The sequence below is a fragment of the Giraffa tippelskirchi genome, chromosome 11, assembly GCF_054371585.1.
Source record: "Giraffa tippelskirchi isolate mGirTip1 chromosome 11, T2T-mGirTip1v1.2.pri, whole genome shotgun sequence".
NCBI classification, from domain to species: domain Eukaryota; kingdom Metazoa; phylum Chordata; class Mammalia; order Artiodactyla; family Giraffidae; genus Giraffa; species Giraffa tippelskirchi.
This window is the reverse complement of record NC_137285.1, coordinates 73,806,476-73,878,564: the sequence shown is the minus strand read 5'-3', so window position 1 is coordinate 73,878,564 and position 72,089 is coordinate 73,806,476. Positions and strand designations below refer to the sequence as shown.

The 72,089-nt window shown below is 48.4% G+C and overlaps 1 long non-coding RNA gene across 3 annotated transcripts; it reads right to left on the bottom strand.

The window, feature by feature from the left end:
* Positions 1-16,592: 16,592 nt before the first annotated feature.
* Positions 16,593-57,246, bottom strand: LOC145525186 (uncharacterized). 3 transcript variants are annotated; one of them, XR_014068085.1, is made up of 4 exons: positions 57,175-57,246; positions 35,277-35,388; positions 30,883-31,106; positions 16,593-17,277 (listed from the first exon to the last, which is right to left on the bottom strand). It is a non-coding gene; the product is annotated as an uncharacterized LOC145525186 (long non-coding RNA). The 3 variants fall into 3 exon arrangements; XR_014068084.1 differs by having other exon boundaries at positions 16,593-17,307; positions 57,175-57,240; XR_014068086.1 differs by having other exon boundaries at positions 16,830-17,272.
* Positions 57,247-72,089: the final 14,843 nt, after the last annotated feature.

The window sequence follows — 72,089 nt, the reverse complement described above, 5'->3', positions numbered from 1 at the left end:
AACAATGGGGAGAATTACCTTCAGGTCCCCGTTCGGGCACCACTTGCCGGAGTCCAGCTCCAGCTGGTCCAGGGGTTCCCTCAGGATGGATGGCATCGGCAATGTGAATGAGAAGACACAGCGAATCTCGGTGTTTCCAAGTGTCTTCTGACTTTATTGTTTTTAAGACAGCTTTTATATTTGTAGCGGTACATAGAAACAAATGTAAAGTGTAGAGTCATACCAAATCAGCTTAATGGGTCGGCAGTTTTGACCCTCATCGAAACCGTTTGCATATCTTTAGTTACAAACAGCCTCATTTTGTTTACATCATCTTCTGGCCTGGGGGCCTGCTAACATCTTATGATTCTCCATTGATAAGGGTTGATCAGTCAGAACACTTTTGTATCAGGCACAGCAGGAAAGAATTCATCAATAGAAAGCTTTAAGGTAAAACCTGTTTTCAGTAATCTATCCTATGCCTTGAGCTTAACAGAAAAGAATGTGGTTCCATAAAGTCATAGAACAGCAAGCTGAAGGTCAGCTCTAAGTAAGAATCATCAGTTAAATCAACAATTGTCTTATTATTTGTATTAAGGCTAAACTTCTATTTATATAAATCTCTAACTATTATGCTTTCATTATATAGGCTAAATACATTAAGAGCTAAAACATAGTGAGTAAATAAAAACTAAGTGACAGTTTCATAAAGCAATATTTTTTATATTTCCTAATAAGCCTTTTTTCCTACGAAGGGTTCTGTGCCCATTGGGGCTTTCTGTGCGGAGGCTCTCAATACTGTTTTATTGTTAAGGAGCAGTCATGCACACTAGCTCCAAAGGCACAGGTACATTTATTTAAAAAACATATTAATATGCTAGCAAGAGGAATTTGGATTAGTATACTCTATGTCTTAGATAATTTTATTAGGGTGCTACCATTCAGGGGCTTTATCGATTGAGGTTTCAGATAGATCTATTTTAGGAGAGAACCAGGAAAAGCCTTTTGGCCAAGTCACAGAAAATAAGAAGAGGTTTATTATAGCTAACATCAGAAAGATAGATATCATCTTTAAGGTGAGTGCTAAGGCAGCCTTCCAAGAATCCCTGAGGCCTGAGAAGCTGTGCTCAATCAGTCCTTTTCCTCATGGCTTTGCCATAGGTGGGATCTCGTGAGCTGGCTCCCGGCACATAGCCGCTTGGGCCCCACACCCAGGTAGACCTCCCACAAGGCCCGGGAAAGTCAAGGCATCCTCCACATGGCTGTTCTGTCACATTTGCTCTGCAGCAGAGAGTTTCCGAGACTAGGCCGGGCCTGACTTGGGAATTAAGGCCCTGGGAGCAGACCCACTGTTCTGGCGTCTGAACAACCCCACACTTGCTGCGTGAGGGAGGACTGAAAACCCACTCTCTGGGGCTGCCTTTCCTCCCTCCAAGGAAGAGAGCCTGCCAGGCTGCCTTCGGGCTGAAAGTTCCATCAGGCTGGGAAGTGCTACCTGGGAAGTCAGTTTTTAGGGGCCATGGCCGCTGGGCCCATGAGTCCAGGTAGGGCTCCCACACTGCCTGGGAACATCAAGGCCCTCTCCACACAGCTGTTCCATCACATTTGCTCTGCTGGAGAGAGCTCGCGAGACTAGGCCTGGCTTTACTCGGAACTGAAGTAGTGGTTGCAGACTTTTGTTCTGGCGTCTGAAGAGCCCCCCCCACACTTGCTGCGTGAGGGAGGACTGAAAACCCACTCTCTTGGGCTGCCTTTCCTCCCTCCAAGGAAGAGAGCCTACCAGGCCACCTTCGGGCTGAAAGTTCCATCAGGCTGGGAAGTGCTCGCTGGGAAGTCAGTTTTTACGGCCCATGGCCGCTGGGCCCATGCGCCCGGGTAGGGCTCCCACACTGCCTGGGAACATCAAGACCCTCTCCACACAGCTGTTCCATCACGTTTGCTCTAGTGGAGAGAGCTCGCGAGACTAGGCCTGGCTTGACTCCGGAATTGAAGTAGTGGTTGCAGACTTTTGTTCTGGCGTCTGAAGAGCCCCACACTTGCTGCGTGAGGGAGGACTGAAAACCCACTCTCTTGGGCTGCCTTTCCTCCCTCCAAAGAAGAGAGCCTGCCAGGCCGCCTTCAGGCTGAAAGTTCCATCGGGCTGGGAAGTGCTAGCTGGGAAGTCAGTTTTTAGGGGCCATGGCCGCTGGGCCCATGCATCCATGTAGGGCTCCCATACTGCCCGGAAACATCAAGGCACCCTCCACACAGCTGTTCTGTAACATTTGCTCTGTAGGAGAGAAATCGTGAGACTAGGCCTGTCCTGACTCGGGAAGTGAGGCCCTGGAACAGCCCCAGTGTTCTAGCGTCTGAACAGCCCCACACTTGCTGTGCCAGGGAGGACTGAAAACCCACTCTCTTGGACTGCCTTTCCTCCCTCCAAGGAAGAGAACCTGCCAGGCCGCCTTCAGGCTGAAAGTCACATACGGCTGGGAAGTGCTAGCTGGGAAGTCGGTTTTTAGGGGCCATGGCTGCTATGCCCACGCGTCCGGGTAGGCCTCCCACACTGCCCGGGAACATAAAGGCAACCTCCACACAGCTGTTCCGTCACGTTTGCTCTGCAGGAGAGAGCTCGCGAGACTAGGCCTGGCTTGACTCCGGAATTGAGGTAGTGGTTGAAGAGTTTTTTTCTGGCGTCTGAAGAGCCCCACACTTGCTGTACGAAGGAGGACTGAAAACCCACTCTCAAGGGCTGCCTTTCCTCCCTCCAAGGAAGAGAGCCTGCCAGGCCGCCTTCAGGCTGAAAGTCACATGGGGCAGTGAAGTGATAGCTGGGAAGTCAGTTTTTAGGGTCAATGGCCCCTGGGCACACGCTCACAGGAAGGGCTCCCACATGGCCTCGGGAACATCAAGGCACCCTCCATACGGCTCTTCTGACACGTTTGCTCTGCAGGAGAGAGCTCGCGAGACTAGGCCTGGTGTGACTCGGGAATTGAGGCCCTGGAAGCAGCCCCATTGTTCTGGCATCTGAAGAGCCCCACACTTGCTGTGGGAGGTAGGACTGAAAACCCACTCTCTGGGGCTGCCTTTCCTCCCTGCAAGGAAGAGCGCCTGCCAAGCCGCCTTCGGGCAGAAAGTCACATGGGGCTGGGAAGTGCTAGCTGGGAAGTCAGTTTTTAGGGGGCATAGCGAATAGGCCCCAACGCCCGGGTAGGGCTCCCACATTGCCTGGGAACGTCAAGGCACCCTCCATCCAGCTGTTCCGACACATTTGCTCTGCAGCAGAGAGCTCGCGAGACTAGGCCTGGCCTGACTCAAGAATTGAGGCCCTGGGAGCAGTCCCATTATTCTGGCGTCTGAAGAGCCCCACACTTGCTGTGGGAGGGAGGACTGAAAACCCACTCTCTGGGGCTGCCTTTCCTCCCTCCAAGGAAGCGAGCCTGTCGTGCCACCTTCGGGCTGAAAGTCACATGGGGCTGGCAAGTGCTAGCTGGGAAGTCACTTTTTAGGGGCCAGAGCCACTCGGCCCCCGCGTCCGTGTAGGGCCCCCACACTGCCTGGGAACACCCAGGCACCCTCCACACAGTTGTCCCGTCACGTTTGCTCTGTCAGAGAGAGCTCACTACACTAGGCCTCGCCTGACTCGTGAATTGAGGCTGTGGGAGTAGCCCCGGAATTCTGGCATCATGGGACCCAAGGCCTTGATCTTAGCTTTCTGAATGTTGAGCTTTAAGCCAACTTTTTCACACGTCTCTTTCACTTTCATCAAGTGACTCTTTAGTTCTTCTTTACTTTCATGCCATACAGGTAGTGTCATGTGGATATTGGAGGTTATTGAGACTTCTCCCGGCATTCTTGATTCCAGCTGGTGCTTCTTCCAACCCATTGTTTCTCATGATGTACTCTGCATAGAAGTTAAATAAGCAGGGTGACAATATACAGCCTGGAACACTCATTTTCCTATTTGGAAGCAGTCTGTTGTTCCATGTTCAGTTCCAACTAGCTTCCTGACCTGCATACAGGTTTCTCAAGAGGCACATTGGGTCATCTGGTATTCCCATCTCTTGAAGAATTTTTCACAGTTTATTGTGACCCACACAGTCAAAGGCTCTGACATCGTCAGTAAAGCAGAAATAGATATTTTATCTGGAACTCTCTTGCTCTTTTGATGATTCCACAAATGTTAGCAGTTTGATCTCTGGTTCCTCTGCCTTTTCTAAATCAAGCTTGAACATCTGGAAGTTCACGGTTCACGGTCCAGGCTCCAGTGTGATGTGGTGCTGCTCCCTGAGTTCTTCCTGTCTCCACCAGGAAAAGAGCTCTCGGGAGCTGCAGGTCTATTAAACCACAGGTGCCTGATTGTCAGAATGACACAAGGGCTAACAACATTGATCATGAAATATATTTAGCAAAATGACAGAAGTACAGACGAGGCAGGGGATGGGAAGCAGTAGGATTGACTACTTTTCAGGACTTTAGCAGAAATGTATATCCGAAATATCTCCACAGCAGCTCAGGAGAGCCCACATGGAGGATATACAATGGAAAATTACTCTGTGGGTCTAATTTGCTGAGGAGATGAATCTACACTGTGCAGGCCCCAGAGACCAAAGTCCCAATCCACCAACCTTACTGTGTGCATGCAGACTCCAAAGGAAGAAACACAAACCGTGTCTTTGGAAGTCATAGCCAGACTGAATGTTGGGCTTGCTCAGCATGCTCAGTGGTCACTATGGACTCAGTCCCTCCTCCATGCTGAGATCCTCTGTCCTCACTGTAACACACATGTTTCACTATAGAGAACTGTCCGGGGCAACTTGTGTCTATGGCTGCTGCTGCTGCTGCTACATCGCTTCAGTCGTGTACGACTCTGTGCAACCCCATAGACGGCAGCCCACCAGGCTCCTCTGTCCACAGTATTCTCCAGGCAAGAATACCGGAGTGGGTCGCCATTTCCTTCTCCTCTTGTGTATACTAGAATCTCCCCAAAGTCAAATATGATGAGCAGTTGCAGAAAACGACACCTGCCTCTGGGGTGCTTAACAAATTACAAAAGATCTGAAGTCCTTGATTCTTGGGATTTTAGAAAATGCTTCTTAATATGTAAATAGAGAAAGGAGGCCCACTGGAACTCTTTGATATCCATTGGGTGAGTAATTAATTTGGATCCTTACCTCACAAAACACCACCAAAGCAATTAGACACATGAGAAGAATGAACAATTGAAAGAAAAACTTGACAAATTTTACAACAATTTTTGAGTCGTGAATATCTTTTTTTTTTAATTGAAGTATTCTTGCTTTTTAATGATGCGTTAGTTTCATGTGTACAGCGAAGTGATTCAGTGATTCCCTGTTTCAGGTACTTCTCTGGAATAAATGCAGTCCCTTTGGGAGGCTTCTGGGCCATGTCATCTACTCAGAACAGCCAACAATCCTGAAAACAGAGCAGAATGTGGCGGTGCTCGTGGGTGGTTTTTGGCTGAATACGTTATTCTAATATGACACAAACAACAAGCCTAGAGCCTGGGAGAGGATCTCCAAACCTATCTTCAAACAAGAAGACTTGCTCCCCTGAACCTGGGTGCGTAAAACAGGGCTTGGAAGGGAAGAGGTGTGTCCAGAATATTTTGTCTGTAAAAGACAGCGTGGTGTGCAGAGAGGATGCACAGACATGTACCAGGACCCAGAGCATGAGGACACAGTGACTGGACTCTCAGCCCTGCTCTTGGGGCATCACATAGTCACCAGCCCTGGCACAGGGTGAGTAGCTCAGGAGTTTCCTGGAGAGTATGGCCACATGACCTGGCCTTGGCCAATCGGTGTGTTCCACCTCCCTGGTCCCTGTGATTGGCTCCGGACTGGGGTAGTGCCCAATCGTGGCCCAGGGCCGGGCCTCTCGTTGAAACAAAGGGGAAGACGAGCTCTTGTCCTGCTTGGGTAGGGGTAGGGGTGTGGCCGGGAGAGTTCAGGCTCCAGCAGTGGGAGGGGCGTGAGGTCCGCCTGGGGCAGTTGGTGACATTCCTGCTCCCCTCAGAGCAGAGCTGCTGGCCCGAGAATGAGGGCACTGCTGAGCTCAGGGGCTGAGATCGCCAGCTCCTGCTGTGGTCCCAGAGCTCCACCCAAGACCTGAGGGAAGCCGTCTGCCCGTGAGTCCTCCCCTGCTTGTCTGTCAGCTTGTTTGAACCATGCTGGCTTTTCTGCCCAGCTGGCTAAGGGGAGTGCCTGGAAATGCAAAGTGTGGGTTTTGGCTGCCTTCAGGGAAGAAATGCCAGATGACCCTGGGAGATTCCAGCTTAATCTGGATTCAGGTGATATCTCTTCAGGCCAGATATTAACTGTAGGATAACCCTAATGAGTCTTCATAGGATGAAGACAGTAACCTGCTAAGGTAGCAATAGATACCTTCATTCAAGATGATGAACCTGGTGCTCAGAGAAGGGGGTAACTTCGTAAGAGCAAGTAGGTGTGTACCCAGACAGAACCCCCAGATCCGGTCATTTGAGCTCAGGGAAGCCACTGGTGTGGCTTGTCCCTGTGGCAGGGGCCGAGGCACGCAGCCCACCCTGGTTACTGTGGGGGCCTGCCTTGGTAGCTGCCATCTGGTAGCTTTCAGACTCAGAAAACCAAACTGCACTGGAGAGAGAAAGGACACCACGCTTCATCCACCTCACCATCCGCTCTGGATTCCCACATATCCTGACCCCTTTCTCTTGATTTCTGAGCCATTTCCAGAGTCCTGCTCATGTGACCACATTTGATGTACACTCTTCACGAGCTGCCATCTGGAGCTGCTACAACAGCAGCCAAGGACCTATGTCTTGAGAATCTCTCTTCCTTTGGAACGTGGGGGCCCTCTACTTCCCACTTGTACACCACAGACTTTTTCTGAATATTGTGGGGATCCTCACTCAGTTTTCAGCACGTTGTAGCCATCACTTTCCTTTAAATACCTCCTGTGAAACTCAGCTTGTGATCTCTTTGCAGCAGCGTGGTCCACCTGGCTGCACTGGAAGAGAGAGAGCTGACAATGAAACAAGAGCTAAGATCCAACAGCTGTAAAGCTCTGTAAAACGGGACCTCATTCTTCACACCATAGAGGCTGTAGGAGCCACCAGAGTTTCAGACCCAGTGCTTGGGCTAAAATGACTCCACAGGTGTTTTGATTCCTGGGGAGGGCTCTAGCTCCGGTGGGAACAGCTCAAGAATCCTGAGGTGCTGAAAGTTCACTGTGTGCAGATTCACGGTACACAGAGAGGAGAAAGTGGAGTCCTGCCCTGGAGGTGGTCACAGCTCATGGATGAGCCAGGCAGGCAGGCAGGGCATGATAGCACCTGAGCTGCCTTCATGAGTGAATGGTGTGGGGGCAGAGGGAGAGAAGCTGGTCTGCTCCCTCATGTGATACCCAGGGCAGGTTGTCACCAAAGGAAACACTTACGACTGTGAGGAATATCACTGCTGTTTCCAAAGGGTTTCCATTGGTGCATGTCTTCCTCTCAGTGGTAAAGCTGTCTCTAAACTACACTGGCCATGGGCATTGCCTCTCCTTGGAACTTCCCTTGTGTTCTCCTTTTTATGGAACATTGATTTTCTAGAGGGTTTCTGGGCCAGAAGTGTGTTGGGTCATTTTCTAGCCTTCTCTCATGAGGAACGCTTTACTGGGTGTTGAGGTGTTTTGTTTTTCCAGCTCCCTTTCTTGGCTTCTTTTGTGAGCTTGTGCAACACGAAGAGCTCAGTATATGCCTTCTGGCTGAGATGTCACCCTGAAAACAGCAATGCCTCCCTGGATATTATGATGGCATTTGCCAAAAGGGCTTCGTTTGGCACATGATATCTTGAAAGGACGTACACCATCCCTTCAGATATCAAAGGCTGGTTGAAATGACATAAAAATAAGAATTCTCAAATGTAGTATTACAATATGTGGGGAGGCAGAATAAAAAATTCTTCAGTCATCTCACTGATAGTCATTGAGTGAGGACACCCAGAATATAGGAAGGACTGAAGAAGGAACTATTCATGTGTGTTCAGGATTGGGTGTAGGGATGAAGAGGGCCTGCTTGCTGTGAATACAGGATGTGTTGGGAGGTGGGGCATAAACATTGAAAGGGTCTGAAACTACAAAGTGGTGATGGTAACACAGCATCACCACAGTTGCACAACAGTGATCCCATAGTGCAACAATTATTATAGAATTTACTTATCCAAATTTAACCAAAAAAAAAATATATATATAGGAAGCGATAAAAAAATAAAACATCACAAAAAAGTTAGAAGCAAACCAAATGCAAAGAATTTCCGGGGAAAGGAACTCAATCTCCCCAGGGTGGAACCGAGTTGATAGCGTCTACAGTATCAGAGAGGGGTGAAAGCTGCAGAGCCAACCACTCCCCTGGACATGATGTTTCCAGAAAGGGCTCTGGGTCTCTGTCCAGAGCGGGGAACCGTTCTCCCTGCAGGGGTGGGTGAGTCATTGTAGGCGTCTGGGTGTTGCGCAGGAGGCAGGGCAGGCTCTCCCTGCCGAGGCGGTGACTCCTCCTCTGCCTCGGGTTCTCCTGCCAAAGCCCGAGCAGGTGCAGGTGCACGTGGAGGTGGAGGTTCTGGCTGAGGGGGTGGGATATCAGTTCCTGGGGCTGGGGGTCCTGCAGGCACAGAGATCCGATTTGCCCGGTGTGCTGGCCAGTACCCAGCTGGCCTGGTGTCTCTGTGAGGGCAAGTCTCAGGTCTCGATCTCCCCTCAGAGGATCCCTGGGTCCTGAACCTGAAGAAACCACCTCTGTAGGGACAGGTCTGGGAAGTGGAACCTGGTTACAGTTGGAGGCCAGTGCTAGACCTGGGAGAGAAGAAAAGATTCCCCACAGGCCAGCCTTGTCATGTGTGTATCCAGGGACAGAAATCTTCCAAGAGATTCCCAAAGAATACTCAGCGTAGGATGTCTTTTCTGACTGAAGTGTGCGAGATGAGTGCTCTGAGGCTAGACTTTGCTCCAGGCCCAGCACCAACTTTCGGGAACTCGTCCCTGGGTAGCTCAACACCCCTCCCCACACACTCCCATGCAACATCCCCAGTGTCCTTACCCTTGTGCTCTGCAGTGTTGGGCTCCAGGTCCTCCTTCTGCCTCAGAAGCAGGGGTTCTCGGTGCTCTGGTTCAGAGCCAGCTGTGCTGAGGTGTGTGGCAGGCTGAGAATGGGCCGCCGAGTGTATCCTGGCTGGTGTCTCGGCAGCAGGCCTTCCCCGCTTCCTCTTCATCCCCATTTCGGCTCAACCCTCCGTGGGCACGCTCACCTGGAGCCTGCATTGGGCCTCACAGGGAAGGAGGTGGTGCTCCGACCCCTCCCTCGGGGAAGTGGATGGGGTGTACTTGTCATTGGCCTCATCATGTGGGAAGATCTGCAACGACCGTGACCATCAGCCTGCCATGCTTAGTGTTTTGTGAGCTGGGCCTAGCCAGTAGAGCTGCTGCTTCTGCCCGCTCGAACTTCTCTTCCCAGAAGGGGCAGAGACGTGTGTCTGCTCAGATCCCCGCCCGGGAGGAAGGAGACCCACCTGAGTGTGTAAGGTCAGCCTCGGAGGCCGGTGCTACCCACACTCTCCCCATCCCACCCAGCTTGCTCTCCCCTGGGGTGTGGACACATATTGTCTGCAGGCTTCTGACCCCACATCGACCTGGGCTTACTTGAGGGAGACACACACCGAGAAACCCACATCCACACACACAGGCAAAGGACCCAGTGTTTCCGGGTGGCATGGGAGAGGTGGCCTGGCCCGGCCTGGGGCTCCCATGTTACCTTTCTGTTCCTTCAGGCAAAGGGCCAGAGGCCTCTCGGGGGGGCCCTGATCCAGCGTTGACAGGGTTCCCACACACTCTGCCTGTGAGCTCTCCTGAGGCCCTGGCCTCTGGGCAGGGGCAAACAGCAGAACATTTTGGTAGCAAGTGATCTGGCTTGGGGCTCCTCTCCGCTCTAGAGGCCTGGATACCCGGGTTGCGGGTTCTGTTGGGTTCTGTTGCCGGCAAGTGACATCATTTCCTGGGGTTCGTGCTGAGGTCCCTTCCCCAAACCTTCCCAAGGGAATCTTTGGGTTTCTGACTGCTCAACCACCCCCCTTAGGCCGGCAACAGTGACACCCACACAGCCCAGCCCACAGCCTTGGGGAGGCCTGGGTGCAGCCAGGGCCTGAGCTCCGAGGACCCCGCTGCTCTCAGGCCAGGCTCCTTCTTCTCATGAGTGGTGTGGCCCTGGACAAGCATATGCCCCTCAGGGTTGCCCCAGTCTCTCCATCTGCAGAGTGGGGGTCATTCTCCCATCTGCTTCCTAGGTCTGTCAGCCTACGAGCAGCTCCATGCCTTTCCACCTGGGGCCGATATCACGTGGAGCTCGTGCGCTGAGACTTCAGAAAGAAAGATTCCATCCAGGGCTGACATAGCACAGAATGGGGCAGAACGAGCCCTGGATGGGCTGTGGTACCCAGGAAAAGGCACTCCCCCTCCTGACTGTTTTGAGACCCCGCATCCAAGTTGGAGGACCGAAAGGAAGACTCGAAGGTCTCCCTCTGTTACAGAAAAGCGTAGCCAACTTGCTGGTCCTCTGTTTCCATTGAGATTCTGTTCAAGTGTCCCAGCTCGGCTTCTGCGGGTGGCTGAGCTTCTAATGGCTCCCTGCGTTCTTGTCTTTTACTCTCATAACCTTGGGTCATTTTCCCCCTTCTGGGGTTGATGGGCCCTGTCATTGCTTCTAACTTTGATATACATTTTTGAAAAGTCTGTACAATCTACTCATTTCCTCTCTTTTCTTTCATGTCTCTCTCTGGATGTGCCTCTCTTTTTCCTTTCTAAATTCAGTCTATGTCTTCCTCTTTCTCTCTCGTGTATGGATGGATGGATGCCTATGAATGCACAAGTATATTATTAACTGTGGGTTATTTTTTAGGGATAGGTTAGAGTGAGATAAAGGCTTTAGATTGGAGTTGGTATTGGGGAAAGTGTCAAGGGTGGTGGTGGTGTTTCTTGGACACTGAGTGTTGTGCATTCTTGGTCTCTTTCCATATGAACCCCTTCTCAGATACACCACTTTCGAGGAGTCTCTCATGTTCAGTTTACTATCTTTTGGATTTGTGAATGCTTAGCTTTTCTGTTGCAAAGATGTTCAAATGGTTGGAAATCCATTGGTGTACTTCTTTTTCCTGTTGCCTTTACTTGAAGAGACCCATTTCCGCTTCCACCCACCAAACGCGAAGGTGACTCTGATGTTAAGGAGCCTTATACCTACGCTTATTTGTAGCTATCTCATAACATCAGTCTTTAGGTTGACGTTTTTCACCGATATTGAAGTGGTCTGAGATAAAAACCAATAGAATTCTTCAGATGTAGCTGTCTGGTTTTCACATGGACATTTATTGAAGAGGCTTTCTTGTTCCCATTTGAATATTCTCCCCTTCATTGTCAGAGATGAGTTGACCATGGATGCTGTGGTTTGTTTCTGGACTCTCAACTTTATTCCATCGATCTGGATCTGTGTGTGTTGTTGTATATTACCAGTAGCATACTGTTCTGCTGCTGCTGCTGCTAAGTCACTTCAGTCCTGTCTGACTCTTCACAACCCCATGGCCTGCAGCCTACCAGATTTCTCTGTCCAGGGCATTTTCCACGCAAGAGTAGTGGATTGGTTTGCCATTGCCTTCTCCAATACTGTCCTGAGGATCCTAATTTTGTAGTCTAATTTCCTTTCACACAACCTAGTATGGTCATCTTGGGGCTCTTTCGTCAGTTTGCATTGACTATGCAGGCTCTTTTCTCTTTCCATGCACCTTTAGGAGTTCTTTGCTCACTGCAAAACTCCATTTGTATTTTGGGAGGAATAGCATAGAACCTATGGATTGCCTTGTGGGGGTGTGACTTCATTTTATCAATAGGAATTCTTTCAATCCATGAGCACAGCCTATCTTTCCACTGGTTTGTGTGGCTTTCATCTTCTTTCTTCCATCTCTTGCAGTTTTCTTGAACAGGTCCTTCCTTCCCTTCTGGGTTAGATGGACTCGTGGGTATTTCACTTCAGTGAATGGCATTGTCAATGGGGGTGATAATTCCCTTCTCATTGGAAGACTTTGCTGTGAGTATTAGAAATGCAAATGATTTCTCTTCCCCTTCTTCCCTGTCCATCTCTCAGAGCCACCGGGAAACACAGGGCTCATCCAGGGTCACACAGGACTGAGAGAGTGCAACTAGACTTTTGTTTCTTCAGGCCGTCAGTGCTGGACATCATCCGGGATACTCTGTGTGTGTCTTCCTTGGTCTGGTGTCCCTTCAGACCTTTCCCTAGTTTTCACAGGCTTTTTTTGTTGGTGTTCTTTGTCTGTTTGGAGACAAATCCTTGGTAAGCTATGTGTTTGCAATTATTTGGCTCAAGGTGTATGACCTGTCTTTTGCTTTTGTAATAAGGTCTTTACCACAGTAGATATCTTTGATTTTACAGAGTCCACTGTATTCTCTGGGATTTTTTTGTGTTTTGTTTTGTTTTTTTGTCTCCTTAGTTTGCCTATCTTTCTCTTCCTATACATTAATATTAGGTAGATGAACTATGTCACCAAGATGAATTAGTGGACTTATGTACAGTATCTCCTTTGTGGCTCAGAAAAACAGTTGTCCCAGGTCACCAGAGACAGGAAATACACCGTGTCTCCTGTGTAGGCTGAATGTGGTGTACTGTTGGACGTACCATCGTTGCTTTGGGCATGCTTGTGGGTCTGGGTGACCACCAGTGCAGCTGACCTTGAGCCCCACCTGAACAGTTGCAGATGTGTTTCTGGCTGGATCTGACCTGGAGTGGGAACCACCTTGAGGGGATGCAAGTCATGGCTGAGTCCACCCACTGTGTGTGGTAGGGATGGAGTCTATTGTGGGGGAATCCAAGACCTCGGGGGGAAGCCATTTTGGAGGAGCGTTGTGGGCATGGCTGGGTTGGATATGTGTATTTCACCGGGAACAGAGCAACTGGCAGGGCAAGCAGTGCTAGCAAGGTAATTGGGGAATGTCAGAAATGTCTCCTGCTAGCACTGGGCCAGCTGTGTATAGGGAGGATTTTTTAAAACGTCAGTGCTTTTTCATCCCTAGAGAAAGTTCCAACAAATCCCCGCCCCTTTGGCACTTGTCCTAAAATCAGTCCATGATTCTTTTTCCCATATGACCTATGCACTTTTCAAGCTGCTGCCTGTGAGCTGATTTTCAGCATCAGTACTTTGGCACAAGCATATTATGTGCTAGGGCCCACATGGGATCTCATTGATAAGATGGCTCGTTATGATGATCTCACAAAGAATAAATCACAGTGATCTGTGAAACTGACCAAATTGCCCAAATGGCATCCTGTAATCTCACTGGTGCCTATCTTCTCAAAGCTGTGAGACCACAAGATTCCAGACCTCTGGCTACGTGATAATCCCTTCAGAGAATTTTCCACTGGTGGGGTATAAGAAGGACTCCATCAGAAAGGGAGAAGCCTGGTTCTCCTTAAGAGCCACTCACCCTCTTTTTTCCCTCTAATAAATTTCCTTTTCTTGTCTGACTGCCTGGCTTGCTCTCTTTTTCTCTGCACTCACCTTACATTTTGGTGCCAAAACCCTGGAAGAAAGAATCATGGCAACTGGATGGACTCCTCTTATGAGCCCACCTCCGGTGTTCCCCTCCCTTGGACCTTGCCAAGAAACTGAGACGATCTCTGGCCGGGACTCTCCACTTGCCTTGCTGGACTGACATCCAAACACCGGCCCACTTTTCATCCATCGGTTACAAAGGTGAGTGAAATTCCATTCTCTCGGATCCTCTCTCTCTCACTGGGTGGGAGGATTTCCATGGCCCTTGCACCCCTCTGACTTTGAAATAGGGGACACCCATTTCAAAGCAGACTGTTACTACTCTCAGAGAAAGTCTAGAGAATGAGGAAGCCTTTTCTCTTGGAACTTTCTCCTCGCTTTCTCTCACCCTTGTCTAACCTCGCTATTGAGTGGCAATGGGAAAATGTCAATCTCAACCCTCAAAATATACTACTTTAGGATGCCTTCTCCATAACCTAACAGCCTTGGGCTTCCAAGGAGAGATAGGAACAGAAAGACTTATTTACTATTCTAACACTGTCTGGCTGCAATACAGACTTGATTACAGGTCCCAATGGCAAGAAAATGGAACTCTTGATTATGATACTATACTGGACCTCAATAACTTCTGCCACCACAATGGCAAGTGGTTAGAAATCTCCTATGTTCAGGCTTTCTTTGCTTTTTGCTCTCGCCCCTCTCTCTGTGAATCCATTCTGGGCCACATCCTCCAAACACAATGTCTCTTGATCGCTGTTCAGACTTTTATTCTTCTTCCTTCGACCCTTCTGACCACAGCCCACCCTCTATAGCTCCTGATCCTCTTGCAGCAGCTCCAGATCCAGTTTCACAACCTGCTCTACATGGCTCCAAGCCTCCATCAACCAACAAAGAAAGGAAGCCACCTGGGCCCTGCTTCAAATGTGGCAAAGAAGACCACTGGGTTCACTCATGCCTAAAACCAAGGCCCCCTCCAGGTCCATGTCACAGCTGTGGCAAAAAAGGACATTGGACCCCTCTAGCTAAACAGACATCCCCTCCTGGTCCTGAGCAGGAGTTCTCTGACCCAGCTCTACCCAGCCTCCTCAGGCTCAGTGCTGAAATACTGGAGATGCCCAGGACCCCAGGCCCCAACTCTCATCACCTCTATGAAGCCTAGGGTAATTTTACAGTGGCTTGTGTAGACTAAAAAAAGAGGTACAAATTGAGAGTTGTGAGTTAAGTTTTATTTTTGGCAAAATGAGGACTGTAGCCCAGAAGGCAACATCTCAGATAGCTCTGAGAGACTGCTCTCAAGCAGCAGTGGGGGAAAGACAATATATAAGGTTTGTGGGAAGTAGTAGTAGTAGTCCTTTAGTCGGTAAGTCATGTCCAATTCTTGTGACTTCATGGACTGTAGCCCACCAGGCTCCTCTGTCCATGGGATTCTCCAGGCAAGAATACTGGAGTGGATTGCCAATTCCTTCTCCGGGGGATCCTCCCGACCCAGGAATTGAACCCGGGTCTCCTGCACTGCAGGCAGATTCTTTACCAAAGGGGGAGTTCAATACCATGAAGTACTCATTTTATAAAGGCTTTTTGTTAGTCATGAGGATCTGATATCACCATGAAGGAATTTAGTGTTTCCCTAGATATGAGGAGATGCAAGGATTGAGATCATAAAATCTGTTCCTAAAAACATCCAATTATCTAAAGACCTGTCCCACCAGATTCCCTGGAGCACAGAGTGCCTCACTCCACCCTGAACTCCATCAGGGGTTGTTGAAGGTCAACAGCTATAGTAGCGCGGGGTTCAGTCTCTGTAGACGCTTTCGTTGTTCAGTCGTTGACAATGCTCTGGGTATATGCCAATTTGTAGTTGACACGCCCCCATGTGGTCATAAATCCGATCATACTTTGGGGGTCATTTTATGACCGTTTTGTTCCACGTTGCTGGGAAGGCTCGTTCCCACTTCTGAAGGTTTTGGTTGATAAGACACTCAATGTGCTATTACTGGACTAGGTCTTAATAGTCAAAGATCTTTGGACACCTGTCTTCTAGTTATGGTCCAGGAAAGTATTCCCTCTCGTTGCATCTGTTCAAACCTAGACTTACACTATTACAATCATTGATCATATATCGAGCTATATATTTGATCAACTGCTTCAATTCTAGTCATAATTTTCACTGGAGGTTCATACAATTGGTAATACAAGAAATGATAATCTTGTGAAACAAGCAAAATACAAATGGTATAGTTAATAACACTAGTGGAATTAAAAGTAAATATTTTAGCCATGAACCTCCCACACCAGTTTTCTTAAAAGATCGTCAAGATTAGGGAATGGGTCACTTAAAGCAGAAATCTGATTTTTCATATGGTTCAAATGTGTTACATTAAAGGATTTACCAGGTATGAAAATATAGCATTCAGTTTGCATTATAGCACAGATATCTCCCTGAGATGTTTTAAGGTGTCAAGGGCCTTGAAGTTGTTTAGCACTGCCTCTCTCATCATAGAGATCTCAGAATTCAATAGGCTAATAGCTCGGTTACACTCACTTAAAGCTTATGAAAGATGCTAAGGCTTATATATGGCCAATTACATCCTCCAGCCCCATTGAAGGCGCACACACACACACACACACACACACACACACACATACACACAAGCTGCTAAATTGTCATACCAATAGAATACAGATCTTTGACCCACTGGGATCATACCAATGGTAGATTGGTTAGGGTTCTCTCTAATTCATTAACATGCATGACCTAAAATTCATGGGAATCCCAGGCCACACCTTCGTATCCAACTCTGTAGATGTGAAGGCCATAAATTAGTGCCACAAATCCACCGAGTCCCATACCAATCAGTCTCTCTAAGGGTAATAAGAGACATAGATCATAAAGCACCCAGCCTTGTCTCATAATCACCAAGTTGATGATTTTTAGTATGATTTGACCCTTCCCAACATAGAGGAGCTTTTAAATTTAAATGACCATAGCCTGGTGTTAACCATATAGATCCACCCCACAATTGTGGGAATTGTCCTTTTCACAGATGAGAGGTTAATTTTTTTTTATTTGAGACTTAGCTCATCACTCTGATTGAGTTAAAATGACCCTAAGATAAAACTTAAATCTATGGCCAGCATCCCCAGAGCAGGTATTATTAATTGGCCAGGTGAGGGAATCCCATCTGTAATATCATGAAGATAGGGCAAGACTGAACACTCAGCTAAAATAAATTTCCTAGTGCATGTCCCTAGAGAACAGAAATCCACCAAGGAAACCCAGAAGTACTAGACATAGGTAATTGGCCACAATCAGACAATTGGATTGAGTTTTAAACTAGCATAGAATCGTGTCCATGATAGAAAAGATTTGATTGGTAGTCATAAGTCCAACGAATCAAGAAAACATGATAAATGATCATAAAACTCAGATCAGCATCTTGGGCACGCTGTCTATTTCTGCTATCCTCCTCTTCTCATCCTAGTGTAGTGCAGTTTCCTCTGTCTGAGCATTGTTTTATGGTGCGTTTGAGGTCAGCAGGCCTCTCTATAGACCAGTCCAGCTTAGGGGCCTTTGGAAGTGGGAGTTAACCCAAGAGTCAATTTTCCTTCAGTTTCACTGGGCATGAGCTAGTTAAGAGTACCTGATAGAAAGGTCCATCCATCCAGGTTGGAAAGTTCCTTAAATTATGTCTTCTTTCAGTCTTGGTTGCAGGTCATGCCTGAGGCATCTGATCTTCATCCAAAGACAGATTACTAAAATAAACTTCAGAAACAACCCTAGAGTGTCCTTTAATAATGCAATTAAATTTAACATTAATATACCCTACAAAGAACTATCCAGGAAATGAGTCTTAGTAGATACAGACCTCCATTAACAAAGTGGGACTTAACATTCATTGAAACATCTTTTTCTCCCTAAAATCACCATCATTTTTACCAAATATAGCCAAATTAAAACTTGTTTGTAATATAGGTCTGGTCGCAATGAACTTTGCCTGATGATTTGGATAACCATAATTGATCATAGATGTTTTTGCTTTGCTGAGACTATAAAAGTCTCAGGCTGAACTTTTAAAATAAAACCTTTCAGGGCTAGGAAAGTCATGCCAAACGTTTATCACAGATTTTGCCTAACAGATTCTACATGAATTCCTCCTCTCTCAAGGTCTCAGATTCCTTCAAGTTCCTTCAGATTTCTGTATCTGTTAGTGAAATCATCTTCCTAACTTATCTGATAAAATTACTGGAAACTAAGAGTTCCCAATCTCTGGAGGGTTCAGATAGAGAGAAAAGGTAAATGTTTCAATTTGTTTATAAAATATAATTTTACCAAATTACCATCATAATTAGTTTGAGGGGAAGGTTTTTCTTAAACCTGGAAAACTAGAAACCATAAAAGTGATAAGCATATTCACCAGTTCATTCAGTTCTTTTGTTAACCTTTGTGAAGTCAGCAGATTTTTCATTAGAATCTTTCCTCAGTTCAGAAACTGGTATTTATCTAAAAGTTCTTTTTATAAATCTTGAAGAGGAAGCATTTTTGTGAAATTTGGTTAGTGCTATGACAATATTTTGAGATAGTAACAGAATTATGCCTGATAACATTTTACCCAAACATATCAAAACTTTAGGAACTCCATACAGTTTCTAGGAGATCTATATTAGTAACATATTACCATACAACATAACCTGAGACTTATTATTCCCATGTAATTCTGTATACAAAACGAACCTAATTAGTGTAACATCTCTCCTTGGGATGCTTCAGGGGCTCTCTGAAACATCCCAAAGTTAGGCTGGACATCTTCTTCATTAGAATGATTTAAGAAGCTTTGTCAACAAATAGCAAAGAGGTTTAGAACAACTCAGTCAGATAGGACTACAGGTCATTATGAAACAGTTCTGTTCAGCTAGCCAAAGTCACAAAAAAGAGTTTCAGAATGGATCATTTAAGAGATATAGAAACTTAAATCTATTGTCAAAGGCAGTTCTTTATCTGAAGAAAAGGTGTCCTCTTAACAGAGAGAAAAAGATAAATTCAGGTGTTTGCACCAGCTTACTTTACTTAAAAGGTAAACTTAGTTAACTTTATTTTAAACTTAGTCTTAACCATATATATATATATATATATATATATATATAGTTAAGTTATATATATATATAACTCAGTTGTATATATATATATATATATATATATATATATATATATATAACTCTTTCCTCATGATTCACTTTTCACAAACCTTATCACTTTCTGTACCCATTACTGTGTTCTTCCATCCTAAAACGTCACCTGTAAGTCAGACTTACTTCCGTTTCCCTTCACAAATGCAATTCTATTCCTCATACCTTCTTTACTGAAAACACACTTCCAACTTCCCTTAAGCAACCAAGAACTGACTATTATATTAGCATTTTATAGATAAATAAATACCAGTGATAATTTTTAAAACCTTTGTTTTCTTAGAGAACATTTTAGAATGGCACCAAACATCATTTATGTTTATGTTAATCTGAAATCTCTTTAGTTTCTCTGTAAGAGGTAATTAGTGTTTAGTAGTAAATGTTTCAAAATCTTATTTTACTTGGAAATAACTTAGCTATTCAATAGACTTCCAACACTTAGTTTAGCACAACCCTTAGAAGTTCAAGGTACCCCAATCTGGAGAGACTATTTTAGACACATTTTCCTAAAGAGCATAATTATTTTTAATAGTGTCTATATAAAGGCTCATATCTCATCTACATTGTTTAGAAACCTTTTCACTCGAGATCTTTTCCTTGCTGACATACTTGTAACAGATAAAATAATATTTAACTTATATTAAACCTAGGTACAATGGAAATATTCTGCTTAATATTAAGTACTCTTAGACATGTTTACATTATTTAGATCAACAAATAAACATTAATATCAGGTATTTAACATTGCATATTTCCCATTTCACATGAACCTGAAATTCATTTAGGTTAATATGTCTTGTATTTAGAATTATTCATTTGTAAGCGTTTACTTTTTTTTTTAGGGTCAGTTAAATTAGAGCTCATTTACAAACTGATCTCAGCAATCACCAATATTATCAAAAAAAAAAGCAAAGACACGCACTGAGACATACATACATCCAAATAGACACAAGAGATCCTATAGCTTTGTTTTCCAAACTTGGTTATGAATAAAAAAATGGGTGGAGTAAGATTTTAAAAGGCTTTTTCCTCCTTTATGTTCCTTTTGGTTTCAGGAATTAGATATGGTCTAGATGTATAAGAGGAGTTATTTCCTCAGGGCAAGAGCTCTTAAAGAGATAATTTTTTCTTCAAGCTTCCTCTGGAGTCTAAATATTGTGACCACATTGTCAAAAATTGTATTTTTTTGTTACCATAGTTTTATAGCTGAAATTTAGACCAGATAGTGCCCAACTTGGCTCTGATAACAAGGGCAGATTGGTCCCAGAGGGATTGTCCCTCTGGGGAAGTAGGGGTCTCAGTTTGATCAGCCCCTGGCTGTTGATTACAGGAGGAAGTCCTGGAAGTAAGGGAACTTCAGTCCATTTTCCTATCCTATTCCAATAAAGATCTAATATTTTTAGGCCATTTTTCTTGGAATCAGATCACAGCTATAGATTGACCAGTCACTTAAAAACTTTCCCCAAGCGGTTCCCAGGTGGGGTGTAGAACCTTAGAGTGAGCAATTGACATATTAGCTTCAACAGTTTGTACCAGATATCTGTGCACTCAAACCAAACCAACAAACCAGACTGAACCAGAACTTCACCAGCCAGGAGTCACACTCCAAATGAAACAAAAAGCAAAAGAGATGGCCAGAAATCAAAAGCCAAGTGGCAAGAGTGCCCCAAAAAGCAAAAACCAAATGGCATAAATGCCAAACGTGACTTCCCAGTTCCACTATACCTGTGAACTGGCAGAGTCAGTGCTAGCAGCTTTTTTAGTTCTGATAGTTTCAAGCAACTTCTTGTTGATTTTCTGCAAAGAAGTGACTCTACCAGTTTCTGTTTTACAAGCTTCTAGATACCAGTCAAAGCACAGCCAGCGTTTTTTAACTGTGCATCAAAAAATATCAATTTTAGAATATCAAAAGAGCCCCAATTTGGCCATTTTAGGTTGAGATCCCTTTTAGTATAATTTCTCCAATTAACGAGGTACTTGCAAGTATAAGCTCCATATGTATTGTACATGAAGCTAGCTAGAGTGTTAGTCAGAGGCTGACATTCTGACACCCGTTTGTTTCTGTTTTTGAGAGATTCTATTTCCCATTTTAATCTGAATTTTTCAGGGATAAAAATCACTAGTGAACTTATGTAGTGGGCCCATGTGCTGCTTGTGAGCTTAACTCCTCCAAGAGTCACCCCAGAGTCATTTCACCTCATTTTACATGTCTTGGATTCTGCCTCCGGCAATCAAGGAACACTGTGGCTGCTCAGACGGCTGAATGGCCAGTTCTCATGTGCGACCCGAAGACGAGCCGGTATTTTAGTTAATGAGTGAGTTTCCTATGGGAGCATTGAACAGTATGAGGAGTAGGCCTCCACCACTCCCGTAAATTTCTCAGTCATTGGACAAAACCGAAACTGGCCGGGAGGAGTCTTGTCCCTTTTCTTCAGAGCAAAGCTCTCATGTATTTTCCTCACTTTTATCCTGTCATATTCTATAATGGCAGTCACATTGAGGAAAAGTGTCAGATCAGCCTCTTACTTGACCACTCAGCCAAGACCATTCAGTCCCCTACAACGGAGCTACCTCGGCATCTTTCAGCCGAGCCCCGGGTATTCGTTGATTTTTTTTCCCCAGTCAAGCCCCCCTACCCAGTACCTTTCCATTGCGTGGGCAATTCTCCTGGCATCTTTCAGCCAGCCCCCTCACCCAGCATCTTTCGACTGGGTGGGAATTCCTCTGTATCTTTCAATCGAGCCCCACTCAGTGTCTAGACCGTGAGTGGGTATGCCCTGGATGTTTCACCAGGGGCCCCTCTTAGTATTTTCCTCCTAGGAGGGGGCAGGTAATCTGCTCCTATTTGCTATTGATTTCAGCTGTTGTCTTCTTACTCCTGGAATATTTTTCTTTTGTGGAACCACTACTTATTTATGTCTTCCTACTAACTGGACAGGAACATGCACCCTGGTATATCTGGCCCCAGATACGTCTATTGCTCCTAACACTCAAACCCTTCTTATCCCACTAACTCGTAACTGACCCAGATGGGCAATTCAATTCATTCCTCTGTTAATAAGTTTAGGAATAGCCACTGGGATTGGGAGAGGGACTGCTGGACTCACAACCTCTTTTAAATTACTATCAAAGCCTTTCTTAAGACCTCACTGACAGCCTAGAAGAAACAGCTAACAGCCTTATCACTGTCCGAAACCAGCTAGATTCCCTGATAACCATGGTCCTCCAAAACAAAAGGGGATTAGACTTCCTCATAGCAGACAAAGGAGGGCTATGCCTATTTTTGGAGGAAGCCTGTTGATTGTACGCCAATAAATCAGGCAGTGTAAAGGAAGCAGCAAGAAAGAGGGGACGCCAACACACCAGTAATTCATGGGAAAACTGGTTAAGTAATTGGAATTGGATACCTTTTCTAGGCCCTCTCCTTCTACTTACCATTATTCTAACTTTAAGTTCAGTTCAGTCACTTGGTCGTGTTCGACTCTTTGTGACCCCATGAACCACAGCACGCCAGGCCTCCCTGCCCATCACCAACTCCCAGAGTTTACCCAAACTCATGTCCATTGAGTGGGTGATGCCATCCAAACATCTCATCCTCTGCCGTCCCCTTCCTCTCCCGACTTCAATCTTTTCCAACATCAAGGAAATGACTCATCTTTCCAAATGAGCTCTTTGCATCAGGTGGCCAAAGTATTGGAGTTTCAGCTTCAGCAACAGTCCTGCTAAAGTATACCCAGGACCGATTTCCTTTAGGATGGATGGGTTGATTCTCCTTGCAGTCCAAGGGACTCTCAAGAGTCTTCTCCAACACCACAGTTCAAAGGCATCAATTCGTCAGTGCTCAGCTTTCTTTATAGTCCAACTCTCACATCCATACATACCTACTGGAAAAACCATAGCCTTGACGAGATGGACCTTTGTTCACAAAGTAATGTCTCTGTTTTTAATATGCTGTCTATGTTGGTCATAACTTTCCTTCCAAGGAGTAAGTGTCTTTTAGTTTCATAGCTACAGTCACCATCTGCAGTGATTTTGGAGCCCCCCAAAATAAAATCAGCTACTGTTTCCACTATTTCCCCATCTGTTTGCCATGAAGTGTTGGGACCGGATGTCATGATCTTAGTTTTCTGAATGTTGAGCTTTAAGCCAACTTCTTCACTCTCCTCTTTCACTTTCATCAAGAAGCTCTTTAGTTCTTCTTCACTTTCTGCTATAAGGGTGGTGTCAATTGCATATCTGAGGTTGTTGATGTTTCTCCAGGCAAACTTGATTCCAGCTTGTGCTTCATCCAGCCTGGCATTTCTCATGATGTATTTTGCATATAAGTTAAATAAGTAGGGTGACAATATACAGCATTTGCATACTCCTTTTCTTATTTGGAACCAGTCTGTTGTTCCATGTTCTAACTGTTGCTTCCTGACGTGCATACAGGTTTCTCAAGAGGCAGGTCAGGTGGTCTGGTATTCCCATCTCTTGAAGAATTTTCCACAGTTTATTGTGATCTGCACAGTCAAAGGCTTTGGTATAGTCAACAAAGCAGAAATAGATGTTTTTCTGGAACTCTCTTGGTTTTTCAGTGATCCAGGAATGTAAGCAATTTGATCTCTGGTTCCTCTGCCTTTTCTAAAACCAGCTGAAACATCTGGAAGTTCATGGTTCACATATTGCTGAAGACTGGCTTGGAGAATTTTGAGCATTACTTTACTAGCGTGTGAGATGAGTGCAATTGTGTGATAGTTTGAGCATTCTTTGGCATTGCCTTTCTTTGGGATTGGAATGAAAACTGACCTTTTTCAGTCCTGTGGCTACTGCTGCGTTTTCCAGATTTGCTGGCATATTGAGTGCATCACTTTCACAGCATCATATTTAAGGATTTGAAACAGCTCAACTGGAATCCCATCACCTCCAGTGGCTTTGTTCGTAGTGATGCTCTCTAAGACCCACTTGACTTCACATTCCAGAATATCTGGCTCTAGGTGATTGATCACACCATCGTGATTATCTGGGTCATGAAGGTCTTTTTGTATAGTTCTTCTGTGCACTCTTGCCACCTCGTCTTAATATCTTCTGCTTCTGTTAGGTCCATACAATTTCTGTCCTTTATTGAGCCCATCTTTGCATGAAATATTCCCTTGGTATCTCTAATTTTCTTGAAGAGATCTCTAGTCTTTCCCATTCTGTTGTTTTCCTCTATTTCTTTGCATTGATCTCTGAGGAAGGCTTTCTTTTCTCTCCTTGCTATTCCTTGGAACTCTGTATTCAAATGGGTATATCTTTCCTTTTCTCCTTTGCTTTTCACTTCTCTTTTCACAGCTATTGGTAAGGCCTCCTCAGACAGCCATTTTGCTTTTTTGCATTTCTTTTTCTTGGGGATGATCTTGATCCCTGTCTCCTGTACAATGTCACAAACTTCTGTCCTTACTTCATCAGGCACTATGTCTATCAGATCCAGTCCCTTAAATATATTTCTCACTTCCACTGTATAATAATAAGGGATTTGACTTAGGTCATACCTGAATGGTCTAGTGCTTTTCCCCACTTTCTTCAATTTAAGTCTGAATTTGGCAATAAGGAGTTCATGATCTGAACCACAGTCAGCTCCCAGTCTTGTTTTTGCTGAATGCATCTTTTTTTCAAAATTTCTTCAGAACCACTTTTAAGCCTTCACCAATTGAACCATCCATGAGTTACTTCTAACTACTCAGGTTATCAAGAACTTCCACCACACACAGATCCCCATGACCTGCATTGCAGCCTTTTCTTATCTTACCCCCATGACACCCCTGTCCCACAGGAAGCAGTTATAGAAGACTGATCTTCAGCCCTTATCCTAAATCAAATGGCTGGAATGATAGGGCCCACATGGGGGCTCATTAATAAGACGGTTCATTATGCTGACCTCACAGACAAAGAATAAATCACAGTGATCTGTGAGAATGATCAAATTGCCGAAATAGCATCCTGTTATCTCACTGGCGCCTGTCTTCTCAAAGCTGTGAGACCACCAGATTCCAGACCACTGGCTATGTGACCATTCCTTCAGAGATCCGTCAGAAAGGGAGAACGCTGGTTCTCCTTAAGAGGTGGTCAACCTCTCTTTTCCCTCTAATAAATTTCTTTTTTTTTTTTCTTTCTTGCCTGACTGCCTTGCTTGCTCTTTTTTTTTTCTGCACTCGCCTTACAGCTGGCAGCCATTTTAGGGGCAGCCTCCGTATCCACTAGAGGCAGAGAAGGGACAGTTGAAGCAGAATCTCAATGGGACAGGGGGATGAGGAAGGTACGAGAGAATGTAATGTCTTAATCTTACTGTCAATCTTCCCAGTGGAGGGTCTCGAAATAGGCAGGAAGGGGAGTGCCTTTTCCTAGGTCCCAGAGCACAATCGAGGTCTGTTTCTGCCCCATTCTGTGCTATGTCAGCGCTGTGTTAAATCCTTCCTCTGTGAAGTCTCAGGGCATGAGCTCCACGTGATATCAGTCCATGGGTTGAACAGGCACTGCAGCTGTTCGTAGGCCAAGAGACCTAGGCAGTAGATGGGAGAATGACTCCCACTCTGCAGATTGAGAGACTGGGGAAACACTGAGGGGTACATGGCTTGTCCAGGGCCACATGACTTATGAGAAGAAGGAGCCTGGTCTGAAAGCAGCTGTGTCTTCAGAGCTCAGGCAATGGCTACACCCAGGCCTCCCTAATGTTGTGAGGTGGGTTGTGTGGGTGTTCGTGTGCCTGCACATGGCCAAAGGAGTGGTTGAACAGAGGTTCCCTTGGGGAGCTTTATGTAAGTGACCTCGGCAATGTACCCCAGGAAATGATGTCATTTCCCGGCACAGAACTCAACAAAACCCGGAACCCGGGTATTCAGGCCTCCAGAGTGGAGAGGAGCCCCCAGCCAGATCACTTGCTGCCAAGATGTTCTGCTGTTTGCCCCTGCCCAGAGGCCGGGTCCTCAGGAGAGCTCACAGGCAGAGTATGTGTGAACGCAGTCAACGCTGGCTCCCCCAAGAGGCCTCTGACCCTTTGCCCAAAGGAACAGAAAGGTAACACGGGGAGCCCCAGGCTGGGGCAGGACACCTCTCCCATCCCACCTGGAAACAGTGTGTCCTTTCCCTGTGTGTGTGGATGGGGGTTTCTTGGCGTGTGTCTGCCTCAAGCAAGCCGAGGCGGATGTGGGGTCAGAAGCCTGTGGGCCGGTTGTGTCCACATCCCAGGGGAGAGCAGGCTGGGTGGGATGAGGACAGTGCAGGCAACACCAGCCACCCAGGCTGACCTCACACCCTCAGGTGGGTCTCCATTCTCCAGGGTAGATATCTGAGCAGACACACGTCTCTGTTCATTCTGGGAGCAAAAGTTTGAGTTGGCAGAAGCAACAGCCATACTGACCAGGCCCAGCTCGGAAAACTCCAAGCAGGGCTGGCTGATGGTCACTGTCATTGCAGAGCTTCCCACTGGATATGGCCAATGAGAGGGACACCCCATCCACCTCCCCGAGGGGGGGGGTCGGGGCACCACCCCCCGCCCTTGAGGACCAATGCAGCCTCCAGGTGAGCGAGCCCACAGAGGGTTCAGCCCAAATGGGAATGAAGAGGAAGCGGGGAAGGCCTGCTGCCCACTCACCACCCAAGGCACACCCGGCGGCCCAGTCTCAGGCTGCCACGGAGCTCAGCACACCCGATTCTGACCAGAGCACTGAGAACCTCTGCCTCTGAGGCAGTAGGAGGACCAGGAGCCTAGCACAGTGAGCACAGAAGTGAGTAGGTGCTGGTGCATGTGAGTATGTGGGGAAGGGGTCCTGAGCTACAGAGGAGGAGTCCTCAAAAGCTTGTGCTGAGCCTGGAGCAACGGCTGGCCTCAGACCATCCGCTTGGTGGACTGCAGTCAGGATGACATCCTATTATGACTTCCTAAACTGAGAATTGTCTCAAAAGCTCAGGGTAGAATTGTCTCCAGAGAGGCAAAGGGCAAAGGCAGGCCTGTGGGTAACCTTTTATTCTCTCACAGCTCCAGCACCAGCTCCCAGGTTCAACCAGGCTCCACTTCCCAGACCTGTCCCTACAGAGGTGGTTGCTACATGTCCATGACTCAGGGATCCACTGAGGGGAGATCGAGACCTGAGACATGCCTTCTCATAGACACCAAGCCAACTGGGTATTGGCCAGCACACTGGGAAGATCAGATCTCTGTGCAAGCAGGACCCCCAGGCCCAGGCAGCAATGCTCCAATCCCCAGGGGAGAACCTCCACCTCCACCTCCACCTACATGTTCGGTTATGCCTGCCCGTGCTGGGATTTTGGCAGGAGAACCTGAATCAGGGTATAAGACAACACCTCTGAAGCGAGAGCCTGCCCTGGCTTCTGCCCAAGACCCAGATGCCCACAATGACTGAACCACCTCTGCAAGGAGAACAGGCCCCTCCTCTCGACAGAGACCCAGAGCCCTTTGCAAATTTCCATTTCTGGAAACACCGTGTCCAGGGGAGGGTTTGGCTTTGCATCCTCCATCCCTCTCTGCCCCCCGTGGATGCCATCAACTCGCTCTCTACCCAGTGGAGATTGAATTCGCTTGCCCTGAGCTTCTTTTCATTCAGTTTTTCTGTATTTTATTTTCTTGATTTATATTTTGTTTGTCACAGATTTGTGTATTTTTTTCCTTAAATTTTTAATCAATAAAATTGATGTTAGGTGGTACATTTCTGGAGCATTAAGGACTTTCACAATCCTCTGCAACCATCACCACTTTCTAGTTTGGGACCCTTTCATTCTCCACGACCAACCCTCCCTCACCCCCTGCAAATCCTGTATTCACCTCAAGCACCCCCTGTTCCTCCCTTGCCCCTGACAACCTTTAATTCTCTCATATCTCAGTGTCTTCCCATATTCTGGATGTCTCCAGTTAATGCCTATCAATGAAATCATAGAAAAGGCGGTTTCATTAGACAACCCACATATTTTAAGACTAGACTTGGGACTTCTGTTTTTTATTTCCTTTACGGCAGCCTTTGTGTATCAGAAAGGGAAGTGCAGGTGATTTCAAGATGTCATCTGCAAAACGAGGCCCTTTTGGCAACTAATCTCCAGGTAGGCATTACTGTTGTGTGATGTCTCAGCCAGAAGAGAAATGCTGAGCTCTTCCTCAGGCACAAACAAAACCACAAAAAGAAGCCAGGAAAGAGAATGGGCAAAAGAGAGCACACCAACAACCAGAAACAATGAGGTTGTCTCAACTTCATGAGACAAGGCTAGAGAAAGACCCAACATCCTTGTGGTCCAAACACACTCTTGAAAATCAATGTGCAGTAAAGAAGAGAAGAAAGCTGTGAAGTTGTGAGGACAGGCATGCACTTGGCCAGTGTAGCCTAGTCCTACAAGTTAGACCTGAGAGTTCTAGCCTAGGAGCCCTGGCCTAGAAGTTGCAAGGAGAGGCAGTGCACATGGCCTGACTGCTCAGATGAGGATATGCACCAATGAAAACCCTTTGGAGACAGCAGGGCCGGTCATCACCATGGTCCATGTCTGGACTGGTGAGAGCCTGTCCTGGGCAGCCCACGAGGGAACAGATTCTCCAGCATGTCCACTAAAGAGCTCTCTGTGCAGGACCTTCAAGGAGCCTCAGGTGCATCTCTTTAAGAGCAGTGGCGGATGTCATATGGGTTCTTACTTCACTTGCAGTTCAATGGTTCCTGTCACTGTAAACTCCCACCCTGGGTGACCCAAAGGCAACCTCACAGAGGCTCCTGAGAGACTAACTCCTTTCAGCTGCGAACAGAGCTGGCTATTCACTGGGATGCCTGTGGCCTGTGGCTCCCAGAGGGGAGAGCAACACTCACCCCACAGTGTGGTCAGTGCTGGGAGTGCAGGCTGCCCCTCACTCCCCCTTTAACGTGTCCCTGCTGGCAGAACTGGGTGAATCTATTAAAGAGCAGAAATTCAAACTGAAAGGCAAGCAAACTTCCCACAAGGTCTCCAAAAGAGTTCAGGAGCAATGAATTGAAAATCAGAGGGGATGACATGAATGAGGATGGAAACTTGACACCTTACACCAAATTCGTTTCAAACTTTTCTGAGACATATTTTCCATGCCAAACATCTCACAAATCCAGCAGAAAATCGAGCAGAGGCTAGACATGAGCTTTGAATCTTCACCCACAATACAGAAAGGCAATGCACAGAAAGGCAATACTGTGGACTGTGCAAAATCAAAGGTCTCCGCTCTGGTAAAGACCTTATGAAAAAAAGCAAAGGACACGTCACACACTGGTAGACAAATACTTGCAAACACACAGCTGATAAAGGATGTGTCTCCAAAGAGACAAAGAACACAAGCAAGGTTATTAAAACTAGGGAAAGGTCTGAAGGGACACCAGACCAAGGAAGGACAATGGAGAGTATACCAAATGATGCCCAACACTGAGGGCCTGAGAAACACGGTCTAGCTGCACTCCCTGAGCCCCGTGTGACCCTGACTAGGCCTGTTCTAACTCGTGGCTCAGAGAGATGGATAGGGAGGAAGGGAGGAAAATCATTTGCATTTCCAATGTTCACCGCAATCTCTTAGAATGAGAAGGTAAGTATCAACCCCATTGACAATAACATACACTGGGAGGAAATACCCAGGATCCATCTAATCCAGGAGAGAAGGACCTGGTCTCAGAAAACTGCAAGAGATGGATTAAAGAAGATGATATCCACATGATCCGATGGAAAATAAGCTGAGCTCATGGATTGGAAGGATTCCTATTGGTAAAATGATGTCACATCCCCGAAGGCAATCCAGAGGGTCCGTGCTATTCCTCTCAAATCACCAAGGGATGTTCTCAGGGCACTAAACCAAGGAACTCCAAAATGGGTATAGAAACACAAAGGAGCCTATATTATCTGTACAGTCTAAGGAAAGAAGGTCTGATATGGGCCTACCAGGATGCCTGATAGCCAACTAGACTGCAACACCAGGATCATCTGGACAGTATGGTGTTGGGTACACAAACATACACACAGATCCAGATCCATACAATAGAGTTGAGAGTCCAAGAAATAAACCCAAGCTTCTATGGTCAATTCACCTACTACTAAGGAGGGGAGAATATGCAAATGGGAACACAAAAGCCTCTTCAAGAAAGGGCCATGGCAAAACTGGGTGGCTGCATCTGAGGAATCACGTTGGCTTTTGTTCTCATAGCACCTCAAAATCAATGAAACACGTCAACCCAAAGCTAGAAGTTATGAGTGAAAGTGAAAGTCGCTCAGTTGTATCTGACTCTTTGCAACCCCATGGACTATACAGGCCATTGGATTCTCCAGGCCAGAATACTGGAGTGGGTAGCTTTTCCCTTCTCCAGGGGATTTCCCAACCCAGGAATCGAACCCAGGTCTCCCGCCTTGCAGGCGGATTCTTTACCGGATGAGCAACAAGGGAGGTTTGAAACTCCTTGAAATAAGCATGTGCCTTAGGCTCCTTAACATTTGGTGTGGGAAGCAAAAATGGGTCTCTTCAAGTAAGGGAAACAGGAAACCAAAGAAAACCCAGGGCTTCCATGCAATTGAACAGTTTTGCAATGAAAAAGCTAAGCATTCACAAATAAAACAGGTAGCAAACTGAACATGAGGGACTATTTGCAAGTGGTGTCTATGAGGAGGGGTTCATATGAAAAACAGACTAAGAACTCACACCACTCAGTGAACCAGAAACAACAGCATCACCCCATCCCTTCCCCTCACAGCAACTCCAACCCCAATCCTTTATATCACTGAAAACTAAATCCTAAAGCTTAACCATAGGTTAACAATAGACATGCATACATATATTCATAGGCATGCATACACAGAACAGACAGAGAGAGAGGGAAAATTGATAGCGTGAATTTAGAAAGGTTAAGAAACAGACACATCTAGAGAGAGAGACTGAAAAAGGAGAGAGAAAATGAGATTTCACAGAATTTGCATGAATCAATCTCAAGATTTGAAACAATGAGAGGCCCATTCACACTGCAAGGGGGGAAATGACCCAAGGGGATGAGAGTAAAAGAGAGAAGGCTGGGAGGCATCATAGGGGAAGTCTCCATCTCCCCTAGAGACCGAGGTGGGACACTTGAGCCAGAATATCAATGGAACAGGAGAGTGACGAAGGTTGTTGTATATTAGAGGGGAGAGGTCTGAATCTTACCTCAAGATCTCCCACTGTGCGGAGGGTGGTGGAATCTTGAAATAGTCAGGAAGGGGAGACGACTGCCTTTTCCTAGGTCCAAAACACATCCAGGTCACGTTCTGCCCCATTCAGTGGTATGTCGGCCCTATATTGAATTCTTCTTTCGGAAGTCTCAGTGCACAAGCGCAGAGAGGTATCAGCCTCAGGTTGAAAGGCATGGACGTGCTCATAGGCTGACAGACCTAGGAGGCATATGGGAGAATGATCCACACTCTGCAAATGGAGAGACTGGGGAAACCCTGAGGGGAATATGCTTGTCCAGGGCCACATCACTTATGAGAAGAAGGAGCCTGGTCTGAGCGCAGCGGGGTATTCCGAGCTCAGGCCCTGGATGCAACCAGGCCTCCCCACGGCTGTGGGTTGGGCTGTGTGGGTGTCACTGTGCCTGCACATGGCCTAAGGGGGTGGTTCAGCAGTCAGAAACCACGAAATTTCGTGGGGAGCTTTGGGGAAGGGACTTCAGCACAAACCTCAGGAAATGATTGCACTTCCCGGCAACAGAACATAACAGACTTGGAACACAGGTATCCATGCCACCAGAGCGGAGAGGAGCCCCAGCCAGATCACTTGCTGCAAAGATGTTATGCTGTTTGCCCCTGTCCAGAGGCCGGGGCCTCAGGAGAGTTCACAGGCAGAGTGTGTGGGAACCCTGTCGACGCTGGCTCAGGGCCCCCCCGAGAGGCCTCTAGCCCTTTGCCCGGAGAACCAGAAAGGTAACACGGGGAGCCCCAGGCCGGGCCAGGCCACCTCTCCCATGCCACCTGGAAACACCGGGTCCTTTCCTGTGTGTGTGGATGCGGGTTTCTCGGGGTGTCTCTCCCTCAAGCAAGCCCAGGTGGATGTGGGGTCAGAAGCCTGTGGACAAGTTGTGTCCACACCCTAGGGGAGAGCAGGCTGGGCGGGATGGGGAGAGTGCGAGCAGCGCCAGCCGCCCAGGCTGACCTCACGCCCTCAGGTGGGTCTCGTTCCTCCCGGGTGGGGATCTGAGCAGACACACGTCTCTGACCCTTCTGGGAACAGAAGTTCGAGCGGGCAGAAGCAGCAGCTCCACTGGCCAGGCCCAGCTCAGAAAACTCCAAGCATGGCTGGCTGACGGTCACTGTCGTTGCAGAGCTTCCCACGTGATGAGGCCGAGGACGGGGACACCCCATCCACTTCCCGGAGGGAGGGGTCGGAGCACCACCCTCCTGCCAGTGAGGCCGAGGGCAGGCTCCAGGTGAGCGTGCCCACGGAGGCTTCAGCCCAACCGGGGGCAAAGCAGAAGCGGGCAAGGCCTGCTGCCCAGACACCAGCCAGGATACACCCGGCGGCCCAGTCTCAGGCTGCCACGGAGCTCAGCACACCTGGCTCCGACCCAGAGCCCTGAGAACCCCGGCCTCTGAGACAGCAGGAGGACCTGGAGCCCAGCATGGCAGAGCACAGAGGTGAGGACGCTGGGGCTGGTGCACGGGAGTGTGTGGGGAGGGGGTACTGAGCTACACAGGGACGAGTCCCCGAAAGCTGCTGCTGGGCCTGGGGCAAGCGCTGGCCTCACACCACCAATCTTGCACACCTCAGTCCCAAAAGACATCCGACGCTGGGTATTCTTTGGGAATCTCTTGGAAGCTTTCTATGCCGGGATACGCACATGCCAAGGCTGGCCTGTGGGCAAACTTTTCTTCTCTCCCAGCTCTAGCACTGGCCTCCAACAGGTACCAGGCTCCACCTCCCAGACCTGTCCCTACAGAGGTGGTGACTCCAGGTGCAGGACCCAGGGATCCACTGAGGGGAGATGGAGAACTGAGACATGCCCTCGCAGAGACACCAGGCCAGCTGAGTATGGGCCAGCGCACAGGGCAGATCGGATCTCTGTGTCTGCAGGACCCGCAGCCCCAGGCACTGATGTCCCACCCCCTCAGCGAGAACCTCCACCTCCACGTGCACCTGCACCTGCTCGGGCTTCGGCAGGAGAACCCAAGGCAGAGGAGGACTCACCGCCTTGGCAGGGAGAGCCTGCCCTGGCTCCTGCGCAACCCCCAGACGCCCACGATGACTCCCCCACCCCTGCAGGGAGAACAGGCCCCCGCTCTGGACAGAGACCCAGAGCCCTTGCCGGAAACACCACGTCCAGGCCAGCGGTCGGCTCTGCAGCTTCCATCCCTGTCTGCTCACCGTGGACGCCATCAACTCAGTCCGCCCCCAGGGGACATGGAGTTCCTTTCCCCTGAACTTCTTTGCATTTGGTTTGTTTCCACCTTTCTGGTGATGTTTTATTTTTTCTATGGTTTCGTGTATTTTTGTTGGTTAAGTTGGGATTAGTAAACTTTATCATCATTGTTGCAATTTGGGAACACTGTTGTGTAACTCTGGTGATACTGTGTTACCATCACCACTTTGTAGTTTCAGACCTTTTCGATCTTTATGCCCCACCACCCAACAAAGCCTGTATTCAAGGCAAGCACACCCTGTTCATCCCTCCCCCTGATCCTGAACACCATTTCATCTTTTCTTTCTGTATTTCTTCCTATATTCTTGGTGTCCCCAATCAATGACTCTCAGTGAAATGACTGAAGGAGTTTTTTTCTCGGACTCCCCACGTACTGTAAGACTACATTGGAGAATTCTCATTTTTATGTCTTTTGAACTAGCCTTTGATGTCTGAAAGGACGGTCTACGTCCTTTCAAGATACCATGTGCCAAACGAAGCCCTTTTGGCAGATGCCATCATAATCCCCAGGCAGGCATTGCTGTTTGAAGGGTGACATCTCAGCCAGAAGGCAGAGGCTGAGCTCCTCTTGTTGCACCAGCTCCCAAAAGAAGCCAAGAAAGGGAGCTGGAAAAACAAACCACCCCAACACCCAGGAAAGCGTTCTTCATGAGAGAAGGTTAGAAAATGACCCAACATCCTTGTGGCCCAGAACCCCTCTGGAAAATCAATGTTCCATACAAAAGAGAACACATGGGGAGTTCCAAGGAGAGGCAATGCCCATGGCCAGTGTACTTTAGAGACGGCCTGACTGCTCCGGGGAAGACACGCACCAATGGAACCCCTTTGGAAACAGCAGTGATAGTCCTCACCATCGTAAGGGTTTCCTCTGGGGACAACCTGCCCTGGGCACCACATGTGGGAGCAGACTGGCTTCTCTTCCTCTGCCCCTACCCCATTCACTCGTGAAGGCAGCTCAGGTGTTCTCATGCCCTGCCTGCCTGCCTGGCTCATCCATGAGCTGTGACCACCTCCAGGGCAGGACTCCACCTTCTCCTCTCTGTGTACCGTGAATCTGCATCCAGTGGGCTTTCAGAACCTCAGGAGACTTGAGCCATCCCCACTCGAGCCAGAACCCTCCCCAGGAAGGAAAACAGCTGTGGAGTCATTTTGGCCCCAGCACTGGTTCCGAAAGCCTGGCGGCTCCTACAGCCTCTATGGTGTGAAGAGGGAGGTCCCTTTTGACAGAGCTTTCTGGCTGTCAGATCTAAGCTACGGTTTCACTGTCAGCTGTGTCTCTTCCGTTGCAGCCAGGTGGGCCACGCTGCTCCAAAGGAGCTAAGAAGCTGAGTTTCAAGGGAGCTATTGAGAGGACAGGGATGGCTACAACATGCTGCAAACTGAGTGAGGGTCCCCACAATCCTCAGCAAAGGTCTGTGGTGTGCAAGTGGGGAGTAGAGGGCCCCCAAGTTCCAAAGGAAAGGAGGTACTCGGGAGCAAAAGCCCTTGGCTGCTGTGGTAGCAGCTGAAGACAGCAGCTCGTCCACAGTGGACGTCGAATGAGGTCACATGAGCGGGACTCTGGAAATGGCTCCGAAATCAAGAGAAAGGGGTCAGGGTATGTGGGAATCCGGAGCGGGTGGTGGGGTGGATGAAGGGACGTGTCCTTCCTCTCTCCAGTGCAATTTGGTTTTGTGAGTCTCAAAGCTACGAGATGGCACTTCCCAAGTCAGGCCCCCACAGGCATCAGGGTGGGCTGTGTGCCTCAGCCCCCGCCACAGGGACAAGCCACACCAGTGGCTTCCCTGAGCTCAAATGGCTGGATCTGGGCGTTCTGTCTGGGTGCACACCTCCTTGCTCTTGCCAAGTTCCCCCTTCTCTGAACACCAGCTTCATCCTCTCGAATGAGGACATCGATTGCTACCTTAGCACGTTACTCTTTTCATCCTGTGAAGACTCATTAGGATTATCCTACAATTACTATCTGGCCCGAAGAGATATCCCCTGAATCCAGATTAAGCTGGAGTCTCCCAGTGTCATCTGGCATGTCTTCCCTGAAGTCAGCCAAAATCCACACCCTTGCATTTCCAGGGACTCCCCTTAGCCAGCTGGGCAGAAAACCCAGCCTGGTTCAAACAAGCTGACAGACAAGCAGGAGAGGACTCACGGGCAGACGGCTTCCCTCAGGTCTCGGGTGGAGCTCTGGGACCACAGCAGCACCTGGCCATCTCAGGCCCTGGGCTCAGCAGCGCCCTCATTCTCAGGCCCGCGGCTCTGCCCTGAGGGGAGCAGGAAGGTCACCAACTGCCCCAGGCGGACCTCACGCCCCTCCCACTGCTGGAGCCTGACCTCCACTGGCCCCACCCCTTCCCCTACCCGAGTAGGAGGAGAGCTCGTCTTGCCCTTGGTTCCACGTGACGCCCGGCCCTTGGCCCCAATTGGGCACTGCCCCAGTCCGGAGCCAATCACAGTGGCCAGGGAGGTGGAACACACCAATTGACCAGGGCCCTGTCATGTGACCATACTCGCCAGGAAACTCAAATATTACCAAGATTCCCTAAGAAACCAATGAATAAAGTTATCCAATAACGGCAAACTGTACTTTTTAATGAGGCCAATTTCACAGAAAAAGAAAAAAGTTTCATAATGAACTGCTCAAGGAGGCTACTAAATAAACTTTCAGAAAAACTTAATAGTTATTTTCTTTTTAATAGGGTGACAGAGAGCTATACCTTTCCCATCTACGTGAATTTCGGTTTAAACTAGATTTCCCCTAGCCATTATGTGAGACACAAAAACCCACAACACCCTCTTCCAACTCCCCCCCCGAAAAAAAAGTGTTTTAATATTTTGAATTTTTGTGTGCTCAGTTGTGTCTGATTCACGGCAACTCACGAACTCTACACAGCCAGGCTCTTCCGTCCATGGAATTCAGGGCAATTTTTTCTGTCACAGTAAATGTCCACCCTGGGTGACCCAAAGGCAAGGGCTCAGAGGCTCCTGAGAGACTAACTCCTTTCAGCTGAGCACAGAGCTGGCTCCTCACTGGGATGCCTGTGGCCTGGGGCTCCCAGAGGGGAGAGCTGCACTCGCCCCACCGTGTGGTCACTGCTGGAAGTGCAGGCTGCTCCTCACTCCCCCTTGACAGTGTCCCTGAGGGCAGAACAGTGTGAATCGAATCAAGGTGGACATTCAACCTCAAATGCAACCAAACTTCCCACAGGGTCTCCAAAACAACTCAGGAACAGGGAATTGGAAACTGCAGGGGATGACATGAATGGAGATGGAGACTTGACACCTTACACCGAGTTCACTTCCAATTATCCCTAGACAAATTTTCCACGAAAACTTGTCACAAATCTAGAAGAACAATGAGCAGAAATTGGACACGTGCTTTGAGTCTTCACACACAAAACTAAAAGGCAGTCCACAAAAAAACCCAGAGAATACAGTGGACTTTGCAATATCAAAGCTATTTGCTGTGGTAAGGACCTTATTACGAAAGCAAAAGACAGGTCATACTTCGTGAGACAAATAAGTACAAACACAAAGTTTATCAAGGATTTGTCTCCAAACAGACAAAGAACACCAACACAACAAGCCTGTGAAAACTAGGGAAAGGTTGAAGGGACACCAGACCAAGGAAGACACACACAGAGTATCCCAGATGATGTCCAGCACTGAGGGCCTGAAAAACCACAGTCTAGTCGCACTCCCTCAGTCCTGTGTGACCCTGGATGAGGCCTGTGTTTCCCGGTGGCCCTGAGAGATGGACAGGGAGGAAGGGGAAGAGAAATCATTTGCATTTCTAATACTCACAGCAAAGTCTTCCAATGAGAAGGGAATTATCACCCCCACTGACAATGCCATTCACTGAAGTGATACCCACGAGTCCAAGTAACCCAGAAGGGAAGGAAGGACCTGTTCTCACCAAACGGCAAGGGATAGAAGAAAGAAGATCAAGCTGACACAAATCACTGGAAAGATAAGCTGTGCTCATAGCTTGAAAGAATTCCGATTGGGAAAATTATGTCACAACCCACAAGGCAATCCATAGCTTCGATGCTATTCCTCCGAAAATGCCAATGCATTTTTGCACCGAACAAAGAATTCCAAAAGGTGTGCAGAAACAGAAAAGAGCCTAAATTGTCAATACAATCCGATGAAAAAGCCCAGATATGGAAATCCAAGGTTGTGTGAAAGGAAATTAAACTACAAAACTAGGATCCTCAGGAGAGTATCGGAGAAGGCAATGGCGACCCACTCCAGTACTCTTGCCTGGAAAATGCCCTGGACGGAGGAGCCTGGTAGGCTGCAGGTCATGGGGTTGCGCAGAGTCAGACATGGCTGAAGTGACTTAGCAGCAGCAGTAGCAGCAGCAGCAGCAGGACAGTATGCTATTGGGAATACAACAACACACACAGATCCAGATCGATGGAATAAAGTTGAGGGTCCAGAAACAAACCCCAGCATCCATGGTCAACTCATCTCTGACACAGACGGGGAGAATATCCAAATGGGAACAAGAAAGCCTCTTCAATCAATGTCCATGGGAAAACCGGACAGCTACATCTGAAGAATGCTATTGGTTTTTTCTCAGACCACCTCAATATCGGGGAAAAACCTCACCCTAAAGACTGATGTTATGAGATAGCTAGAAAGAAGCGTAGGTCAAAGCCTCCTTAACATCAGAATCCCCTTTCCATTTGGTGGATGGAGATAGAAATGGGTCACTTCAAGTAAGGGAAAGAAGAAAATGAAGTACACCAATGGGTTTCCATCCAAAGGAACCTCTTCCCAACAGAAAAGCTAAGCATTCACAAATCCAGATGATAGGAAATGGAACACGAGAGACTCCTTGCAAGTGGTGTATCTGAGAAGGGGTTCATATGGAAAGAGACTAAGAATGCACAGCCCTCAGATTCCAAGAAACACCACCACCACCCTTGACCCTTCTCCCATGACCAACTCCAACCTAAAGCCTACTTGTTCTCTCCCTCTAACCTATCCCTAAAACATAACCCTCATCTGATCATATACATGTGCATTCATAGCCTCCATCCATCCACACACGAGAGAGAAAGAGGAAGACACAGACTGAATTTAGAAAGGAAAAGAGAGGGACACAGCCAGATAGAGACACGGAACCAAAGGGAGGAAAGAAGTAGATTTTCCAGACTTTTCCTCAATCTATCGCGAAGTTGCAAGCAATGACAGCGCCCATCCACCCCAAAAGGGGGAACAGGATGGAAGTTTTTGAGAGTAAAAGACAAGAACGCAGGGAGCCATTAGAAGCTCAGCCACCCGCAGAAGCTGAGCTGGGATACTTGAACAGAATCTCAATGGAAACAGAGGACCAGAAAGTTGGCTACTCTTTTCTATAAGAGAGGGAGACCTTCGAGTCTTCCTTTTGGTCCTCCAACTTGGATGCGGGGTCTCAAAACAGTCAGGAGGGGGAGTGCCTTTTCCTGGGTACCACAGCGCATCCAGGCCTCGTTCTGCCCCATTCTGTGCTATGTCAGCCCTGGATGGAATCTTTCTTTCTGAAGTCTCAGTGCACAAGCTCCACGTGATATCGGCCCCAGGTGGAAAGGCATGGAGCTGCTCGTAGGCCGACAGACCTAGGAAGCAGATGGGAGAATGACCCTCACTCTGCAGATGGAGAGACTGGGGAAACCCTGAGGGGCATATGCTTGCCCAGGGCCACATCACTTATGAGAAGGAGGAGTCTGGTCTGAGAGCAGCGGGGTCCTCGGAGCTCAGGCCCTGGCTGAACCCAGGCCTCCCCAGGGCTGTGGGGTGGGCTGTGTGTGTGTCACTGTGCCTGCACATGGCCTAAGGGGGTGGTCGAGCAGTCAGAAACCCAGAGATTCCCTTGGAGAGTTTTGGGGAAGGGACCTTAGCACGAACACAAGGAATTGATGTCACTTGCCGGCAACAGAACCCAACAGAACCCGCAACCCGGGTATCCAGGCCTCCAGAGTGGAGAGGAGCTCCCAGCCAGATCACTTGCTGCCAAGATGTTCTGCTGTTTGACCCTGTCGAGTTGTGGTGGACTTCACTCAACTTACTTTAGGGAGCTTGTCTTTATTTGTGGCAGAAATCATCTCTCTAGTTGTGATATCCTGGGGGACTCCTATCTAGTTGTGCTGGGGGAATCCACTTCAGCTTCAGCCATGGTTCCCCTCCATCATTTTGGCCTGTCCCCCCTTTTCTTGTTCCAGGCTAGGGCTCCTGTCAAATTGCAGCAGGGAACCCACAGTGCCTCTTGAGTTGCAGCAAGTGACTTGAAGTTCCTTTAGAGTTGTGGTGGAGCCTCCTCTTGAGCTGAAGTGGGGCATATATTCTCTAGTAGCGATGTGCTGGCTGGCCCCAGTCTGAGTGCAATGTGTGGGAGGATACTCTCTAGTTGTCGCATGGGGCTCCATTCTAGTTGCCGAGAGTGTCCACTCTTTATTTGCGGTGAATTGGCTACTCTCTAGCTCTCATTTGCAGACTCCTCTCTAGTTTTGGCAGAGGGGCTCCTTCTTGTGGGAGGACAACTCCTCTCTAGTTGCTGTAGAACTTTCTTCTCAAATTGTGATTGGGATGACTCCCCTCTGGTTGTGATGAGAAGGGACACTTTTTCTAGTTGCGATGTGCAGGAGGCTACACTCTCGTTGTGGCAGTGGGAGTCCTCTTTAGTTGTAGCATGGTGGGCTCCTCTCTACTTGTGGCGGGTGGCTTCTGTCTAATTGTGCTGTGTGGGTATGCTCCTGTCTAATGGCTATATTCGGGGGGGATTAGCTCTAACTGCAGCAGGGGCCTCCTCTTTCAATATGATCCATATGGGAGTTCCACTCTAGTTTTGATGTGCATGGGCACTTTTCTCTAATTGTGATGTGTGGGGCAGGCTCCTATCTACCTGTAGCAGGTGTGTCCACTCTAGTTGTGGCAGTCGTTCTCCACTCTAGATGTGATGTACAGGAGGGGTTGGGCACCTATCTAGTTACAGCTTTGTGCTCCTCACTATTTGTGCCTGAGAGTCAACTATCTAGTTGTGGCATGTATTCAACTCTCTAGTTTTGGCGTCTGGGCTTCTCTCAAGCTGTGTTGTGCCAGAGTGCTCCTCCCTAGTTGTGCTGTTCCTGGGGAAGTCCTCTCTAGTTGTGGATGGGAACTCCTGTTTTGTTGCATCATGTTGTGTGGCTCTTCTCTAGGTGCAGTTTTCTGGCTCATCTCTATTTGTGGTTTGAGGGACTACTCTCTAGGAGTGGTGTGGAGCCTCCTCTCTCGATGTGGTGTACAAGATTGCTCCACTCTAGGGGCAGGGTGTGGGGCCTCCTTTCTTAATGCAGTGTCCGGGTGGGTTCTTCTCTAGTTGTGGTGCAGGACTCCTCTCGAGTTGCATCGGGGGACTTGGTGCTCCTCTTGAGTTGAGGTGGGGCCTCCTGAAGTTTTGGTGGGGTGGCTCCCCTCTAGTAGCATTGTGCAGGGTGGCTTCTGTTTAGTTGTGATGTGTGGGTGGCTAAACTCTCTGTGGCATGGGGTACTCTCTAGTTTATGTGGGGGGTCAACTCTTAGTTGTCTCGAGTGGGCTCCTCTCTAGTTGTGGTGTGCAGTCTTCTCTCAAGTTTTAGGGGGGATTTTCTGTAGTTGTGGTGTGTGTGGGGGGCACCTCTAGTGTTGTAGTGCACTGTTCCTCTTGAATTGTTGAGGGGGTTTCCTCTCTGGTAGCTGTGTGCACAGGCAATCTTTCCAGGTGCAGTATGTGTGAGCCTGCTCTTGAATTTTGGCATGGATCCTGCTCTTTAGTTGTCCCATGGGAGCCTCCTCTCGAGTTGTGGAAGGAGGATTCTGTATAATTCCAATGTGCAGAAATGCTCCTCTCAAATGGCGATGTTCAAGGGGCTGCTCTCTAGGTGTGATGAGGTTACTCCTCTCTGATGGTGGTAGGGGGATCTACTCGACTTGCAGCACAGCGTTCATTTCTATTTGCATTGGAGGGGACCCTCTGTAGGTGCGATGTCTGGGGTCTCCTCTCCCATTGGAGTGGTGGAACACTCTCTAGTTCTGGTCAGTGGGCTCCTCTCTCGTTGTTGCCATGGGCTTCTCTTGAGTTTTGGCATAGGCCCCCTCTCAAGTTTAGGAGGGGACTCAGGGCACGTCTCTAGTTATGGTGTCACCTCCTCTGAGAGTTCTCTGTGGGGAGACTGTTCTCTCTACTTGTGGCATTGGGGGCTCCTCACTCATTTTCCGGAGAAGGCGATGGCACCCCACTCCAGTACTCCTGCCTGGAAAATCCCATGGATGGAGGAGCCTGGTAGGCTGCAGTCCATGGGGTTGCGAAGAGTTGGACACTACTGAGCGACTTCACTTTCACTTTTCACTTTCATGCATTGGAGAAGGAAATGGCAACCCACTTCAGTGTTCTTGCCTGGAAAATCCCAGGGACGGGGGAGCCTGGTGGGCTGCCGTCTATGGGGTCGCACAGAGTCGGACATGACTGAAGCGACTTAGCAGCAGCACAGCAGCAGCAGCACTAGTTTTCACAGGGTTGCTCCACTCCAGTTGTTAGAGGCTTGTTTTGAGTTACTTCAGGGGCCTCATCTCTGCAGCAGAGGGTATTCTCTCTCAGCACAATGTGCTGTAGGGCTCCTCTCTAGTTTTGGCAGGGCAATCCTCTCAAGTTATGGCACGGCACTCCTCTGTTTGTTGCTGGGGGCTCCTTCCCTGTGACGGCACAGGACTCCTGTCGGGTAGTGGTGGGCGACTTGGGGTTCCTCTCGAATTGGGACAGGTGACTTGGGGTTCATTTAGAGTTGTGGTGGGGCCTCCTCTTGAGCTGAGTGGGGCAGCTCCTCCCTAGTAGTGATTAGCAGGCTGGCTCCTGTCTAGTTGTGATGTGCGGTAGGTTACTGTATTTTTATTGCATGGGGCTCCACTCTAGTTGCAGTGGGGTCAACTTATTTTTTTTTCCTGCACCTCTCTTGTTGTGGTTTGCAGACTCCTCTATAGTTGTGGCGGGGGGGGCGGGGCGGGGCAGGGTTCTCCTCTTTAGTTATGGTATGGGGCTTCTTTTCTTGTTGTGGTGGCATGCTCCTCTCAAATTGTGTTTGGGGTGGCTCCTCTTGGGAATCCTCTGGAGTTGCATCAGGGGTCTTGGGGCTCATCTCGAGTTGCTCTCTCATGCCCTTGCACCCACTTGCACTCTTTGGCACATCCTCGCACACACTTGCACTCTCTTGCACATCCTCATATGCCTTTGCATACCCTTGCACGCCCTCAGATGGCCTTGTAGACTCTTGCACGCCCTCTCCCTACCTCCCATGCTCTCATACGTCCTTGCATGTCTTCATACATTCTAGCACACCCACCCATGACCTGGCATGTCTTTGCATGAACTTGCATGCCATTGCATGTCCTGGCACAACTTCAAACGCCCTCGCATGTCCTTGCACGAGCTCACACGCTCTTGCACATTTCACATACTCTCATGGCATTCCATGCCCTCAAACACCCTCACACACCCTCCTGCATCCTCACACAAACTCACATGCCCTTGCACACCTTCACAGGAACTTGCATGACCTTGCACATCCTCTCACCCTCTCACAAGCCCTCCCATGCCCTCTCATTGCCTCATACACTCTTGCAAGACCTCGCACGCCTTCACATACCCTCGTGCATCCTTGCATGCCATCACATGGCATTGCATGCTCTCACACACCCTCGCATGCCCTTGCACGTTCTTTCATGGACTCGCCTGCTCTTGCCCCCCCCATGCATACTCTTGCACTCTCTCGCATGGCCTTGCACACTCGTGCACATACTCACACGTCCTTGAATGATGCTGCACGTGCTCACAAGGCCTCACATGGCCACTATGCTCTTGCACACCCTTGCACAACCTAGCACGTCTTTGCAAAATCTCGCATACCCTTGCACACTCTCTCACACCACCACACTCCCTCTCATCTGTTCGTCACACATCCTTGCACAGCTTGGATGCCCTCACACATCCTCATACACCCTCACATGTCCCAAACACAATTGCACGGCCTCATTCGGCCTTTGCACGGCCTCACATACTCTCGCATTCCCTCCCAAGTTCTTGCACTTCCTCACACGACCTCGCACATCCTCACACACCCTTGCATGTTCTCCCATGCCCTGCCATGCTCTCACATGTCCTCACATGCCTTTGCACATCCTAGTATGCCCGCCTACACCTTCACACGTCCTAGATCACCCTCTCACAGAATCATGTGACCTTTCATGCTCTCCCACAGTCTCACACATTCTCGCACACCCTTGCCCGCTCTCACACGAACTTGCACACTTTTGCAGGTCTTCACACGCCCTCACATCCTCTCAAATGGCCTCACGTGTCCTTGCACACCCTCTCATGCCCTCGAATGCTCTCACATGGCCTCCCACACCATCACACACCCTTGCATATCCTCACATGCCCTCCCACGCCCTTGCACATCTTTGTACACCCTCACATGCCCTTGCAAACTCCCACATGTTCTTCCATGATCCTGCACACACTTGCACGGCATTATCACACATGAACTCGAACACCTTTGCACGTCCTGGCACACCCCCACACATTCTCGCAAGTCCTCACATGCCCTCACAAACTCTAGCACGCCCTTGGACACCCTCAGACGAATTTGCATGCCCTCACATGCCCTCCCACATTCTCGCACAAACTGGCCCACCATTTCACGTCCTCGTACAACCTTGCATGCCCTTGCATGTCCTCACACAAGCTCGCACACCCTTACACGTCCTCAAACACTCTTGCATGCTCTCGTACAGTCTCACAGGTCCTTGCATATCCTCGCATGCCCTCAAACACCCTCACACTCCCTCGAATGCTCTCCCATGGCCTCACATCATCGCACATCCTCCCAAGCCCTTGCACGCCCTTGCATGACCTCGCACATCTTTGCTGGCCCTTACATGTTCTCTTACACACTCACACACCATCACATGCCCTTGCATGTCCTCACACGCTGTCGCACATCCTTGTTCAGATTTGCATGTCCTCACATACCCTTGCATGCCCTTCCATGCTCTCCCACATCCTCTCACATTCTCACACACCCTCACATGGTCTCATACACCCTCGTATGCTCTTGCACGCTCTTGCAAGTCTTTGCACTCTCTTGCATGCTCTCACACATTCTTGCATGCCCTCAAATGCCCTTGTATGCTTATGCAAGCTCTCGTATGCCATCACATGCTCTCACCCCTCACTGCATGCTCTCATGCCCTCGCTCACCTTCCCACCTCCTCACATGCCCTGACAAGGTATTGCACAGCATCAGACGACCTGACATGCTCTTGCATGCTCTTGTACATCCTCACATTTCTCATACATACTCACACGCTCTTGCAAGCTTTCTCATGCCCTTGCACCCCCTCACTCGCCCTCACACACCCTAGCACGACCTCACCCACACTAGCATATTCTCCAACACTCTCACATGTCCACTCATGCTTTCACATGTCCTCGCATGCCATTGCATGCCTTCATATGCTCTTGCACATCTTCACACACCCTTGCACAACCTCACACGCTCTTCCACACCCTCTCATGCCCCTGCATGCTCTTGCATGACCTCAAAGGCCCTCGCACGCCCTCACACACTCTTGAATGCCCTAGCATGCCCTCTCATGTGGTCACATGTTCTCGCACGTCCTCACACACTCTTGTATGTCCTAGAATGCTCTCAAACGCCCTTGCATGCATTCGTCTGCTCTTGCATGCCATCACACAGCCTCGCAGGTCCTCACAAACCCTCGCAAATGCTTGCATGCCTTTGCATGCCTTCACAGGGCCTTATACACTATCGAACTCCCTTGTATGGTCTCATATGTCCTCATATACCCTTGCAGGTCATTGCACACTCTCTAACTTCCTCACACACTCTCGCATGCCCTCACCTGCTCATGTATGGCCCTGCATTCCCTTTCACATCCTCACATACCCTTGCACACTCTTACACAGCTACACATACACTTGCATATCCTTGTATACCCTGGCACGCCATCACACACCATTGCACACTCCTGCACGTCCTCCCATGCCCTTGTACACTCTCACATGGACTCACATGATCTTTATGCCCTCACATGTGCTCACCCACTCTCACACATTTTCACACACACTCACACACGCTCGCATGGGGTTGCACATCCTCACACTTCCTTGCATGCCCTTGCAAGCCCTTGAACGTCCTAGCATGCTCTCACATGCACCCACACACTCATGCACACCCTTGGGCAGCCTTGCACATCCTCTCACACCCTCAGATGCCCTCAAAAGCTCTTGCACTCACACACATATCTCGAACAGCCACATACCTCCTCACACACACTTGCACACCTTCACATGTCCTCCCACAACCTAACATGTCCTCAAATGCCCTCGCACACTCCTTCATGCCCTTGTGATCTCACACACTGTTGAATGCTCTCGCACGTCCTTGCACAGCCTCACATGCCCTCACATGCACTCGCACGTCCTCATATGCCCTCGAATGCTTTCACATGCACACGAACACTCTCACACGGCCACACACCTCCTTGCATGACCTTGCACGCACTTGCACGCCCTACCACCTTTCCCTATGCCCTAACACATCCTCAAATGCCCCCACACACCCCTGCATACCCTCGCACTCTCTTGCACATTGTCGAATGCTCTTGCACATCCTCACACACCCTCGTATGACCTCGCATGCTATTGCGTGCCTTTGCACACCCTCGCATGTCCTCATATGCTCTTTCACATTCTCCCATGCACTCACATACCTTTGCACACTGTCACACAGTCTTGCACTCCCTTGCACATTGTTACACCCTCTTGCACATCCTTGCACCCTCTTGCAGTCCTCGCACGTTCTCACATGCTCTCATAAGCTCTCCCACACCTTTGTCCACTCTCACACGTCCTCACACACCCTTGCACACTTTTGCATGTCCTTGCACACCCTCACATGCTCTTGTCCATACTCACACACATTCACACACCCTCAGATGACCTCACACGCCCTCACATGCCCATGTATGCTCTAGCACACACTTGCCCATGCTCGCAGATCCTCACACACTCTCGCACGACCTGGCACACCCTCACATGCCCGCACACATTCTAGAATGCCCTTGCCTGCGCTCATATATTCTTGCACATCCTCACATGCTCTTGCACATCTTTGCATGCCCTCACATGTCCGTGCATGCCCTAGCACGCCCTCACACATTCTCGCACATCCTCACATGCTTTCACACAGCCTCTGCTGCTGCTGCTAAGTCGCTTCAGTCGTGTCCGACTCTGGGCAACCCCATAGACGGCAGCCCACCAGGCTCCGCCATCCCTGGGATTCTCCAGGCAAGAATACTGGAATGGGTTGCCGTTTCCTTCTCCAGTGCATGAAAGGGAAAAGTGAAAGTGAAGTCGCTCAGTCATGTCCGACTCTTAGCGACCCCATGGCCTGTAGCCTACCAGGCTCCTCCTTCCATGGGATTTTCCAGGCAAGAGTACTGGAGTGGGATGCCATTGCCTTCTCTGTCACACAGCCTCACATGCACTCAAATGTCCTTGCACACTCTCACAAGTCCCGCATGCCACCTCATGCCCTTGCACGGCCTTGCACACCTCGCACATTCTCGTAAGTTCTCACATATCATGGCATGCTCTCTCACATCCTCGTATGCCCTCGTAGATTCTCACACATCATTGCATGCCCTCGCACACTCTCCCACGGCCTCACATGCACTCGCACATCATCATACGCCCTCACACATCCATCCCCACAAGCCCTCACACACTCTTGCACAGCCTCACATGCTCTTGCACACCCTTGCACATGCTCACTTGCTCTCACACAGCCTTGCACATTCTCGCACACACTCACATGGCCTCTCACGCCCTCGCATGACATTACAAATCCTCGCACGTCCTCCCACTCTCTTGCAAGCCCTCACACACCCTCCAACATCTTCATATGCTTTTGCATGCCCTCACATGCCCTTGCACAGTCTCGCACACCCTCGTTTGCCCTCAAATTCTCTTGCATGCGCTTGCACACTCTCTCACAGCCACAAACGTACTCCCAAGCCCTCACACGACCACACACACCCTCACACACCCTTGCAGGCCTTACCACACTCTTGCCCATGTTTGCATATTCTCGCACATCCTGGCATGCACTTGCATGACCTCAAATGGCCTCTCATGCCCTCACACACTCCCTCATGCCCTTCCACATCCTCGCATGCCCTCTCAAGTGCTCACACGCCCTCACACACTCTTGAACATCCTCACACACGCCCTCACATGACCTCATGCACCCTTGCACCCCCTCCACGATCTTGCATGCTCTCGCACATTATTGGACGCCCTACCATGCCCTCACATGAACTTGAACACCCTAGCATGCCCTCACGTCCCCTCACACGTCCTTGCACCCTCTTGCATGCACTCACATGCCCTCACGTGCTCTCACTTCCCTCACACACCCTTGCACACCCTCACACGACCTTGCATGCTCTCACATATCCTATCATGCCCTCACATGCACTTGTATGCCCTAGCACACCCGTGCATGCTCTTACATCCCCTTGCACATCTTTGCACCCTCTTGCACATGCTCACACTCCCTCACGTGCTCTCACATGGCCTCACACTTCCTCGCATGTCCTCACATGCACTTGCATGCCCTCACACAGCCTCACACACCTATGCATACCCTCACATGGCCTTGCATGTCCTCCCATGCACTCGTCTCCCCTTGCATGTCCTTGCACCCTCTTGCATGTACTTGCATGCCCTCATGCACTCTCACATGGCCTCACACTCTCAAGTGTCCTCACACACTCTCGCAATTCCTTGCATGACCTCACTCGCTCTTGCATGCCCTCGCATCCCCTTACACGTACTCACATACTCTCACACCCACTTGAACTACCTCGTAGGCCCTCCCACTCCCTCACCCTCTCACAGGCCCTCACACGCACTTGCACGCCCTTGCATACCCTCACACACCCTTGCACATCCTTGAACATTCTCACATGACCTCTCACGTCCTTGCACTCCCTAACACGGCCTCACACACTCTGGCACACCATCACAGGGTCTTGCTCACCCTTACACACTCTTGCTCGACCCCACATGCTCTCACACACCCTTGGAAACCCTCACATGGCTTCACCTGCCCTCGCAGTCTCTCACAGGGCCTCACATGCTCTCTCACTCCCTCTGTGTTCTCGCATGTCCTCACATGCCCTTGCATGTCTTCGCACACTCTCACACGTCCTCACACTTGCTTGCTTTCATACACCATTGCACGGCCTCTTACTCCCCCACATACTCTCCCACGTCCTTGCACACCCTCTCGCTATTTCCTGTCCTTGCATGCCCTCACAAATCCTTGCACACTCTCACATGTCCCTGGATGCTCTCACATGCCTTCACACGCCCTCATACTCACATGGCCACACACACCCTTCCATGTCCTCACATGCTCTTGCATCTCCTCATACACTCTTGCTTAACCTTGCACATCCTTGAATATCCTTGTATGCTCTCATATGTCCTCACACATCCTCAAATGAAACTGCCTGCCCTTGCACACCATCACACACTCTTGCACACCCTCGCATGCTCTTGCACACCCTCATACACTCTTACAGTCACTCGCACACACTTGCACACTATTACACTCCCTCCCACTACCTCACACATTGTTACACTCCTCTCACACCTTTGCAGTCTTACACCTCCTCATTCACCCTTACGCTCCCTCACACCATGTCACACACTCTTGCACACCCTTGCACACTCTTACACTCCCTTGCATTCCCTCACACACTCTTATGTTCCATTGCACACCCTCACACACTTACACTCCCTTGCTGGCTTTTACACTCCTTGCACACCCTCGCACATTCTTATCCTTCCTCCTATGTTCTTACAATCCCTGAAACAATCACTAGTTCCAGGGTGACTCTCAACCTATCCTACACCTGGGATCTCTTAAATTCCCTGGAACACCCTCTCACACTCTTACATTCCATCTCACACCCTAGCACACTCTTACACTACCTGACAGCACTCTCACACACTCTTATACTCCCTTGCATGCCTTCCCACATTCTTATATTCCCTCTTATGCTCTTCCACTCCCTGGCACACTCTCTCACACTATTACACTCCATCTCACGCCCTAGCACACCCTCACACACTCATATTCCCTTGCAGACCCTCACATACTCTTACACTAGCTTACATGCTCTTCCACTCCCTCGCACAGCATCCCACACTCTTACACTCTCTCACATAGTACTACACTGCCTCACACCCTCCTACACTCCCTTGCACACCCACACACTTACACTCCCTCACTCATCTTCACACACTCTTTACACTCCTTTGAATGCTCTGACATTTCCTCGCCCACCCTCACATACCCTTACACTTCATCACACACTCTTGCACACTCTTACACTACATCACACGCGGTTACACTCCTTTGCACACCTCTCACGCTCTTACACTCCCTCACACACCATCACATGCTCTTACACTCCCTTGCATGCTATTACACTCCATTGCATACCCTCACACACTGTTACAGTCCCACACACGCTCTTACACACTTTCCCACAGCCTTGCATACTCTTGCAGTCCCTATCATGCTCTTATACTCCCTCTCACAACCTTAAATGCTCTCACACTTCCTTGCAGGCTCTTACAGTCCCTTGCACACCTTCGATCACCCTTACACTCCATCGGACACCCTCACACACTCTTATACTCCCTTGCATGCTCTTACACTCCGTGGCACAACCTGGCAGACTTACAATCCTTTGCACACCCTTGCACACTCTTACACTCCCTCATATGCACTTACACTCTCCTGCACACCCTGACACACTCTTACATTGCATCACACATCCTCACACATTGTTACACTCCCGCACACACCCTAGCACACTCGTACACACTCTCAGACAACTTGCACACTATTACATTCCTTCACACACTCTGACACTCCCTTGCACACCCTCACACGCTCTCTCACTCCATCATATACCCTTGCACACTTTTACACTCCCTTATACACTTTACACTCCCTCACACATCCTTGCACTCTTACACTCCCTCACATGCCCTCATGCACTGTTACTGACATACCCTCGCACATTCTTACACTCCCTCGCATGTCCTCATGCACTATTACTCACATACCCTTGCACACTCTTACACTCTCTTGCACACTCTTATATTCCCTCTCACACCTGAACACACTCTTACACTCCTTCACAAACCTACACCTGTGGTCACATGTACATAGTCTCAGGGTTAACCACTCTCAGACCATATACATGTTGTTACAAGTTCACAGTCTCCCTGGTTATCCCACCTACCAGTCCGTGTACCTGGAGTCACATTTCCAGTTTCCATGATAATCCCCACACCCAGACCCTATACATTGTGTCACTTGTCCACAGACTCCAAAGTGAACCCCTCCCAGACCCTCACCTAGTGTCACATGTCCAGTCTCCACAGTGACCTTATGCTACCTACCCTGTACCTGGGGTAATGGTGACCCTCCTTCCATATCCTGTACCTGGGGTCACATGTTCACAGTCACCAGGGTGACACCCTTTCCAGACACTGTACATGGGGTCACATGTACACAGTCTCCATGGTGACCCCTTATCCCAGACCCTGTCTATTTATTTTCTATTTACTAACCTCTCACCCCTTAAGAGAAGGCAATGGCACCCCACTCCAGTACTCTTGCCTGGAAAATCCCATGGACAGAGGAGCCTGGTAGGCTGCAGTCCATGGGGTGGCGATGAGTCAGACATGACTGAGCAACTTCACTTTCACGCATTGGAGAAGGAAATGGCAACCCACTCCAGTGTTCTTGCCCAGAGAATCCCAGGGATGGCGGAGCCTGGTGGGCTGCTGTCTATGGGGTCGCACAGAGTCGGATACGACTGAAGCGACGTAGCAGCAGCAGCAGAACCTCTTAACAGTCCTTAGTGGTGGTGGTTTAGTCACTAAGTCGTGTCCAGCTCTTGTGACCCCATGGACTGTAGCCAGCGGGATTCTCCAGGAATAATACTGGAGTGGGTTGCCATTTCCTTCTCCAGGAAATCTTCTCAACCCAGGAATTGAACCCAGGTCTCCTGCATTGCAGGTAGATTCTTTACCGACTGAACTATGGGGGAAGCTTTTGAGCTATCAGGGAATGCCCAGACCCTGTGCCTGGGGTCACACTTTGACAATATACAGGGTGTCCCTCCTGCCCATAACCTGTATCTGGGGTCACACGTTCAGTCTCCAGGGTGACCCCCCTCCAAGACCCTGCACCTGGGGTCACATGTCCACAGTCTCCAGGGTGATCCAACTCCCAAACAATGTACTTGGGATCTGATGTCACAGTCTCCAGGGTGAGCCACCTCCCAGACCCTGCACCTGGGATCCTATGTCCACAATCTCCAGGGTGACTCTGGACCGGGGTCACATGTCTACAGTCTAAAGTGTGATCCCCCCTCCTATACCCTATATGTGGAGTCATGCATCCACAATCTCCAGGGTGACACCCTCCCAGACCATGCACGTGAATCAGGCATTCAGTCTTCAGGGTTAGACTTCTCCCCAGACCCTATACTTTGGGTCAAATATCCACATTACCTATGTTGACCCCACCTCCCAGATGCTGTACCTTGGGTCACATGTCCACAGTCTCTAGGGCGACCCTGTCCCCAAGACCCAGTACCTGGGGTCACGCATCCACAGTGTTCATGGTGACCTCCTCCCAGACTCTGCACCTAGAGTAAGAAATCCATGGTATCTACAGAGGCCCCTTTCCAGACTCTGCACATGGGATCACATGTCCCTAGTCCATAGGGTGACCCCATCACTCTGACCCTGTACCTACTGCCACATGTCCACAGTCCCCAGGGTGACAGCATCTCCCAGACCCTGTACCTGAAGTAAAAGGTGCACCATCTCCAGGGTGACAAACATCCCAGACACTGAAACTGGGTCATATATGCACAGTCTCCAGGGTGACCACAGCCCACATCCAAACACCTGGTGTGCATGTTCACAGTCTTCATGCTGACATCCCTCTTCAGACACTATACCAGGTGTCACATGGCCACAGTCTGCCTGGTGAACAGCTTTGCAGACACTATACATGGAATCACATGTCCACATTCTCCAGGCTGAACCTGCCTCAAGACTCTACACCTGGGGTTGCATGTCCAGAGTCTCAAGGGTGACCCCACCTCCCAGACCCTTGCCCTGGGTTCACACATCCACAGTATGCAGGGAGAGCCCCCTCCCCAGACCCTGCACTTTGGGTCACACGTCCATAGTCCTCAGGGTGACCCCACCACCCAGACCCAGTAACCAGAAACACCTGCACACAATCTGCATGGTAACCCCACCTCCCAGACCCTATAACTGGAATTTCACGTCCATAATCTCCATGATGAACCCCTCCCAGACCATGCACCTGGGTCACACACCCACACTTCCCAGGGTGACCCCCTTCCCCCCTGCACCAGGGGTTATATGACCACAGTCTCCACGTTCACACCCCACATCAGATCCTTTACCTGGTGTCACATGGCCAGTTTCTCTGGTGAACCCCTTCACAGACCCTATTCATAGGGTCACATGTCCATAGTCTTCAGGGTGAACATTGTCCCAGATCCTTCACCTGGGTTTACACGTCCACAGTCTCCACGGTGACCCCACCTTCCAGACACTTTACCTGGTTTTACTCATCCACAGGCTCCAGAGCCAGCCTCTACCCCAGACACTGCATTTTGGGTCACCCGTCCTCTTTCTCCAGAGAGAAAACACCTCACAGAACCTGCATCTGGGGTCACATGTCCACAGTCTCCACAAACAGCCCTCTCCCCAGACCCGGCACCTGATGTTAGATGTCCACAGTCCAGGGTGACCCCTACTCCCAGACATTTCACCTGGGGTCACACATCCACTGGCTAAAGGGTGACCCCTTTGAAATACAAGCACCTGGGGTCAAATGTCCATAGTCTCCTTGGTGACACCTCGCCCAGACCCTGTACCTGGGATCACATTTTCAGTTTCCAGGATAACCGCCTCTTCCAGACTCTACACCTGGGATCACATGTCCACATTCTCCATGGTGACCCCACCTCACCAGAACTTTTACCTCTGGTCACGTGTACACAGTCTCCAGGGTGGCCACCACTCCCAGATTTTGAACCTCTGGTCACATTTCCAGTCTCCAGGGTGACACCCCCCCCCAGACCCGTACCTGTAGACACAGTCCACAGACTTCAGGGTGACACTACCACATCAGTCCGACCATCTGGGATGATACAGCCACAGTTTCCATTGTGAACTCCCCTCCCAGACCATATCCTTGTGTTACATGTCCACAGTTTCCAGAGTGACACCCTCCCAGATCCTGTATCTGAGATCACATGTCTTCTGTCCCCAGGGTGACCTCTCCCAGGCACTGTATTTGGGGTCACATATCCACACTCTCTACCACGTGCATTCTCCCAGACCCAGTACCTGGTGACACATGTCCATAGTCTCCGGGGTGATGTCATTTCCCAGACCTTGTACCTGGGTCACATGTCCACAGTCTTAAGTGTGAACCCCTACCCATACCATGTACCTGGGGTCAAATATCTGCCATCTTCAGAGGACACCCTTCATACCCTGTACCTGAGGTCACACTTACAAAATATTCAGGATGACATCCCCGCCCAAATCCTGCACCTGGTGTCACCTGTGCACAGTCTCCAGTGTGATCACCATCACAGACCCTGTACCTAGGGTCAAATATCTGCAGTTTACAGGCTAACACCCTCCCTGACCCTGTACCTGGGAACACACATCCATGTATCCCAGGGTGAGCCCCCTCCATGACCCAGCATCTGTGGTCACAGGTCCAGAGCCCCCAGGGTGACCCCTCCTCCCAGACTCTTTCCCTTGTGTCACATATGCACACTCACCAGCGTGATTTCCCTCCCAGACCATGTCCTGGGGTCACACGTCCAGTCCCCAAGGTGACCCCTCTCACACACCCTGCACCTGGAGTCACACATGAATAGTCTCTAGGGTGACACCCTTCCCAGACCCTGTACCTGGGGTCACATATTCAGTCTTCAGGGTGATGACTCCCTAACACTGCACCTGAGTTCACACATCCAAAGTCTCCTCTGTGACCCCATCCAGATCCTGCACTTCAGTTCACAGGTCCACAGTATCCAGGGTGACACCCCTCTCAGACCCTGCACCTCGGTTCACAAGTCCACAGTATCCAGGTTGACACCCCTTCCAGACCCTGCACCTGGGGTCATATGTCCACAGTCTCCATTGTGACACCCCCCTGCCAGACTCTGCACCTGCTGTCCACATGTCCACAGTCTCCAGGGTGACAATGTTCCCCAGATGCTATACTTGGGGTCACACGTCCACATTTTCCAGGGTGACCCAACCTCACTGACCCTGGTCTGGGGCATCAGGACCACAGTCTTGAGGTGACCTAACCTTACAGACTCTGCCCCTGGGTTCTCACGACCACAGTCTCCAGGGTAAACCCCTCCCAGAACCTGCATCTGAGGTAACATATTCACAGTCTCCATGGTGACCACATATCTGGGGTCATATGTCCACAATCTCCTGGGTGAGACCCTCCCCATAACCTGCACCTTGGGTCACACATCCACAGTCTCCAGGCTTACCACACCCCCAGACCCTGCACCTGGGGAGGCACATCTACAAGCTCCAAAGGTGTCCCCCTTTGGACCTGGGGTCACATGTCCACAGTCTCCAGGGTGACCCCACCTCCTCGACCCTGTACCTGGGGTCAAATGTTCATAGTTTCCAGGGTGATCCCAGCTCTCAGACTCTGCACCTGGGTTCTCACATCTACAGTCTCAAGGTGACACACCTCCCAAACCTACACCTGTGGTCACAAGTACATAATGTCCAGGGTTTCCCCCTTCCAGACTATATACATATTGTCATAAGTCCACAGTCTCCAAGGTCAGCATCTTCCCCAGACACTGCACTTTGGGTCACAAGTCCACAGTCTCCTAATGAACCCACCTCCCAGAACCTGTACTGTACATGTGTACAGTCTCCAGGGAAACCCCAGCTCAGAGATTCTGTGTCTGGGGTCACATGTCCAAAGTCTCCAGTGTGACCCCACTTCCTAGACCCTGCACCTGGGGTCACATGTCCACAATATCCAGGGTTCACCCTCTCAACTCTGGACCTGGGTCACATTTCCAGTTTCTAAGGTGACACCCCTCCTCAGACACTGTACCTGGGGTCACACATCCACAGTCTTCAGGGTGACTCCACCCCTCAGAGCGAAAAACTAGGAGTATATATCCACAGTCCAGGGTAACCCGAAAGCCTAAACCTGTAGGCACACATCCATAGTATCCATGGTGACTCTCTCCTAGATCATGCATCCCGGATCACAAGACGACTATCTCCAGGGTGACCCCTACCCAACCCTGCACCTGGGGTCACATTCCACAGTCTCTAGGGTGACACTTCTCCCTAGACCCTGTACCTGCGGTCATACAGGCACAGTCTCCAGGATGACCCCACCCCCCAGACCCTGCCCCTGTAGAAACATGTCCACAATTGGCAGGGTAACACTACTTCCTAGACCCTATACCTGGAGTTGCACATCCAGTTTCTATGGTGACCCCCTCCTAAAGCATGCACCTCGGATCACATGTCCACAGTCTCCAGGTAGAGCACCCTCCCCTAAATCTGCACTTTGAATCACACATCCACAGTCCTCAGGGTGACCCCACCTCCCAGATGAATGAAAGGCATAAAAACAGAGTGCTTTTCAGACATCTATCTATCAGCAACTGTCTAGATTCTAAGATGTGAGAACTCCAGATTTGCAAGAGGCCTTAATTTCCAGAGTCATAGGCAGTATATTTCCCTGCATTTCCTGAGCCTTGTGAACCCATTCCTAGCTCATATTGGGTCTGCCTCTGAGGAAACAGGCTTGGGAAATTGTCTAAGAGTGCTGAGTGCCATACTGTTCTTACCTTGATTAGCTGACATTCTAATGGAAATGATCCTGCAGCAAGGAGTAGCAAGCTGCCTGCTTGCACCAGAAATCGAAAAAGTTTGACCAACATCATTTGAATGGATTATCAGGCAGCTGCCAGCCCACACCCTTTTAGCGCCAACAGAGAGAAAATGCTAATTTTGCCAACAAGGTTTAATAACCAGTTTCACACTCAGTATTTGTCCCTGCAGTATCCAAGAATTTTCCAAACAGACCTAGAATCACTGGATCTCTCCTACAGAGATAAGTTAATGGAACTTTTACTCTGAAGGGTGAGTCTTGTTGAGGTGAGTTCTTCCCCCAGGCCACAGCTGGGAGGCCTCACACCACGGCCACAGACATGGAGCCCAGAATGAAGGTCACCTGTGAATCTGACTGAGTCCATTTGCAACTGTTGCCAAAAGCCCCTGATCATCACTAACAAGCTTCCTGACTCCCTACCAGGTAAAGATGCCCACTCCAGTAAACACCCTATGGTGCCCCAACCAATCACCTAACATCAACCTTCCAGCAGGAATTTTCTTTGTCTTAAAGCCACAAAAGCTGTCGACTTTCCCTAGTCTGTCACCAGGTTGGCCTGCTGCTCTCACAGTGCCCACTTTATCTCTGCTCTTTGTTCATAATAAAAACTCACTCCCTTCTGAAACACTCTGTGTCTAGAAATTCTTTTTCAATTCATGCTCAGACTGCCTCAACAAGTCTCCCATCACCAGGGCCGCTTTCCTGGATCACACTCACCATTTGTTGTCCACTCCCAGCTCAAAACAGAAAGGCCCCCTCGGCCTGGTCCTTCCCTCTCACATCCCATGCCTGGTCACCAGGAGCTCCTACTGTCCCTGGCCAGGCTGCCTTCCATGTCCTGGAGAGGCCTCTGTGGTGTCAGGTGGAAGAAACAAGAGGTACCCACACCAGCACAGCAACCAGTACCCCTCTACTGACCTCTTCACTCTGGATGGGCCTTGGGGTGTTTCTGGGGACGTCCCCCAGCATGTCTTGTTCTCATCTAATTCCAACACTGCCCATGTGAGAGTTGCTAAGGTACTCTGTGATGACTTCACAGAGAGAATACTTGTTCACTCACACCTCCCAGGAGCACGGGATTCTTATGGGCAGGCACCTCCCAAGATATGGAGTTCACCTGGGCAGGTATTCCGCAGGGCTCAGCACCCAGGAACTGTCCACAAAGCCCTCATTGCAGAGCACCCCCAGCCCCTCTGTTGGACAGACCTGACCTTGAGCCCCTTAGAGCAGGACCTGAGATAACAAACAGCAGCTTCTGGACAGGTCTGTGACCCTGGGCTTCACTGTGTGCAGCCTCCTTCCAGCAGGTTTTCCAGAGGCTTCCATTGCACCTGGGCACTGAGCCTGTCTCCACCTACCACCCCCACCCCCAACCCCTGGGTCCCTCTCATTAGAAAAAGGTCTTCCTGAAATTCTCTCCCAGGTGGAGAGAGAAATTCTCTCTCTTGTGGACCAGATAAAATGATTAGAAAACAAGTCAGAGCTGCAGCCCCATATCCATCCTCACCCTCAGGACTCACAGGTGCTCCTGGAACCTTGACCAGCACAATGAGGCCGATTTTCTGAAACCACAAGCCCAGATGGGCAGTGATTGACTGACCTGGCTGGCCTGCCCTTTGCACGTGTGCGTGGGTTGAGATCTATATAAACCCCATCAAGTGCCTGCAGCTGTACTTGATGCCGTCTTTTCTGCTTAGACGTTGCAGGGATGGTTTGGTGAGAGAGAGTGAGGGGCCATGGTGTTTCAGGGGATCTGGTCTTTTTGGGGCTCTGCTGGACCTTCTTCAGGAGGTGCTAGGCTGTCACTTGCTAAGGATGGGCTGTGTTGCCTGTTCCTGCTGTTGGAAATCTTCTCAGGCAGAGGTGAGGAAGCAAGAAAACAGGCAGTGGGAGCAGGACAGGAGGAGTAACTCAGGTAGGAAAGTGGAAAGTTTCCAGAAGATCACCCAGGCCAGGACCATCCTGCCTGACCTACAAGAGCCAATTTGGTAAGCGTGCTGTCACTGGAGTGGCTCCCAACACTTTTCTCCAGCCTGTGAGGTCTTTGCACATATTCAAGTGTTTTACCTGGGAAGTGTGGATGAGGTTCGGGAGTGGCTGTCCTGGGGATCAGCCAGCATTTACTTAGAGATGACTCCGTGGGGTCTCCCAGCTACCCACTGAAGACCCTTGTTGGGAGGGGAGGGGTGGGTAGGTACTGTGGAGGGGCTGCTGGCTGCACATGAGTAAGTCCCCACCCCTGACTATCTTCAGAATTACTCATCCCTGGAGCAAGCGTCCTAATTGGGTTTTCACCTGTGTAACTAGCAGCTTCTTAATTAGCAATATGAACAGTGATAAAAAATGTCCTCAGTCAGGACTGAGATGTTACACCACATGTACTAGTGTAAGAACCTGAGGAGGCGTGTGCAGCCAGTACCCGTAGGGACAGGCTTCAGACTTGGATCCTCAACATTCTGAAGTACAGCTACTGCTTTAGCATTTCTGAGGGCCCAGTGATGACTCTTGGAGAAGGCAATGGCACCCCACTCCAGTACTCTTGCCTGGAAAATCCCATGGAAGGAGGAGCCTGGTAGGCTACAGTCCATGGGGTCGCTAAGAGTCGGACACGACTGAGCGACTTCACTTTCACTTTTCCCTTTCATGCACTGGAGAAGGAAATGGCAACCCACTCCAGTATTCTTGCCTGGAGAATCCCAGAGATGGCGGAGCCTGGTGGGCTGCCGTCTATGGGGTCGCACAGAGTCGGACATGACTGAAGTGACTTAGCAGCAACTTAGCAGTAGCAGTGATGACTCTAAGGGTTCTGTAATCCAGGCTCTATCTGCCTTTAGTGAGACCCACACTTCTAGGATCTTACAGAGCAGGGTCTGTTTGGCTGCTCTGTAGCTTCTCTAACAAATGATCACAAGCTGGGTGGGTTAAAACAACAGGAGTTCATCCTCCCCCAGTCCTGGAGACCAGACACTTGAGATCAAGGTGGCACAGGGCTGAGGTCCCTCCAGAGGCTCCAGGATAGGATCCTTCCTGCCTTTTTCAGCTTCAGGGGCTCCAGGGGTCCCTGGGCTTGTGGCCCCCTCCCTCCCATCTCTGCCTCTGCCTTTAAGAGGCTTCTCTTCTGTGTCCTCATTTGTCTCTTCGAAGGACTCTGTCAGTTGGATTGAAGGTCACCCTAACCCTAGATGACCTTACCTTGATATCCTTAACTACATCTACAAAGATCCTTTTCCCAGATACGGCCCTGTTCTGCAGGGACACATCTTTGGTGGCCACCATTCACCCCATTCTCTGTGTATCAAACAACCCTCATTTTAGGAGATCACCACAGACCCATATAGATGGGTACAGACAGTGGCCACACACGTGGAGTCTGGAGATAATGAGGCCCTTGGAGTCACTTGGAATGGATGAAGGCCTGGTTTCATCAGGCAAGGGAAATCACAGGGAGAAGAGGGGCATGGTCTTGTTCAGGCTTCAAAAAGACCACGTTGGGATGGGATGTGAGAGGCACCGTGGGGGAAGGGAGCTTTGTCAGGGCCTAATGGAGGGGTTAGGCTTGGGCCAGGACTGTGGATGTCGAGGGGACTTAGTGTGGGGGTTGGCCATACACACTGGAGGAGGAGCTCACAGTCACTGGGGCACGAGGAACTGGGAACCTGGGAGGCCTCCGTATTCCTGTACCTGAAGAGGAAACATTAAAATTTTAAATCACCTCCTGCTCCTTGCAAAGTCTAGATCACGTAGGTCACACAGTCTCAGAAAGTAGGGACTTACAATACTTGGAGCTGGAGCTTGCCTCCTTCACCCTGTCCTAGCCCCTGCAAACCTGCTTGATCATGCCTGTCCATGATAATGCAGAGCTCACCTCCCTGACACCCCCACCCCCCACCGCAAGGGGAACTCCTCGCTCTGCTGGAGCACTTCCAGTGGCTGTGGGTGGCCACTGACAGGACTCTGGTCTCCTCAGGACCTGCTGGGGCTTCAGATTCAGGACAGTGTGAGGTTCAGTTCAGGCTGACAGGAGATAGGTCACTACAGGACCCGCATGGTTTCAGCTTTGGGACATTGTGGGGCTCAGCTCAGGCTGACAGGAGATGGATCACCACAGGACCCATGTGGTTTTGGCTTTGGGACGTTGTGGTGTTCAGTTCAGGCTGATGGAATCTGGTATCCTCAGGACCCTCTGGGGCTTCAGCTTTGGGACATTGTGGGGTTTAGTCGAGTCTGATGGGAGTCTAGTTTCCTCAAAATCTGCAAGGAGGTGGTGCTGTGAAGGAAAATGTGAGGAAAATTGGGAAGAAGCTTTCTGTATGTGGCTGTTGCTGAAAGTCTGCCTTAAGAGGACCTAGGACTGTTAGGGCTTGATGTGGAAAGTTGTGGGATTGTAGTCAGTTTTTGTCTGTGGTATAAGATGGTGTCCTGTATTGCTCCTTGTTCTGTGATTTCCATTTCTTCCAGCATGGTTTATTGGGAGGGACTGTCCTTTCCTGCGTGTATATTCTTAGTTCCTTTATTGTAAATTAATTACCATGTACCTGTAGGTTTACTTCTGAGCTCTCTTGTCTCTGTGCCTATTTCTCTGCCAATTCCACACGTCTTGTGGTGACTTTAGGTGCATACTCTAGATTGAAGTCAGGAATAGACATGCCACCAGGCTGGTCTGCTTTCTTTGGATCTTCTGGTTCTTTTGTGTCTCCACACAGATGTGAAGATTGCTTTTGTTTCTGTGAAAAATATCATTGAAATGTTGGCAGTGATTGCATGAATGTGTATGTTGCTTTGGTTAGAATGGATATTTTAATGGTATTTTCACCCATAAACATAGGCTATCATTTTACTTGTGTCCATTCACTTTCTTTGATCATTGTCTTGTAGTTTTTAGCTTGCAGGTCTTTCAAGTCCTTGGTTAGATTTCTAGTTTTTTGGCGGGGGTGGGGGGATGCAATTGTAAAAGGGATTATTTTCTTAATTTCTCTTTCTAATAGTCCATTATTAGTGTAGAGAATCACAAATGATCTTGCAGTTCTACTGATTTTTTTTTTGGCCCTTCAGCTCGACATGTTGGATGACATGTTCCCTGACAAAGGATCAAACTCGTACCCCCTGCAGTGGAAGTGCAGAGTCTTAACCACTGGGCTGTCAGGCAAGTCCATGAATTCGCTTTTAAGTTCTGACAGTTGCTTTGGTGTAGTGTGATGGGGAAAACTAGAATTAATACATCTCATAGTTTCAGTTCCATCTGGGTCATTCACAGCACCCAAGGCATGGTGTCTACTAATATACTCTTCCTACAGTGTCTTTTAATACCATGTGGATTAGTACAAGGCAATTAGCATCACTACTTTAGATATTAAGAAGAGGTGGCAAGAATACACAGAAGAACTGTACAAAAAAGATCTTCACGACCCAGATAATCACAATGGTGTGATCACTCACCTAGAGCCAGACATCCTGGAATGTGAAGTCAAGTGGGCCTTAGAAAGAATCACTACAAACAAAGCTAGTGGAGGTGATGAAATTCAAGTTGAGCTATTTCAAATTCTGAAAGATGATGCTGTGAAAGTGCTGCACTCGATATGCCAGCAAATTTGGAAAACTCAGCAGTGGCCACAGGACTGGAAAAGGCCAGTTTTCATTCCAATCCCAAAGAAAGGCAATGCCAAAGAATGCTCAAACTACAGCACAATTGCACTCATCTCACATGCTAGAAAAGCAATGCTCAAAATTCTCCAAGCCAGGCTTCAGCAATATGTTAACCATGAACTTCCAGATGTTCAAGCTGGTTTTCGAAAAGGCAGAGGAACCAGAGATCAAATTGCCAATATTCGCTGGATCATCAAAAAAGCAAGAGAGTTCCAGAAAAACATCTATTTCTGCTTTATTGACTATACCAAAGCCTTTGACTGTGTGGATCACAATAAATTGTGGAAAATTCTGAAAGAGATGGGAATACAAGACCATCTGACCTGTCTCTTGAGAAACCTGTATGCAGGTCAGGAAGCCACAGTTGGAACTGGACATGGAACAACAGACTGGTTCCAAATAGGAAAAGGAGTCCTTCAAGGCTGTATATTGTCACCCTGCTTATTTAACTTACATGCAGAATACATCATGAGAAACGCTGGGCTGGAAGAAACACTAGCTGGAATCAAGATTGCCAGGAGAAATATCAATAAAGTCAGATAAGCAGATGACACCAGCCTTATGGCAGAAAGTGAAGAACTAAAGAGCCTCTTGATGAAAGTGAAAGAGGAGACTGAAACAGTTGGCTTAGAGCTCAACATTCAGTAAACTAAGATCATGGCATCTGGTCCCATCACTTCATGGGAAATAGATGGGGAAACTGTGGAAACAGTGTCAGACTTTGGTTTTTTGGGCTTTAAAGTCACTGCTGGTGGTGATTGCAGCCATGAAATTAAAAGACGCTTACTCCTTGGAAGGAAGGTTATGGCCACCCTAGATAGCATATTTAAAAGCAGAGACATTACTTTGCCAACTAAAGTCCGTCTAGTCAAGGCTATGGTTTTTCCAGTGGTCATGTATGGATGTGAGTGTTGTATAGCGAAGAAAGCTGAGCACCACAGAATTGATGCTTTTGAACTGTGGTGTTGGAGAAGACTCTTGAGAGTCCCTTGGACTGCAAGGAGATCCAATCAATCCATCCTAAAGGAGATCAATCCTGGGTGTTCATTGGAAGGACTGATGTTGAAGCTGAAACTCCAATACTTTGGCCACCTCATGCAAAGTGTTGACTCATTAGAAAAGACCCTAATGCTGGGTGGGATTGGGGACGGGAGGAGAAGGGGACAACAGAGGATGAGATGGCTGGATGGCATCACTGACTCGATGGACATGCGTTTGGGTAGACTCCGGGAGTTGGTGATGGACAGAGAGGCCTGGCGTGCTGCAATTCATGGGGTCGCAAAGAGTCGGACATGACTGAACGACTGAACTGAACTTTAGTTGAATTTGGTTTGATTAAGCCTTGGCCTCTGTTGCAATGTTCAATGTCATCTCTGATTTTCTGGCATGTGACTTACATGGTTGTATTGAAAAGTAATTTACTTTCTGGTAAAATTTCAAATGCTTCGACTTTAAATAGTGGTACAAAGTTTTCTACATTCACATCAAATACTGCAATGTGTTTTACCCAAAACAGAGTCACTTTCCTGGGGGACCAGCCCATAACCCCAACATGGGGGATAATTATGGCTTCCACATTACAATCCTATCCATAGGACCAATTCAACTTTCATCAGCTGCCCAAGCTTTTTGCAAATGACTCTCCATTCTAATGCAGTTTTCATTTTCTGGAGCCATCACTGGGGCTTTCCCTCAAAATAAAAACCTTCATGGATTTAAAGTGACAAGATGACTATGATCTGGGTGGCTTTTTCTGTGTGGTTTCTTTCACTGGGGATGTTTTTGGTGCTTTTCCATGTTGTCCCATGTGTCATTTTTTCATTGTGCTTACAAACATATAACAACATTTATCATTTGAGTCCTTTTAAGTATTCACTTCTATAGCATTAACTGCACTCACATTGTTGTAAAAATTTTCCCCACCATTCATCTCCAGAATCTTTTCCTTTTCCTGACGTGACACTGTAATTATTAAACACTCACCACCCTCAATCCCTGCCCATCTTATTCTACTTGGAATTTGTCTTATATGGATATCTCATACTAGTGGATCATAGCACATTTTTCCTTTTGTGTTCGGCTTGTTTCACTTTGCATAATGACTTGAGGTTTCATCCACATTATAGCATGTGTGAGAGTTATCTTGTTTTTAAAGGTTGAATCATATTCCATTGTGTTTTCACTATATTGTGCTTATCCAGTCATCTGTTGAACACTTGTGTTGCTTCCACCTTTTGGCTACTGTGAATAATGCTGCTATGAATGTGGGGTTTGAATATCTGTTCCAGTTCTTGGTTTTAAATATTTTGGGTGCATAACCTGGACCGGAATTGGTAGATTCTATGTTAACTCTGTGTTTAAGTTTTTGAGAATCCCCCTACTGTTTTCTGCAGCTGTGGCACTACTTTACTATATTCCTCTACATGGCAAAATAACGCATGGATCGATTACTATGGGTGGATCTACCTTATTTGCTCTTCCATTCACCTGTTGGTGGACATTTTCATTGTTTTTAACTTGGGCTCTCAAGAACACTGCTGCTGTGAATATTGGCGTGCAAGTTTATATTTGAACACCTGTTTTAAATTCTTTGGATGTATATCTAGGAGTGGAGTTGCCAAAACATATGATAATTCAGTTCAGTCACTCAGTTACGTCCGATTCTTTGTGACCCCATGGAATGCAGCACACCAGGCTTTCCTATCCATCACCAACTCCCGGAGCTTGCTCAAACTCATGTCCATCGAGTTGGTGATGCCATCCAACCATCTCAACCTGTTATCCTCTTCTGCTTCTGCCTTCAGTCTTACTCAGCATCAGGGTCTTTTCCAATGAATCAGTTCTTCACATCAGGTGGCCAAAGTATTGCAGTTTCAGCTTCAGCATCAGTCCTTCCAATGAATATTCAGGGATGATTTCCCTTAGGATTGACTGGTTGGATCTCCTTGCAGTTCAAGAGGTTCTCAAGAGTCTTCTCCAATGCCACAATTCAAAAGCATCACTTCTTAGGCATTTGGTTTTCTTTGAAGTACAGCTCTAACATTGATACATGACTAGTGGAAAAACCATAGCTTTGCATACACAGACCTTTGTTGGGAATGTCTCTGCTTTTTAATATGCTGTCTAGGTAGGTCATAACTTTTCTTCCAAGGAGCAGGCGTCTTTTAATTTCATGGCTGCAGTCACCATCTGCAGTGATTTTGGAGCCTCCCGAAATAAAGTCTGTCACTGTTTCCATTGTTTCCCCATCTATTTGCCATAAAGTGATGGGACCAGATAACATGATCTTAGTTTTATGAATACTGAGTTTTAAAACAACTTTTTCACTCTCCTCTTTCACTTTCATCAAGATGCTCTTTAGTTCTTCTTTGCTTTCTACATAAGAGTGGTGTCATCTGTGTATCTGAGATTATTGATATTTCTTCCGGCAGTCTTGATTCCAGCTTGTGCTTCATCCAGCCCCAGGATTTCACATGATGTACTCTGCATATAAGTTAAATAAGCAGGGTGACAATATACATCCTTGCTGTAATCCTTTCCCGATTTGGAACCAGTCCATTGTGCTATGTCCAGTTCTAGCTGTTGCTTCTTGACCTGCATACAGATTTCTCAGGAGGCAGGTAAGGTGGTCTGGTATTCCCATCTCTAAGAATATTCAACAGTTTGTGGTGATCCACACAGTCAAAGGCTTTGGGTTGTAAATAAAACAGAAGTAGATGTTTTTCTGGATGTTTTTCTCTCTTGCTTTTTCAATGATCCAACGGATGTTGGCAATTTGATCTCTGGTTCCTCTGCCTTTTCTAAATCCAGCTTGAACATCTGGATGTTCATGGTTCATGTACTGTTGAAGCCTGGCTTGGAGAATTTTGAGCATTACTTTGCTAACGTGTGAGATGAGTGCAACTGTGCAGTAGTTGGAACATTCTTTGGCATTGCCTTTCTTTGGAATTGGAATGAAAACTGACCTTTTCCAGTCCTGTGGCCACTGCTGAGTGATATAATTATATTTTCATGTTTTTGATTAAATGCTGGTTTTACACACATAGATCGCACCATTTTACATCTTCACAAGTAAAGTTTGAGTTCCAATTTCTGTACAGTTTTGCCAACATTTGTCATTAGTCTTTATTGTTGATTTCCCCCACATCCATCCTGAGTGCCTTATTAAGGAGGAAGTCATAATGTAGGACCCACATTTGAGGAGAGGGGAGTTAGCTTCACATGCTTGATGGACAGCTGAGTGTCCGTATCAATTATTTAGAATTTTTCTGCATAGAGATTTTTATTCAACACTACTCTTATAATCTATGTTGCTTTTTTTTAAACCTGTTTCGACACCTGAAAATTATTTTAAACTTTTGAGAGCTTTCCTGGTGGCTCAGACTGTAAAAGCATCTGCTTGCCATGCAGGAGAACTGGGTTTGATCTGTGGGTGGGGAAAATGCCCTGGAGAAGGAAATGGCAACCCATTTCAGTACTCTTGCCTGGAAAACTTCATGGATGGAGCAGCCTCTTAGGCTGCAGTCCATGGGGTCGCAGAGAGTCAGGCATGACTGAGAGACTTCACTTTCACTTTCTTTTGACTATAATCCAGCCAATTATACTTCTTAGCTCATTCTTGCTTTGGCTATTGAGAGCTTTTCCCGTGCTATCCTGATTTTATTTTTACATAACTCAGCTTTCATGGGGTTTTTTGGTTCTTCTTTCTCATATTTTAAGATTATACTGATTTTCATATTTACTGCCCCAGTCCTAGTATCAACCACATATTTAAAGTGTCCTTGTTCTTTTTGATTAAAAAAATGATAATAAAAATTTGCAGGTGGGAACTTAATAATCTCAGCAGAAAATGAATGGAAATACATATGGATGTATCCTAGACTATGAATACACACGGTTATGAAGATTTTCACATGGAGCTATGTGTTTTTGTATTAGGCTAAAGATAGTTTATAATGATGTCTCCAACCTGATCTCTTATGACACAGGTATTATAACCTTTCCTCTTTGTCTGCCTGTAACTTCCCACTCCAGTGGTAAGAAACCTGGCTTCCACTACTTGTCATTTATCAAATTCAGTGCTTGCTCCATTAGATGACTGATACGGTAGTTTCAGTCCTGCTAGCTACAACACCCTGCAGAAAGAACTTACAGAGCCCATTGCTTATGTTTCATACATTTTTGCCTTTGGCCTGCAGATTCTATTCATTTCCACAGTGAACTTAGGTCAGATAATTTTGTCCTAACACTAAGAGTGGCTTTTGAAAAAATTTCTTCTTCTTTTTTAATCTCTTGGCTGTGCTGTGGCATGTGGAATTTTAGGTCCCTGACCAGGAATTGAACCCACTTCTACTTCATTGGTAACATGGAATCTTAACCACTGGCCCACCAGGGAAGTCTGAAGTTTTTCATATATTTTGCAATCTGTTAGATTCTTTGTTAAATTCTGCATTCCAGTCTTTGACACTCCCATACCATAAATAAATAAATGTTAATAGGTAGTAATTTACTTGTTGGGTTCTGAAAACAAACATCTGTGTGCTTAGACAAATGCATAGTGGCAGGTATTCATCATTAAAATACCATGTGAAATATTTCAGCCACATATTCCATAAACTGTTTATCATGTCTGTTTTACCTTTTCTAAAATGTCTTATAAGGTCATACAGTGTATAGCACTTGAGGCTGGATTCCTTCATTTAGTAATATAAGTGTTAGACTTATGCCTTTCTTTTCTTTTTTTTTTTTATAAATGTGTTCATCGTTCATTCCTTTATATCTCTGAATACTATTGTATTGCATTATATGAGAGGAAAAATAATTTTCCCTCTACGATCAATGTTCTTCATTGAGATTCTCATAATGAAAAGGAGATGGACTGGAGAAAAACAATCAGAAGTTTAATATATGCCATGCATACCTTCTGTATAGTTGAAAGATACCTGGGAATACTGAGTCACTTCCTGAAATGGTCCAAGGCTTTGCATTAAATGCTATCATCAGCTAAGAATGAAAGAAGGAGGTTAGGGAATGGAAGAAGCCATTTAAGGGAGATTATTACATGAAGCACAGTAAACAAAGGTATGGTGGTTATGCAGATTAACATCCAGGTCCATTCCATAGATCTTCTTGATATTTAGTCAAGTCAAGTCATTCTTGATATTTCGTCATCCTCCATTTCTTTATTCAGAGAGGGACACATCCTTACAGATGGAGATATCCTTAATAAATGTAAATCTACTTCATAAAATGGCATTTCTACTTGGTTTTCAGATTCCCCAAGGGCTGCTGTTTTTTAAACTAATCAGTCTAAAATAATCCTTTTGTCAAATGGGCAGATTTTAGGTGTGCTGTTTTGTGCTCCCCTTGAAATGTCTGTGCCCTAATTTACCTATGAATACACATCTATGGGAAGATATCCTGATATTTTTAAGTTTTTAATTATTATGAATTATGAATCGAGCTCTCGTACATTACTTGATGCTAGATTTTATTTCAGTTTTCCGAAGCAATTGTCTAAATACAAGAGGTGCACTTGTTGATTCCTAAGGTGAGACTCTGTAGATTTGGAGAAATGTGCCAAACTGTCTTCCAAAGTTGACTGTACATGCATTCCACCAGCATCTTGAGTATACTCTTGTATGCTTATTTACAATCTCTTTATCTTCTTTGGCCAGGTGTGTGTTTCAATCTTCATCAAATTTGGATGCTGTGGATACAATCTTGAATAATTGAACTTTTCTAAGAATCTGTCCATTTGTTCCATTTATTGATTTTACTGACACATAGTTGTTCATACAAGTCTAATATAATCCATCTATTTCTGCATTGTCTGTTGTCACCACTACCCAGGTGCGGGTTCTGGGAGGTGGGTTCACCATGGGGACTGTGGATGTGTGACCCCAATAGAGGGTCTACGAGGTGGGGTCACCCTTGAGACTGTGGACATGTGACCCCAGGTACATTACTGGGAGGTGGGGTCAACCTGAAGACTGTGGATGTGTGAGCCTAGGTGTGGAGTCTGGGATGTGTGGTCACCCGGGAGTGTGGACTTGTGAAGCCAGGTACAGGGTCTTGAGGGCGGGATCACCCTGGAGAATGAACATGTGATCTCTAGTACAGGATGTGGGGAGGGGTGTCACCTTTGAGACTGAGGATATGTGACCTCAGGTACAGATCTAGAGGGTGAGGGCACCCTGGAGACTGTGGACATGTGACCCCAGGTACAGGGCCTGGGGAGAGTTTCACCATGGAGACTGAATGTGTGACCCCAGGAAAAGGGTCTGGAGTGTGGGGTCACCCTTGAGACTGTGGACGTGTGTCTGCAGGTACAGGGTCTGGGATGGCATAACCCTGGAGACTGGAAATTTGACCTCAGGTGGAGGCACTGTGAGGTGTTGTCACCCCAGAGACTGAGGACGTGTGACTCCAGGTTCAGAGTCTGGGAGGGGTGTCACCCTGGAGACAGTGGACATCAGACCCTGGGTTCAGGATCTGGGTGGTGGGGTCACCCTGGAGACTGTGGATGTGTGAACCCACAAACAGGGTCTTGAGTGTGGGGTCACTCTGGAGACTGTGGATGTGCGACCCCAGTTGCAGGGTGTAGGGAGTGTGTTCACCATGAAGACGGTGGATATGTGACCCCAGGTTCTGATCTGGAGGGTGCAGTCACCCTGGAAAGTGTGGATGTGTAACCCAAGATTCAGGGTCTGGGGAGGAATGTCATCCTGGAGACTGTGGCTATGTGACCCCATGGACAGGGACTGGGGTGGTCACCCTGGAGAATGTGGATATGTGACCCCAGGGGAACGGACAGGAGGAGGTACCCTGGAGACTGTGGACCTGTGACTCCAAGTACAATGTCTGGGAGGGATCACCCAGGGGACTGTAGCTGTGTGACCCTAGGTATAGGGTTTGGAAGAGTGTCACCTTGCAGATTGTGGACATGTGACCCCAGGTACAGGGTCTGGGGCGGGAATGACCCAGGAGACTCTGGACATGTGACCCTGAAAGAGTCATTTCCTAGGCAGGTTGATAAGAAGTCCAGGGGTCCCCAAGGAGAGAGGGGTCTGGAATTCTCAAGGAGGAAGAAAGGACAAACTTTTTTTTCCCCTCTACATTCCTTAGGAATATATAACAATAATGTATCCTGCTTGAGGACAGTCTCTGGAAAAAACCTTCTGGATAATCCTGTTATCTTAAAATGTAAATTATGGGAGTGGGTCTGGTGAGGTCTTTACAACCTCCAGACATTCTTTTGATTTAGTGTAATAATTAATTAGAGAGTATATAATTCCATCGCTAACACTAACAAGGGGGTAATATTTCTGCCCCCTTCAGAGGCCTATGTCAGAAGCTTTCTCTATCTCCTTTATACTTTAATAAAACTTTATTACACAAAAGCTCTGAGCGATCAAGCCTCGTCTCTGGCCCTGTATTGAATTCTTCTCCTCCGGAGGCCAAGAATCCCTGAGTCTCTTCGTGGTTCTGCAACAACCTTTCAATGCCAGGTACAGTGTATGGAGGTTCACTCTGGAGACAGCAGACTTTTAACCACAGGTAAAGGGCCTTCAAGGAGTGTCACCCTAGAGAATGTGGACGTGTGAGCCCAGGTGCAGTGTGTGAAATGGAGTTCACGCTGGAGACTGTGGACATGTGAATCCAGCTGCAGGATAGGGGAGGGCAGTCATCCTGGAGAATGTGGACGTGTGTGGAAACAAGTACAGGGTTGGAGGGAGGGGGGTCACTCTGGAAACTGGACGTGTGAGCCCAGGTGCAGTGTGTGAAATGGAGTTCACACTGGAGACTGTGGACATGTGAATCCAGCTGCAGGGTAGGAGAAGGCAGTCATCCTGGAGACTGTGGACGTGTGGAAACAAGTACAGGGTCTGGAGAGCAGGGGGTCACCCTGGAAACTGTGGACAACTCAACCCAGGTACAGATTATGAGAGGTAGGGTCACACTGGAAACTGAGGACATGTGATCTCAATTACAGAATCTGGCAAGGGAGTTACACTGGAGCCTGTGGACATGTGACCACAGGTTCAGTGTCTGGGAAGTGACATCATACAGGAGACTGTGGACATGTGACCCCAGGTGCAGGGTCTGGGAGGGAGTCCCCCTGGAGACTAAACGTGTGACCCCAGGTACAGGATTTTGGATGAGTCACTCTGGAGACTGTGGATATGTGATTCCAGGGGGAGTGTCTGTGAGGGGCTCACCTTGGAGACTGTGTATGTGTGACCCCAGGTACAGAGTCTGGAAGTTGGGGTAACCCTGGTGACTGTGCCCATGTGACACCGGTACAGAGTCTGGGGAGGGTTGTCATCCTGGCCACCATGAAAATATGACCCCAGGTACAGGGTCTGAGATATGGGGTCACCCTGGAGACTGAGGCCAAGTAAACCGAGATACAAAGTTTGGTGAGGGGGGTCACATTGGAGACTGTGGATGTGTAACCCCAGCTGCAGTGTCTGGGAGGGGTGTCACCCTGGAATCTATGGATGTGTGACCCCAGATGGAAGAGGGGAGTCACATTGGAGACTATGGCCATATGACACAAGGTGCGGAGCCTGAGACATGGGGTCACACTGAAGACTGTGGATGTGTGAGCCAGGTACAAGAAATGGGAGGGGTGTTAACCTGGAGACTGTGGGTATGTGAGACCAGGTGTACGAACTGGGAGGGGTTATAACCTGGTGAACATGGATGTGTGACCCCGCTTCAGGGTGTGTGAAGGGTGTCACTCTGGAGAATGTGGAAATCTGATTCCAGGGTTCCTCTAGAATTGCAGTGGGGAACATGGGGTTCCTCTCAAGTTGTGGCGAGAAACTTGGGATTCCTCTTGAGTTGTATCAGGGGCCTCAAAGCTCCCTTCTAGTTGCCACGGGAACTCAGTGTTCTCTCCAACTGCAGGGTGGAACTTAGGGTTCCACTCGAGGCATGGCAGGGAACTTGGGTTCCTCTTGAGTTGGGGGTTTACTCAGGGTTCTTCTCGACTTGTGGTAGGGCCTCCACTCGAGTTTCCTTTGGGCAATTCATCTCTAGCAGGGGTGTGCAGAGTGGCTCCTTTCTTGTTGCAATGTGCGGGTGACTACTCACTAGTTTTGGCATGGGATTTCTCTAGTTGTGGTCAGGGTCAACTCTATAGTTGTGGTGGGCTCGATTCTCTCTAGTTGTGGTGTGAGGTT